The following is a 60,948-nucleotide window of genomic DNA, read 5'->3' as shown; positions in this document are numbered from 1 at the left end:
ACGCTATTTAAACTACCCCAGCATTTACAGCGCCTTAAAGCGCTTTTAATCACAAACGTAACGCACTCATTAAAGCGCTTAATTAGAAAACGTAGCGCATTTAAGACGTTGAAACGCTCGGGAGCCATTATAGTACCTGAATGCTCGAAAAGGGAAACTGTATTGAATAACTTTTAATTACCTGGCACCTGACTAAAGGGTGTTTCCATTCTGGCTTGGCCGTCGTACACGTGGAGGGCCTCACGACGCCATGACTTTTGAAATAAAGTATAAAAAATAGAAAGTAAATGTTATGTGAATTTTAAAGATTATATGGATAGTTACATAGATACATTGGATATAGAGTCTGGAGGAAGGTCAACGGACCAAGGGGAATAAAGGGTGATGATATGGTTACCCTGCATTAATGTACACAACTAGCCTAGTATATTAAATCACAAGCCTCACGACGCCATGACCCCATCCGGGGACGCTTCTGCCCATCTGGGGACGTTTCTACGTGTGAGTCCTCCTGCTGAGAGTGCTACTGCGCTAGGGGTGACTTTTTGGGTGCCAACTCATGCCCCCAAGTATCTAGTCACTTACTTTGAGAGCGTATCTGCCTTCCCTTTGTACCCTGCACCCGGTTGCCCTGGGCGTGACTTTCCTCTTGAGTCGTATCTGCCCCACGGGCGTCTCTGGGGCGGCAGGAGCACTTCACGAGTCAGGCTGCCCTTCACTGGTACTATTACTATGGCCTTGAAGCCACCTTTTCCTTCTCTTTATCGCTGCCCCGTGTTATTGGGACCTGAGGCCTTCCCACGGCGTCGCTCCCTCCATGGTCTTTCCTACCCATGGGTATCGGGGAACCACACCGTGATTGCCTTACTTTAGCACTGTTTGATCTGGCGACGCCCTGGTTGGGCGACGCCTTCGCCTAGGCGACGCCTTGCCTTGGCGACGCTTCCTCTTGGCGTCTCTCCACCCAGGCGACGCCTTGCGTTGACTTTGACTCTCCAGCCGTTGACTTTGACCTTGACTTGGTCAACGCCCGGATACGGGACGGTACAATATATAACTATCTCATAATTGTATCTAAAAAACATATCCCTCTTCATAGGGATTTTAATATATACATCAAAAGTTTTAAAAAAAAACAGAGCATTCAAATTAAAACTATCACATCCTCCAGCTTCTCACTTAGGAGTTCTATTACCTGCAATCTCATTTGCTCCCGTGTACAACATGATCATCACAAATAAAGAAACAAACACAAACAAATAATAGGGTAAGCTAGTTATAACAAATTTTTTATATAATTTAAATTTCAAATTGATACATAAAATTCATAAATTCTCATACAATTTCTCAAACATTTCACATAACCATCAAGTGTCTATCACGTTCATCAACAACATTACTCTGGTCAGATTTTTACTGACTCACATACTCAGACACTTGACTCTACTTCTGGAAGACTCGTGTATTCAACCTCAACACAGTATTTTCTTTTCCTCTTTTATGCTCTTCCTTTCTTATTTATTTAAATTCTTAGTCATATAATTTCATTCAACTAGAGTTAGAGTTATGATTTATTCATTCATAGGGGTAACTTAAATAAGGGAATATATCACTTTGATCCTTCCATTTCAATCTTATAGTACCATCACTTTGATACTTCATTAAGGTAAGTGGGTAAATCCCAATCACTATCTATTTTGACTAATTTTTCTCCAAGTATACAATTTGCCTAATTTTGAGTCCAGAAATGGATTTCTTATGTATACAAACTTAGGGATAGGTTTGAAAACCACCTTATTTGAAGGTTTGTAGAAAAAATTATAAATAAAATAAGTTTGTTGGTTTACTTATCAAATTCTTATGTGGGAATTATGTTTTTCTAGTTGTCGTTCTGATTTTAATATTTTGTATTGATACTGTTTTTTCTGGAAAACAACCTTGTTTATTGTTTTAAGTCAAACAATACGGGAAAGATTTAAATCTATACACAATATACTAGAATATGTATTTTGAATTAGAAGATTGTAGTGTAATTTGATAAAAAAAAATAATCCAATTATGTCAAATTTTCAGTACCTTGATAATTTGATATTAAATATTTATTTGAATAAATTGTATTTGTTGTCTTAAAATTTAGACTATTTTAAAATTATGGGATATTCGAAATGTAGTCATTATGCTGCGAAAAGTTTTGTTAATAAATTTTAGTTGCAAGGTTTGTATGAAAAATAAACGTGGAAGAATGATTGGAAGATGAAATATGATATTGAGATTTGAAATAAAGTATAAAAAATAGAAAGTAAATGTTATGTGAATTTAAAGATTATATGGATAGTTACATAGATTGGATATAGAGTCTGGAGGAAGGTCAGCGGACCAAGGGGAATAAAGGGTGATGATATGGTTACCCTGCATTAATGTACACAACTAGCGTAGTATATTAAATCACTAGCCTAGTTAACTTTCCGTGATTAATTGAAGTGGCTCCATTCCTGCCACGTTAAATCTTTTTCTCTAGACAATGGAAGGCGCTGAATCTATAAAGCCTGAGCTCCTATACCAATTATGAAATAGGATAAACATAAGAAGGGAGGGTTATATTGTCTTTCAAAATCTTTTTAAAACTTGTTTCCAAAGTAATGCTTGTAATGGGTAGTCAAATGATGGTTTGTATGACAAACGATCTATAAGTGCGTTTTTTGAAAACCATTTTCACAACTGATCTCCTTATTTAGTTAACACAAACAAAATAACAAGAAATATAATAGATTAGGGAAGGAAATTTTACTGAATTTTTCATATTGGTTCGTCTGATAATGCAAACTACGTTCAATGCTTTACCAATTAGTCAAGTTCCACTAGGTAGACTACTATTGTGAAGTTCAAACGAGTATTCTTTCAACTCAGTCACTCTTAGCTAACCCCGTAAAAGTATTCTTTCGGAACGTAATCACTCATAAACCCGTCAAGTACTTTTTTATACTAAGTCACTCTTGGCTAAAATAAAAAAAGAAAGCCACTTTTGACTAAATATAGTTTATATCTTTGCCTTTTTTAATGTAACATAACATTTAATTATAATAATAATTAAATTGTATCAAATGATAATTAATAAAAACATATATACTTAATATATATATAGTAGTCACCATTGTTAAGAATTTTGTATACAAATTTGTAATTGATTATCTTAAGGATATGATTAACCAATTTTTTAATAAATGAAAATAAGGGTAAGGGTCATAAAGATGAAGAGTCTAGTCTTAAAAGGAAAAATAGTTATGACTCCAAGTATCAAAGAAAAGAAGGGGTGTGTTTTGAGCGTAGAATTATATATTATTCTATAGAGCCTGAAGTATACATTTCCTATTTTGATGGAAATAAAAATGTTAAGGCATATCTACAATGGGAGACAAAGCTTGATCAAATTTTTAAAAAATACCAAGTGGATGAATTTAGAAGATTTTCCATGGCTACCATATGTTTTCAAGAACATGTTAGGTTTTGGTGGACAGAAAGGCAGATGTTAGAATTGTCACAAAATCAAAAGTACGATATTGGAATGAATTAAAGGCGTGTATGAGAAGAAAATTTGTTTCGCCTTCATTTGTAAAAAAAAAAAAGCTTAGAGAAGAAATGAAAGAGCTTGTTAAAGTAGGAAGAAAGTTTGTAGATGGAGAAAAGGAATATTTTAGAAGAGAAAAAAAGTTTAAAGAAAAATTGCAAGCTCTTATTAGAAAGAAAGAAGAGAAAGAAAAAAGAGCAAGAGAGGAGAAAGAAAAGAGAGAATAGAAAAGTCTTCGTCTAGAGCTGAACCAAATATTGATAATATTTTATCTACTTTAGAAAACCTTGTTGAGGATTGATAAGTGTCAATGTCTAGTTTTTATGATTGAGAAAATTGAACACTTTGGACCTTAATTGTTGCTTAATGTAAGAAAATTACCCTAATATGAGAATTATTGAATCTGATTATATATTTTGAACCAAGAAACAAATGAAGAAATTTAATCTCAATTTTTTTGTAAATTACAGATGAATATGACGCATTGAAAGAATTATTCAAGCTGGCATTGAAAGAAAGAAAGTAAAAACTTAATTGGATCACAAGAAAATTTAACTCAAGCTAGAGGATTTAGCTTAAGCTAAAATTGTCTAGAGTTGATTAACGGTGCAGTACAATTCTAGCCCAAGCTAGAATTGCTAGCTCAATCTAAAACTGTCCAGAGTTGATTAAAGGTGTAGTACTGATCTAGCTCAGGCTAGAATCGCTAGCTCAAGCTAAAAATGCACCGAAAGATCTAGCTTAAGCTAAAACGGGCTAGCTTGAGCTAAAATTGATTATATAAATTCTGAAACATAACTCAAAACCAGTGGTGGAAAAAGATTGGGTTTTTATAGAGAGAGACTAGTGAGAGAAAGAGAAGAAACCTCTGTTCTTAGGAGAAGAACTTGCTCAGATAAGCCCTTCTTATGCAATCCAGATCAAGAATGAAGATGGAGGAGTTGTCATGAGTGGCTAAGTTCTTTCTAACTTGGGATTGAATGTAATTTACCTTGATCAAATGTATTCTTGGTGATATTATATATATATATATATATAATTCTCTTTTCTACTTGTTCTTGGTATTTTCGTTTTATGCTTATTGCTTGATTATGTCTGATCAATAGAGTCTTGATTTTGATACTTAAATTTAACTGGAAAGTACCTTTAAGGATTTGAAATAAACGAAAATACTTGATAACTTGTAATGCTAGGAATAGATTCTAGGTTATTGATTGCATTATAATTCTGTTCCTAAAGCTGGATGATTTGTTAAATATCTGAGGAATCAGTGTTTGAGAAATTATCTTCTGAATTTCATCTGTGAGGAATCAAGATGAATGACTTTAAATTAAGCATCAAGAATAAGTAGTTTTGAGTATTATATATTATATTATTCCAAAATGCAAATGATTGAGATAGACGCAATTCAATCCCAAGTATCTTTCTCTATATTTGATAAGTTGGTTTTGTTACGTCCTGAATCAAACCCTAACTCTCCGAGTTATTTGTGAAATCTTTAATTTGGTTATGAACAAAGTCTCAAAATTATTTTCTATACTCAATGAGTTTTATAACAGAACATCTTAATTGGAATTGTTCTCTGTGGGTTCGACATTCGTACTTTAAAGAGTACTATATTACAGTTGATTCGGTACACTTGTCGAGAAATATCAACAAGTTTTTGGCATCGTTGCCGGGGAGCAATTTCTTTTAAGAATTTCGGAAGTATAACTCATTGAGTATTGTGAATATTTTGTTTTCTTTGTGAATAGACACTTGTTTAGATCTTATTCTTTTATCCTGTGCTAATCCTTGCTTGAGTTGTCTTAGATACATGTTATTGACAGGACAGGTTCCTGAAGATCAATTGGAATTTGATCCAGAAATTGAGAAGACAACTACAAAAAATCAGAGCAAGAAGAAAGAAGAAAAGAAGAAGCAAGGACAAACAAAAGGAGAATCTTCCAACACTCTCAACTCACCCAATCGAACAGAGTTCCAAATGGTTGAAAATAGACAAAATCCACCTAGAAGGACATTGGAAGACTATGCTATGCAGCAAGGACCGAGGCATTTCTCCAGCATAGCCATACCTCCTGCCACCAAATCATTAGAAATGAAGCCAGCTTTTCTTAGCTTAATCAGCACTCATCAATTCACTGGAATGGATCATGAAGACCCTTATACTCATCTATCCACATTCTATGAGTTGGTTGGGACTATGGGCTTCGAGGAAAATGATATTGAATCTGTTTATCTGCGTCTATTTCCTTTCTCACTTGCAGGCAAAGCAAAAGACTGGTTAAAGTCGCATCCAAACTAGAGTCTAAGTAGCTGGAATGATGTAGAAGAGAAATTCCTACGCAGATTCTTCCCACTCTCTCGATATATCAAGGCTAAGTCTGATATCTCCACATTTAGGCAAGGGCCAGAAGAACCTTTTTGTGAAGTTTAGGAACGCTTTAAAGTGATGTTAAGGAGATGTCCTAATCATGGCTTTGAGGATATTGATTAGTTGAACATATTCCACAATGGTTTGAGGCCTGATACTAAAATGATCTTGGATGCTGCAGCAGGAGGTACAATGATGAATGTTGATGCAGAACAAGGTACAAGAATCATTGATGCCTTAGCCTCAACAGATTAGCAAGCTCAACATGATAGATATACAGTGCAAAAGAAAGGGTGTTGGATCTTAGTACTTCAGATGCAATTTTAGCACAAAACAAGATTTTGACTTAGCAAATTGAGGCATTAACCAAGCAAATGTCAAAACTGCCTCAACAATTACATGCAGTAAATTCTCCTTCAATTCAGAATCAAGCTTTGAAGTGTGATTTTTGTGGGGGAGATCATCTTAATGGCCAATGCTCTTACCAAAATCCATCAGAGGAAGAGGTTTAGTATATGAATAATCAAGGAAGGCAAGGTGGCTTTGCATATAATTATCCAAATAACATGGCTCAAGGATGGAGGAATAATCCAAATCAAGGATTTAGGTGGAAGCAAGAGGCTGGATCATCTAACAGAAAAGTCCCTTATCAGTAGCAACCACATTATCCTTCCATTCATGAGAGAATATCAAAATTGGAAGATACTTTTGAGAAGTTCATGCAAGCCTCTCTATCCAATGAGAAAAATACTGAAGCATCAATAAGAAATTTAGAGACACAGGTGGGGCAATTGGCTAAATAATTAGCTGAAAATCAAGGAAGTCAATTTTCAGCCAATACACAAACCAATCCCAAGGAGCATTGCATGTCTATCACTACTAGAAGTGGGAAAGTTATAGGAAAAGGAGTTGGAGATAATTTAGTTGTTGAGGAGGAGGTTTTAAAAGATATAGAGAGTGAAAAAGAACAAATTGAGTGTGAGGGAGGAGAAGGAAGGAATAAGGAAGATGTTGTACATATTGGAGAGAAAATAGAAAAAAATCAAAAAAGTGAAAAACAAGAGAGGAGTGTTCCTATAAAAGATGTACCATATCCACTTGCTCCTACAAAGAAATGCAAGGAAAGACAATTTGCAAGATTTATGGATATTCTCAAAAGATTGCAAATTAACATTCCATTTACTGAAGATTTAAAGCAGATGCCTACATATGCTAAATTCATGAAGGAATTATTGACAAAGAAAATAAAAATCAATGACCAGGAGATAGTTGAATTGGAAGCTGGATGCAGTGCTACAATTCAAAAATCATTACCAAAGAAATCCAGAGATCCTGGGAGTTGCACTTTGCCAGTTACCATAGGAAATCTAACTGTTGAAAAGGCATTATTGGATCTTGGAGCTAGTATTAATTTGATGCCTTTATCAATGCTGAAGAAAATTGGAGATGTAGAAGTGAAACCAACAAGAATGACTTTGCAGTTGGCTGATAGATCAATCAAATATCCACATGGAATAGTTGAATATCTATTGGTAAAGGTAGATAAATTTCTATTCCCAGTAGATTTTGTTGTAATGGATATTGAAGAAGATGTTGAAGTACCTTTGATATTGGGAAGACCATTCATGAAAACTGCCAAAGTTATAATTGATGTAGACAAAGGAAAATTGAAGGTTTGTGTTCTAGATGAAGAAGTAAGCTTTAATGTTTTTGAAGCAAAGAAGTATTCAAATGACCATAAAGAGTGTTTCAGAGTGGATATGAATGTTGTTGAACCTTCAATGATGTTAATCAGGCGTCAAGCTATATGACGTTAAACGAGCGCTTGCTAGGAGGCAACCCAGTGTTTTGTTTTGAAATGTGTCTTTAATTTTGTTTTGATTTAACCAGTTTGATATGTGAAATGGTCATGTAGGTTTGAAATGTTTGGTGAAATGAATGGATGGATGGAAGAGAGCTTAGAAAGGTTTGAAACTTTTGGCAAAGACAAAATGAAAATTTTTAAGAAAATTTCATTGCAGGGTAATTTTAGCTTAAGCTAGAACTTTTAGCCTAAGCTAAATATGCAGAAAAAGAAGAAAAAATTTTGTTCTCAACTTTCGCCTGAGCTAAAATGGTCTAGCTTGAGCTAAACAAATCTGTTGCTCTCGGCCAAGTTTTAGCTTGAGCTAAACTGATCTAGCTTGAGCTAAAGAAAATATGTTGCTCTCTGCCAAAATTTAGCTTAAGCTAAAACGAGCTAGCTTGAGCTAGAAAACTCTGTTGCTCTCGGCCAAACTTTAGCCTGAACTAAATTGAACTAGCTTGAGCTAGAGCAAATCTGTTGCTCTCTGGCAAAATTTAGCTTAAGCTAAAACGAGCTAGCTTGAGCTAGAGCAAATCTGTTGCTCTCTGCCAAATTTTAGATCTAGCCTAAGCTAGTGGGTTTTCTTAAAAAAAAAAAAAAAAAAACTGCAGCATTTTATAAAAATCACATTTTGAAAACCCTACACCCTAATACAGTTTCAGAAGCGCCCTATGTTCTAAAAAAAAATCCCAAAGCTTCCATCTACGCAACCATTCTCAAACAAACATTTCATCTACATTGTCATTATCAAGGTAAGTAATTACTCATCTCCATAATCATTCTCATTGCCATTTCCATTCAACCAAGTCCATTCATGCGTGTTTCTATTTCCATTTCACAGTTTCGTTTTTAAATTGAAAGATTCAATCTTTTTGAAATTTCAATGTCTTAATGTTGAATAGGATTGTGGAATGTGATAATCAAAGTTAAGTATGGTTTCCATGGATTAAATACCAAAACAAAAATTACTCATTCAATGTCATTCTACATCATGCATACCAAGTATTTGTTAAAATGTCAATCAAATATAACACTTTGGTTTGAGAAATGTTTATTCTTACATGTGAAGAAAAATGAGTCGCACCAAATCCACAACTGGTATTAAATAATCTGTGGTTGACACCCATTGAATTTCATGATTATCTATCTTGGCCTGGGGACATGCACAATTTTTCAGGGAGGCAGGAGCATATGGAGTTGGGACTAGAGTTGAAGATACACCAGAAATGGTAGCTGAACCAACTGGAGCAACAACAAATGATGAACATTCAAGTTCAGAATGATGATGTTGGCACAGAGCGGAACAAAATCACAAGAGGAGATTGATACTTATCATGCACAATGAACAAAAAACTGGTTTTATCTTTTTGTTTAACTTTACTTTCAGTTTAATTTAGTAAGTTGACTTTAACAGTTTAGTTTAATATTTCTTACTTTAGATTTTGTTGATGGCAAGCTTAAGTTAGTATAGTGGTTGATGTTTGCATATTTTGTGAAATCTTGTATATAGATGATGGTATAATTTTTTGGAAAAAGAAATCAAACCATAGTTCTAAATTAGAACAACCAAATGGATTGATCAGGGACTTAATTTGAAAAAGAATTTGTGGTTGGAGCCATCACTCAAATTGAGAAAGGATAGTAATGTGTAAAAGTTGGAACAAGGTAAATAGTTGAAAGCAATGTTTGAGAACAAATGAGGAATTGAAATTAGCCAACCAAGTGAGAGTGTGAAACCTTTAAACAATTTGAGAGACTTTCACTAGTGAAGAGTTAATTGAGGTTGCCTAATTTTCTAGTCAATTGCATCACAAAACCAAACATGGAGATGATTGAGGCATGTTTAATAGACTTGGAGGTGAGAAAACTCAGGGCCAAATAGCTAACCTTTGCAATATATGATGAAATGTGCAAAAAAATAACCCTTTTTTAGCTGAAATCTGTTTTATTGCACCCTAGCTTCTGATATACATATATTGTCCTACCTTGTGGTATGTTAACAAAAGGAGAGCATAAGTGCAATTCAAATTTCTATAATTAAAAGAATTGGGTTTGGTGTGGCTGTTGGAATTTTGAGAATGAAAGAAAAACAAAAAGAAAAAAAAAGAGAAGAAAAAGAAAAAAAGGGGAATGACAAAATTATCCAAATTCTCATTCTCTTTTCTAAAAAAGAAAGAAAAAGAAAAAGAAAAAGAAAAAGAAAAGCAAAGTGGATTACAAAAATAGAAAAAGAAGCAATATGGATGAATCTTATGGAAGGGATCATGGATAACACAATTAGAAATTGAATTGCAAATATGCTAATCTTTTGTTAAGTGTGCATTTTGTTATCCTGGAAAAACCAAATTTTCTTTGTAACCCAGCCTCATTACAACCTGAAAAAGACCTCAATATCTATGTTTGTAAAAGTGTTTGTAATCAACTAGAAATGAAGGGCAACCTTAAATTAGCTTGGAAATCAGTGAAAAGAGAGGGAAAACACTCACCACTGAGAAATGAAGAGAGAAATTCCTTAGTTTGATTCTCAGTGAAGAGTAACAATTGTTTACCTTGGAAATTGAATAGATTCTTATCCTATCTTGGTTTGAATTGATAGGAAACACCATAATTTTTTATTGAATTATCTTGTGCTCTTTCCATGAAGTTGTTCTGATATTAAACTATAGATTTGATTTCTAAGGATTTTGGGGAGGAATGAACTCTTATATTTTTTGGGATTCAATTACTTTGTTTGAGGACAAGCAAGATTCTAGGTTGGGGGGAATTTGATAAGTGCCAATGTGTAGTTTTTATGATTGAGAAAATTGAACACTTTGGACCTTAATTGTTGCTTAATGTAAGAAAATTACCCTAATCTGCGAATTATTGAATCTGATTATATATTTTGAACCAAGAAACAAATGAAGAAATTTAATCTCAATTTTTGTGTAAATTGCAGATGAATATGAAGCATTGAAAGAATTATTCAAGCTGGCATTGAAAGAAAGAAAGTAAAACCTTAATTGCATCACAAGAAAATTTAGCTCAAGCTAGAGGATTTAGGTCAAGCTAAAACTATCCAGAGTTGATTAAAGGTGCAATACAATTCTAGCCCAGGCTAGAATTGCTAGCTCAAGCTAAAACTGTCCAGAGTTGATTAAAGGTGCAGTACTGATCTAGCTCAGGCTAGAATCGCTAGCTCAAGCTAAAAATGCACTGAAAGATCTAGCTTAAGCTAAAACGGGCTAGCTTGAGCTAAAGTTGATTATATAAATTCTGAAACATAACTCAAAACCAGCGGTGGAAAAAGATTGGGTTTTTATAGAGAGAGACTAGTGAGAGAAAGATAAGAAACCTCTGTTCTTAGGAGAAGAACTTGCTCAGATAAGCCCTTCTTATGCAATCCAGATCAAGAATGAAGATTGGAGGAGTTGTCATGAGTGGCTAAGTTCTTTCTAACTTGGGATTGAATATAATTTACCTTGATCAAATGTATTCTTGGTAATATATATATAAAATTCTCTTTTCTACTTGTTCTTGGTATTTTTGTTTTATCACCAGTACAAAAAGGTCAATTAACGACGGTTAAAATCGACATTTCACAACGGTTCCGGAACCGTCGTCATTACTGGTGTCGTTAAAAGTCGTTAAAAACTCCGACTTATAACGACGGTTCACACAACCGTCGTTAAAGATGGGTTGCGTTTTTTTGAAAAAAAATGAAGGCACTTTTAAAGACGGTTCCCATAGGAACCGTCGTTATATGTATGGCCTTTTTAAAGACGGTTCCAAGTGGAACCGTCGTTATATGTCTTGAATAAAAAAAAATTTAAAAATCTCAAATAACCTTTTAAAAATCTCAAATAACCTGCTTAAAGTTTTTATTTTCAGAAAATAAAAACATTTCAAATCATAATTTAAATATAAAAATTAAATACAACAAATTATAACATTATACAAAAAAAGTTTGGTAATATATAAAAGAATTTGTCATTGTAATGATTTATCTATACTAGAGTGTTATACATGGTTACAAAATACTTTGACCATGTTGTTCTCACATACTCCAATGCTTCTAAATCTAGCGGATGTTGGTCGTTGAAAAACTGTGACATTTGAAATATTTTGAATTAGTGCATGAATAATAAATCTCAAATTTTAAAGTGTTTATTGTATTGAGGTATTACCTTATCCCAACCTTTCTTAATTTCAGCTTGCAAAATAGTCAACATCCACTGCATAACATAATAACCGCACTCATAATTTTGAGGTTGCCTGTTGGACTGCATGTGAAAATAAATGTATTAAATGAATGAGTGAAACACATTAAATTAAGTAAACAAATATACTTTAAATACCTTAAGGTACATCCAAGTGAGTTTTTGTGCGTTTGAAGTTCTCCTCCCACACAACATATTATATCGAGAGTAAGCACTAAAATAATAAGATTTCATGTTAAAATACATAACATTATATAATATATAAGTAATAATAAATGTTAAATGAAACTGTCGTACCTATCTATAATGTTTTTAAAATAGGCAGGAGGTTTTTTATGCAAGGAGCAAAACCATGCAGCGGTATGATCTTGAACAGATATGATCAATAATTGCCAATGACGCCTGTATAACAAATCAGTTAATTAGTTTCTCTTATTTCAATAATTTATTAAAACTTATGTAATAAATAAGAACTTACTCATGGATGTACGGAGCAAAATAAATGTGTTTTCCACCATTCTTTAAGGCAGTGGTGATGTATGTTTGTGTTTCCGACTTCTTGTTTCCAATTGATTGAGTGATTTGAGGGTCTAAAAACCCATATATATTGTGTTTCCCCTCATCAAAGCATAATCCAGAAAGATACCTAAATTTCAATAAGTTAGTACTAATATATTTAATAAATCAAAAGTATAAAGATTTTAAAATTTGAACTTACATCATCCATAATTGCAGAACTGTTATGTTAATCTCTTGATCTCCGGATGCAAGGTCCAACAAATCAGACATGTGAACGTACAACGGTAGATTACTATGCCTTCCAAAAACATTGGCATCCCGTGGAACCTCTAACACGGTTGTATCTAAAGCTGTAGCAACTTCCACCAATGCCGCCAGAGGATCATCAATGGAGACTATTTTCTTCTTTCCTAGAGGCAGATTTGTCTTAGGTTCCTGCTACTCATCAAAACAAAAAAATACTTAAATTAGTTAGAATGTAATATATCTTATATATAATTCTATTAATATCAGTGCAAATATATACCATAGAGTCTATAGGTCTGACGAGATGTCTAGGCCAGGCAACGAAAGTATGTAATGCCTCTACCACAATTGTCACCTCTGATGTCGGCACAGGAACTGCAAGATCACCATAAAGGACCTTCTCCACCGTGACCTTCATGAAATTAGAAGGAAGAGTAACATTGTGACCCCTTCATAACACTTACCCAAGGCAACGAATCGGGTCAAAGAATTACATTCAACATATAATTCGCATTGGCTAGTTGAGCCAAAGTCATCCCCTGATAGATCAACTGCCGAACAACTCCCTTTAGTGCTGACTTTCTTAATAGGAGGCGGAGGTGGTTCATCTTCTACCATAGTAGGTGGTTGCTGTGAGTGTCCTAAACCCTCCAACCGCTTTTTGAACTCCATTTCCATTCACGCACTAAACTCCTCCATGAAGCTTTCTTTAAGCTCTTGAGTTACCTCAGCCTTTAACTGCTCACGTAGTTGTAGTAAATACTCTTGGCTAGGTTCATTGGACAATTGTTCCTTGCTGTGTGATGGAGGTCCAAAGTATGACCGAATCCCAACCCCATATCCAGCTACACGAACACGTCCAGGGTGTTCAGGTCGTCCGAGAGCAACATTAAGAATATCATTGCGACCACATGGTTTAAAAGTCCCCTGTGTTGATTGCTCATTAAGAGAATCCTAAAACAAATGAAAAGAAATTGACAAACTTCAACACATTGAATTTAAAATAACACATTGAAAAGAAATTGTCAAACTTACAATGCGTTCAACTGTTTGTTCTGTAGACTTAGAACTCCATGTCCCTAATGTGTTTATACGGGCACCCTTCCACATCTCATGTCGGAGTGGTGGGGATGGAGGTCTTAAAGAATCTACACTATTCATTTCCTCAATGGAAGTAGAACGTGCTTTAATCTTTTCTTCAAGCATCCTCTGCTCTAGCAACTTATAACCACCACGAGACAATAAGTGTGGCGTATCATTATGTGCCTGATTGGCTTTTGCTTTGTTTCGAACCTCCTATCATAACACTCAAAATTTAGTAATACGTTAATATAAACTATATTCAAATATAAAAGTGATACTAACCTGCCATTTTTCAGTTTGTCGAATATTGACAAACTGCTGCCAAGTTTCTTCATCAATGGATGCATATTTTGCACAAGGATTTTCTTCTTTCCTTTTCCCATATATATAATCTGTTGTCAATTTTGATTTAAACTGACGAAACTTGACACCCACATCTGAAAGAACCTTCGCTTTCAAGGTTTCCACATTCGGGATGTTGTAATGTGTCTACATTGTTTGAAAGAATTAGTTCATAAACAAAAACAAGTATAAAAGAACTTTAGATTTAGCAAAGTAAAAACAGTTACATACCAGAATATCTTGCCAAATCATGTTTTTCTCGTGGTCAGTCACGTGATCCCAGGACTGAGTTAAGATAGAGATCCTTTCACGAGAAAGTACTCCAAGATAACTCCTATATTTCTTTGCATGTTGCCCAGTGGGCACACCAGTGTGGATATCAATAGACAAAGGTATTTTGTCATCTTTAGTTATCTTCTTAAACATATTCTTCAATCTCGTAGGTCCTCTACCAGTTTTTGAATGGGAAACTTTATCATCTGCCATGTTCCTGTTATCAAAAAAATATAATAAGCATCAAGAATATGAAATATAATGAAAATGAAATATATTGTAAAACTAAACATGAATCACATGTACATACAAATATATATTCCTTCATCATGATCATTTCGAGTTGCATGTACAACATCAGCAACATCCTCGTACTCTTTATTGATGGTCGTTCTTGTAAGTGATTCAATCTCACAAATGTCATTGTTTGTATCTTCTGGGTCATTATGTTGTTTTTTTCCATGTAGCACAACAGACCAGTGGTCAGACGTAGGATCTTGGATATAGAAAACTTGGGAAGCTTGATGTGCCATTATAAATGGTTCGTCATGATAACCTATCTTTCGAAAGTCAACCAAAGTCATTCCTGATTCATCAACTTTGACACCAGTCTTATTGTCAACCAACTTGCATTTGAAAACAGGTACAGTAAACTTGGTATAATTAGCTTCCCAAATCTCTACTATGACACCATAATAAGGCATTGATCCCACAACAGGATTTTGATCCTTTGCAGTTGAAAACTGCATAGACTCTGCCTCCAAGGTGACTTCGCTATTTTGCACTGTACTCCTATCATCTCGAGACTTTGTGTAAAACAAACAACCATTTACTTCATAGCCAGAACAACATAAAACATCAAATTTGAGACCGTTTGCAAGCCATGTTAATGTTTCAGATGCTGATGGATCATTCATTATTTGTTGCTTAAACCATGACATGAAAGTTTTGTTATGCTCAATTAACACCCATTTTTCTGATTGTCTTGGATTTTTATATTTGACAATGTCTTTGTGTGTATCTAAGTATGGTAACACCTCATCAGTGTTATTCAAGATATACAAGTGTGCTTGCAGAACCTCTTCTCTAGATTTGCTTATGACATGTACACCTCTTGAAGATTTACTTATGAATCTACGAGAGTGCCAACCTTTTTCAGGAACTCCTATACATTTGGCTTTTGACATGTACTCAGAACAAAACTCAATAGATTCTTCTGAAATGTATCTTTCAATAATGGAAGCTTCTGGACGACATTGATTCTTCACATATCCCTTCAAAATCTTCATGTATCGTTCAACTGGATACATCCATCGCATATAAACTGACCCACACAATCTGATTTCTCTTACAAGATGAACAACCAAGTGTACCATAATATCAAAAAAAGATGGAGGAAAAAACATCTCGAGTTGACACAAGATAACAATTATTTCTTCTTCAAGTTCATCCAACTTCTGAGAGTCAATCTCTTTACTACATATGGAATTGAAAAATGAACATAGTCGAGTGATTGTATGCCTAACATTTTTGGGCAAGATTCCACGAATAGCCACCGGTAATAATTGTTGCATTAGAACGTGACAATCATGTGACTTTAAGCCAATTAGTTTCAAATCATTCATAGATACAAGACTCTTCACATTTGAAGAGTAGCCTTGTGGTACCTTAACACCTTTAAGACATTCACAAAAACTTGTTTTCTCTTTCTTTGACAAAGTGTAACACGCTGCAGGCAAGTATGTACGTTTACCAACTTCTCTCGGTGCCAATTCCTCTCGTATATTCATTTCAATCAAATCCAGACGTGCATTCACACCATCCTTTGTTTTGCCTTTAATGTTCAGAAGTGTTCCTATTAGACTGTCACACACATTCTTCTCTACGTGCATTACATCTAGACAGTGTCTAACATCCAACTTACACCAATACGGAAGATCAAAAAAGATTGATTTCTTCTTCCATATTTCACTCACCGTTTGCTTCTTCTTCATTTTTCCAAAAGACACATTAACATTTTTTATTTTTTCATAAATTTCAACACCACTTAAGGGAGTGGGACAAATGTCATGTTCTTGGTATCCATTAAAAGCTTTTTTCAATCGACAATACGGATGATATTTCTTTAGAAATCTACGATGCCCAAGATACACGGTTTTTCTTCCATGTTTCAACTGCTCATAAGATGTCTTGTCTTGACATATTGGACATGCTCTATGGCCTTTCACACTATAACCTGACAAGTTCCCATATGCAAGGAAGTCATTGATAGTACAAAACAACATCGCATGCAATCGGAAAGATTCATTCTTAAACGCGTCAAACACATCAACCCCTTCATTCCACAATAATTTCAAATCTTCAATCAATGGTTTAAGATAAACATCTATGTCATTTCCAGGTTGTTTTGGACCAGAGATCATCATAGATAACATCATGTATTTGCGCTTCATACACAACGCAGGAGGTAAGTTGTAAATCACTAACAAAACGGGCCATGAACTATGATTACTACTTAAATTTCCAAAGGGATTCATTCCATCAGTTGCCAATCCAAGTCTTAAGTTTCTTGATTCTTTTCCAAATTCAGGAAATTCTTTATCAATATTCTTCCACTGCAAAGAATCAGCAGGATGACGAAGTAATCCATCACATTTTCTATTATCTGCATGCCACCTAAGGTTTTTAGCGTCATCTGCATTTGCAAACAAACGCTTAAGCCTTGGAATTATCAGAAGGTACCAAACAACCTTAGCAGGAGGACCTTCCTTTGTCAATTCATCAATTTCATCATTCTGACCAACCTTAACCTTATAGCGTGACAAACCACACCTGGGACATCTTCTTAAATCTTCATACTCATTTCTGTATAAAATACAATCGTTAGGACATGAATGTATTTTTCTATACTCCATACCCATTGGACAAAGTATTTTTTTGGCCTCATAATTTCGATTGGGCAGGGTATTTCCTTCTGGAAGCATGTCCTTAAGCAATTGAAGCAATTCTGTAAAACTTTTGTCGGTCCATCCATTCATTGCCTTCAAATTCATCAACCTTAACACTGCTGATAATCGTGTGAAGTTAGTTGAACCAGAATACAAAGGAGTCTCTGCATCATTAGACATATTTTCAAAAACTACATTAGCAAATGATTCTGCTCCCACATCACGAATCATGTCTTCTAATCTATCATCCATTGAGAAATGAACTTCCTCCGAACCTCCGTGCACACTTGGCAAGTCTAACAATTCACCATGCCACGTCCATGTTGTATAACTTTTCAAAAATCCATCACACAAAAGATGTTCTCTAATTTCAGAAACAGTCAATATCCTTCCATTTAAACAATTGATACAAGGGCACCTTATCCTTACTCCATTCTTATAACTAACGGCATTATGTTCTGCGAATTGTATGAACTCTTCCACCCCTTTTTCGTAAGTATCACTTATTCGTGATGTATTAATCCAACTCCGATCCATAGAACTGCTAAACTAAGAACCAATACTTTCAATATGTAATCATGAAAAAATAAAACAAAAGTGCCGAAGGTCGGACACCTCCGGACTCAGAACCAATGCGTTCAATATGTCAAAACAATATATAATGACTGAAATTTGCCGAAGGTCGAACACCTCCGGACTCAGAACCAGTGCGTTCAATATGTCAAAACAATATATAATGACTGAAAATTGCCGAAGGTCGAACACCTCCGGACTCAGAACCAATGCGTTCAATATAAACAATTAATATTAAACTCAAAACGAATACTTTCAAAATATAAGTGATAATAAATAAGAATACACTAACCTCAAATGGATGGGCTGTCACGACAAGCGGTTGCAGCAAGGAGTCGGTGGTAAAAGACGTGCGTCGCGGTGGTTGCTGAAACGGGCGAGGTAGTGTCTGTCTTGGTCGTTCGTCACGTAGCCGCGGTGACGGAAGGGAGTCGCGGCAAGGGCGCGCGGCGCGGAGGGTCGTGGTGGTCGCGGCAGGGGCGCGCGAAAAAGCGCGGTGGTCGCGGCAGGGGGGCGCGGCGCGGAGTCGCACGGGGGTTCGCGCGGTTACGGCGCGGCAGGGGCACGGCTGCAGAGTCGTGCGGTTGCGCCGCTGTAGGGTTCGCGGGCGCGGCAGGGGTCACGGCCGCGGAGTCGTGCGGTTGCGGCGCGACAGGGTTCGCGGGCGCGGAGTCGCGCGGTCGCGCGGTTGAGGTTGCAACGCGGTTCACGCGGTCGAGGTTGCCGAGTCGCGCGGTCGAGGTGCGGCGCGGTGCGTTCGAGGTTGCGGCGCGGTTCGCAGGCGCGGAGTCGCGCGGTCGTGGTTGCGGAGTCGCGCGGTCGAGGGTGCGGCGCGGTGCGGTCGTCGATGCGGCACGGTGCGGTCGTCGGTGCGGCGCGGTGCGGTCGTCGGTGCGGCGCAGAATCCAAACAGGGGGTCGCGGTGGTGGCAAGGGCGTGAGGGTTGCGGAATCTGAGTGTGAGAAAGAGTAGGAAAGAAAGTGAGAGAGTGAGAAAGAGTGGGAAAAAAAAGTGAATCTGAGGGGGACTTTTAACGACGGTTCTGGGTAGATTTAACGAACCGTCGTTGTATGTTTGCGGTCTACTTTTAACATTCGCGAACCGTCGTTGTATGTTTGCGGTCTACTTTTAACGACGGTTCTGTCGTGAACCGTCGTTAAAAGTCTAAAAAAATTTGAAAAAAATTACAGAATTGCCACCGCGTCGTTTTTAACGATGGTTATCACTAAACCGTCTTTAAATGGTGTCGTTATTGAAGAATTTTGTACTAGTGTATGCTTATTGCTTGATTATGTCTGATCAATAGATTCTTGATTTTGATCCTTAAATTTAACTGGAAAGTACCTTTAAGGATTTGAAATAAACGAAAATACTTGATAACTTGTAATGCTAGGAATAGATTCCAGGTTATTGATTGCATTATAATTTTGTTCCTAAAGCTGGATGATTTGTTAATATCTGAGGAATTAGTGTTTGATAAATTATCTTATGAATTTCATCTGTGAAGAATCAAGATGAATGACTTTAAATTAAGCATCAAGAATAAGTAGTTTTGAGTATTATATATTATATTATTCCAAAATGCAAATGATTGAGATAGACGCAATTCAATCCCAAGTATCTTTCTCTATATTTGATAAGTTGGTTTTGTTACGTCCTGAATCAAACCCTAACTCTCCGAGTTATTTGTGAAATCTTTAATTTGGTTATGAACAAAGTCTCAAAATTATTTTCTATACTCAATGAGTTTTATAACAGAACATCTTAATTAGAATTGTTCTCTGTGGGTTCGACATTCGTACTTTAAAGAGTACTATATTACAGTTGATTCGGTACACTTGCCGAGAAATATCAACAAGGATGTGCTTGAAGAAAAAATCTATGTCTAGAGCTTAACCAGATATGGATATAATATTTTCCTTCACAGAAAAAGCCAAATGAAAGTGATGGAGGACCGTCTCAGCCACCTAAACATTCAAGCTAAGGAGAGAGAAAATAATGATTAAGAAGATATTTTCTAATGATTTCTCCTTCTTTAGCCTTATAAAAATTGTAAAGAGTAGTTAGAATTTTATTCCAATCTTCGTATTTCTGAGTCTTAGAAGAAATAGGATTTTGGACTTTGTATTCTTGACCAATTAATTCTAGAACTTTGGGTCTTAAAAGGCCAATAGGAAACACCCACATCACATCCTACATGACACCAACCAAGCAACCAAGTAGGTGCCCCTCCTTTTCTTTCCTTTCTTCAAAGGTGACCATTCAAGTTCTTCCAAGACACAACCTTTTCCATGCCTCTTCCTCTCCTTATGCCACTTGTCTTCATGCTAATGGAAAGTTCCTTCAAGACATGGATTGCCACATGGCAATCCACCAATGGAGAGGATTTATAGACGCCACATGGCACTCCATGAATGAAAAGTTTTTAGGAGTTCTAATGGTCATCTTTAGGAAACTTGTACTATAAAATGTTCTAATCTCTAGTCGATATGAGATCTCCAACACACCGCCTCACGTCGAGGCTACCAATTCGTGCGTGAGACTATATATTATGGGTTGTCTGATAACGGCTTGATTGCGGGTGTTTTGATAAGCCCGACAAACAATCACTAGGATAGACTCGAAATGGCTCTGATATCATATTAAGAAGTGGATTTTAAGCCTAATTCAACCTCATAAAACTGACTTATAAGGTGAGGTTTGCACCCACTTATATACTATGAAATGTTTTAATCTTTAGTCCATGTGGAATCTCCAACAATAATTAAACTTAGCATCGCCATTGGGGACACTACATGAGAAAGCAAATGTGATTAAATTGTCATCATTGGGGACACTGTTGATATTTTTCTTGGCAAGTGTACCGAATCAACAGTAATATAGTACTCTTTAAAGTATGAATGTCGAACCCACATGGAACAATTCTAATTAAGATATTCTGTTATAAAACTCATTAAGTATAGAAAATAATTTAGAGAATTTTTTCATAAACAAATTAAAGATTTCACAAGTAACTCAAAGATTTAGGGTTTGATTCAACCAAAAACAAAACTAACTTATCAAATATAGAGAAAGATACTTGGGATTCAATTGCGTCTATCTCAATCATCTATATTTTTGAATAATACAATATATAATACTCAAAGCTACTTATTCTTGATGCTTAATTTAAAGTCATTCACCTTGATTCCTCACAGATGAAATTCATAAGATAATTTCTCAAATACTGATTCCTCAGATATCTAACAAATCATCCAGCTTTATGAATAGAATTATGATACAATTAATAACTTGGAATCTATTCCTAGCATTACAAGTTATTAAGTATTTTCGTCTATTTCAGATCCTTAAAGGTACTTTCCAGTTAAATTTAAGGATCAAAATCAAGACTCCATTGATAAGATAGAATCAAGCAATAAGCATGAAACAAAAATATCAAGAACAAGTAGAAAATAAAATATTATATATATATATATATATATATCACCAATAATGCATTTGAACAGAGTGGATTACATTCAATCCCAAGTTAGAAAGCACTTAGCCACTCATGACAACTCCTCCAATCTTCATTCTTGATTTGGATTGCATAAGAAGGGCTGATCTGAGCAAGTTATTCTCCTAAGAACAGAGGTTTCTTCTTCTTCTCTCACTAATCTCTCTCTATAAAAATCCAATCTTTTTCCACCGCTTTCTTTTGAGTTGTGTTTCAAAATTTATATAATGAACTTTAGCTCAAGTTAGCCAATTTAGCTTAAGCTAGATCTTTCGGTGCATTTTTAGCTTGAGCTAGCGATTCTAGCTTGGGCTAGATCAGTACTACACCTTTAATCAACTCTGGACATATTTAGCTTGAGCTAAATCTTCTAGCTTGAGCTAAATCCTCTTGTGATCCAATTAAGTTTTTTCTTTCTTTCTTTCAATCCCAGCTTGAATACATTCTTTCAATGCTTCATATTCATCTGCCATTTACACAAAAATTGAGATTAAATTTCTTCATTTGTTTCTTGGTTCAAAATATATAATCAGATTCAATAATTCTTAGATTATGGTAATTTTCTTACATTAAGCAACAATTAAGTTCCAAAGTGTTCAATTTTATCAATCATAAAAACTACACATTGGCACGTATTAGACACTACTTGCGAAATAAATATGAGTAAAATGCACTTAAAGAGAGCGAAATGACCACAAAGACAAAAACGAAAAATGAAATCAAGGAGAGCGAAATGACCACGAAGAAGACGTAGGGTTTTTGGGATGAATTTCGAGATTATGAGTTTTAAAGTGTGAGACAGAAATGAGAAATTGAAATTGTGAGAAAATTAAAATGTGAGACAAAAATGTTTTATTTTTTTTTCTCATTAAATAATTTAGTGTGGGCTAAGGTGACAATAAATGTCCATGTCACCTTAGTGTCGCCTAGACCGCCTAGACCTACGCTAAATGTAATAAAATATTAATCTACATTCACTTTGTATCTCCATTATCGACGCATTATCATTCTGCAACTTTTTTTTTATTGCATCTACTTTGTGTCTCCATTCTAGACGTTAACTCATTATTATTATTTTAATAATTTTTAACTTGCATTCACTTTGTGTCTCCATTTTAGACTCAATATTATTCTGTCACTTTATTTTATTTTATTTTCATCTATATTGTGTCCCCATTCTAAATACTAACTTATTATCATTTTAATAATTTTTAGTGTGAGTTAAAGGTCTCCATTGTGGACACAATATAACATTTATTTTTATGTTCAACTTGAGTAGAATTCACCCATACTAGTGACTTCTTTTTTATAGTCCTCCTTTTTTTTGTTGGCAACTCAAATGAAAACATAGTGAGTTTATATACAAACGGAATTGTTTATGTTAGTTTATAATAATGCAAAATCAAATATCATGCATGAAACGAATTCACACTCCATTGAAATAATGACTTAATTAATAACTTGAGAGAAAATTAAATAATATTTGAAAATTAAAAAAACATTTAAGGAACAAGAAAGTGATCATGATAATGGTTTATTAATAAATTTAAAATTTAATTAATTAATTCATGATAATAAATAATGAATGTTTTTCAAATTAAATAATTAAAAGTGTAAGTGTATGGTGGTTTTCTATTAATTAACCGATTATATTTGGTGGGTGTGGTGTGGCCAATGAATATAAAAGTGGTTTTGTTTTGTTGAATTGAGTCACTTTTGGTTTGCTATTATTCTAAATCAATTGTAATGGCAAATGATGAGATGTTTGTTTTAGAAGGTGAGACAAACAAGGCGTTAAGTCTCACGAACAAGACTTTTTATTCTAATAAAGAAATCTTCCTTTCTGAACTTATCAACAATGCTTCTGACGTAAGTAGTTCTTTAATTCGATTTTACATTTATACATTTCTTTTCTGTAACTTTTATCGATCATTGTATGTATACACAGGCTTTGGATAGAATTCAATTTGAGAGGATTAGGGATAAGAACATTGTAGATGATGAGTTGATCATAAGATTGGTCCCTCACAAGGGTAACAAAACACTTTCTATCATCGACACGGGTATTGGCATGACCAAAACAGGTAGGAAGGTGTTCATGTTTAATATGTATTTGTATTTGTTAATTTATTGTAAGTGTTTATTTTAGATTTGGCATATAACTTGGGAGTTGGCTTCTATTCTGCTTATTTAATTGCTGATAAGATTATCATCACCACTAAGCACAATGACCATGATGAATATATCTGGGAATCTCAAAAGGATGCCTCATTCATGGTTACCAAGGACATAAATGCCCAACAATCCTCAAGAGGAACCAATATCACCCTCTTCCTCAAGGACAACCAGGTTCACAAATTTACCTATTCACAAATTTTTTCTGTTATTGCTTTTGTTCACTGATTTTATTTAACAGTTGGAGTACTTGGAAGAGAACACCATCATGAATCTGGTTATCAAAAACTGCCAACACATCTCCCACCCCATTTACCTGTGGACTGAGAACACCAAAGACCATTGGCTACTCATTAACATTTGGTCGCATAACAAAGACAGGGACGACAAATTTGTAGCTCAAAAGCTTATGAATCACTTGCCAAATGATCTTGTATTATCTGTTATGTCTAACCTTCCTTTCAAATCTCTCAAAAGATTTGGATGCCTACAAAGATCATGGACCATCTTATTTGAAAACTCTGATTTTATGAACCTTTTTCGTAATAACTTCATACGTAATCAGCATTCCTACTATGATGATACATCTCTCCTTTTATTTATCAATCTACCTTACCAAAATACTCGTAAATCCAACTTATTTTCAGTTTCTGGAGAGAGGTTTCAAAATATGGAAAAATTAGAGTGTCCAGAAGTTGAAGATGTTTACCCTTGTGGATTTCGTATTTTGGGTTCTTGTAGTGTGAATGGAACTCTTTGCCTATACATACCATATGGAAGATTTGTGTATCTGTGGAACCCAGATACGAACCAACTCAATGTGATTCCTCCTAGTCCAGTTCAGTCTTTTCCAGATAGTGTCGATCTTCTCATTATATTTCACGGATTTGGCTATGATTGTGTTAGAGATGATTATAAGGTGATTAGGAGAGTGTGTTTCTTTTATAATGACCTTGCAGAGATGGACTATTTTGATGATGGTCCTTTATGCATAGAAGACATATGGGAGATGTATAGCCTAAGATATAACTCTTGGAAGAAAGTTCAAGTTGATTTTGAGGTGCCTTTATTGAGCCAAGAAGTTGGTGAAAACTTCTTCTTCGAGGGAATGTGTCACTGGTTGGGTTATGGAGACGGTCCTGATGCACATTTGGTATCATTTGATTTGAGCAATGAGGTGTTCATTACAACCTTTGCACCTTTAGACATACCCACAGAAATATATGATAATTTTGATATGAATTTGGTGAAGAGACACTTATTGCTCTTAAATGGATCAATCGCTTTGATGTCCAATTATGCATGCACAAACACCTTTTACATATCAATTTTGGTTGAACTGGGTAAGAAGGAAACATGGAATAAACTCTTTGTTTTTGGACCCATACCAGACATTGCTTTCTCTATCGGAGCAAGGAATTTAGGCAATATACTCTTCCAAACATATGATTCTGATTTAACCTGGTTTGATTTAACTACCCACAAAATTCAAAAGCTTGGTGTCCAAATAGATGGTGGGTTATGCCAATTAGTAGTTTATAAGAAAAATCTTCTTACATAGTTAATTATTTTTCTTCTTCAGTGGTTAATGATGGGTTATCATAATTTTCTCTTGTATGATGTTGTTAATTTCTCATTATAAAGCATATAGATAAATCATTAAATAGAAATTAATTTTTAAAAAGAGTAATTAGTTATTATTTAATTAAACTATAGATTGTTTTATAAATTAAAAAAATTATTGATAATTAAAATATTTTTTATTATTCATAAAAATTTATAAAATAGTTTTTTAAATTCATGTCTAATCATTAGCTACCAAAATTTTAGCTACTTACTATTTTATATTTTAAATTAGTCTTTTAGAGACTAATTTAGAATCTAAAATATTAGTAACTAAAATTTTGATAGATAGTTTAGATGTCAATTTAGAAATTATTTTATAAATTTTTATTAATAATAAAAATCATTTTAAATACCAATAATTTTTTTAGTTTCTACAATAATATCCAATTTATTTAGTACAGTGATTAATTATTTTTTATTTCTAAATTTGGTTAGTATTTAATAATTTTCTCCTGATATATAAATTATGAAATCATTTCATAATGGGAATGTGTACATATAATTTTGTTTTAAAGGTTTAAGCATCCTTATTTATCTTTTTATTCCAAATTTTAAAATGATCTTTTACCTTTAAATGTGTTATGGTTTCAAATAAAAAGGTACTTTTAATAGTTCTATATAGGTGTTAAGACCTATACAATATAAAATAGTCTTTTAACACAATGTTATAATTTTGTACCAGCATAATATACTCTAAACAATCTAATAATAAATTACTCAAAGATAAATGAGTCATAAGCAAATACAATCAACTATTTGTAGATATAAAAAAAATTATCCATCCTAAAAATGGTTTACTAGGACTAAGTTAATTTAAAAACAGTGCCCAAAGCATAACATTCTATAACTAGAGTAATTACATTTGAATGACCATTTGCAATTACTATATTTATGCAATATATGGAAATATTATGTTATTTTGTATTGTTCTTTATTTATATTTTAATATTGATTACGAGGAAAAAAGGAAACACAACCTTTCATATCATATGTAGATTCAAGAGAAAATTTTCAAGTTAAATTCGAATAATTCTGCATATCAAAATGGATGGAAAACGATATTAACAACAACACCAAGATGAATATAATTTTGTAATCAATGTTTGATCATTAAAACCAACAATGTCATAATTATTCAACAATGTCAAGATGAATATAACTCTTATAGAAGAATTGGATTTGACCTAAATGTTTAAGGTGACCCCTATAAGTTCTTTTATCCTTCTTGTACAATGACCTAAGTGTATACTATTTTCGTGAAAAAGTCATGTTTTATTTAACTCTCCTTCTAAAATCTTCATGTATATTTAATTTAATTGGTATCAATGGTAACCTCTTGGAATTAATTTTTTATAGAACAAAATGCAAAAAAAATCTAAAGGTTTATGAAGAACAAAGGTTAAGCCATCAACCTACATACCTCTTTATTTAAATGGATAAAGTACTAATACTAGAAACAAAGAATGTTAGCATTTTACAAATCCTACCACATCCACATGTTGGATGTCCTGGAGAATGAAAACTATATTTCATGTGACACATATCAAAAGAACTTTCACATGCATGTTTAAACAAAATGAGAGAACAATACATATATAATGGATACACCAAAAATGCTCTTAACCACCGACCATTTAACACCCCATACATATCCCTTGAGTGCATATAAAGCCAAACAAAGAACAACACAACCACAGAAGAGATCTGGTACAAAGAATAGCTCCTTGCCAAGCTAAGGGACCTACACCTCCAGTCAACCAGCAAGCAGACCCAATACAAACCAGGGGATAAAACTTACTACTCCTAGTTATCTAAAGTTGGCTACTGCATTACATTCCAGAGGACCAAAGATTATGTTGAGTGATTTGCCCATTCAAGATCTACCTCAGTACCATTGTCAGCTTCTTTGAATCTTTGCTTAACATGCTTACACACTGCTCCAACACATTTTCAACCATGACTATTGTAGGGACACAACAACCATCTACATGATTCCATTACCTCCCCCTGTCTACAGATCTTCAAGTCTGCACACTAGGTCCTCATTCAAAAGCCATACTGCAGCACCTCACGTTCCGGTTCTTGCAACCCACCAAACAACTTGTTAGAAAACCATAAGTGTGAACCAGCTAAAGCTTATTCTTTGACAGATTGTGGGGAAGCTAAAGGGGGTTGCTTACCATACCCAACACACCACTGGACACCTTCGGCTAGACCTCAACTCCTACAACCAACAACACCAAAGGAGCTCCAAGAGCAGCAAGAGCAAGCCACCTTCCTTTCCTCTGTTCCACCACCAATCATAGACCTCCAACCCTTCCAAAGCATCACATATTCTACTTGTAGCTACTGATACATAGCATTGGATTCAAAACCCAATCAGAGAAAAAGTAGTTAAAATTATACCTCTTATACTTTAACCATAACCACGATTTAAGCTGGGCCTTTTGGAACACTTCTTCCTCATCTACAACACCTTGGTTGAACACTACTGCATTCCTATGCTCCCACAAACACCGGACAATGGTAGCCCATTCCCCTTTCCAAATCAGATTTTGTTTATTACTACCCTGGGTCAAGTGGAAGCTTTCAAAGTGGTTCCTAATATCATTATGTTGGACAAAAAGAACTCCAATCCATCTAAGGCACATGGTCCAGACGCAGCAAGAAAATTTACACTCCAGGAAAAGGTGTTGACATGACTCCTCCTTGGCCTCGCAAAAAGCACATACAGTAGTGTCCAGCAAAACCCCTTTCCTTCTCAAACAAAGCCTTGTTGGAATTCTGCGCAGTAGCACCCTCCAGGCTGTGAACATAACATTTGGGAACGTCTTCGCCTTCCAGAGATACTTGAACGCTTCAATTTGAGGGCCCCTAGTAGTCTTAACTAGGCACTCATACGCAAAACTAACTGTAAAGCACCTGGTAGCTTCACTACTCCACACGAGGGTATCCTTCTCATTCTTCATCACAGTGACCCTGGAGATGAGGTCGCCCAGCTCAGATTCCATCAAGGTTTCCCACTCAAATCTACCTCGCCTCCAACTTAAGGTCCACCTCCACACCGATCCTTCCCACCCTCCTACTTCTTCCACCTTATGGCCTTGGTTTAACGACAGGGAAAACAATCTCGGGAACAAGGTTTTTAGCTTTGAATTTCCTACCCACATGTCCTCCCAAAAACGAATTTTATCTCCACTCCCTATTTTCCAGCCTACTTCATCTTGAAACCACCCTTCTCCTCCTCCCTCCCTACAGATACTCGTCAAATCTCTCCACCACCAAGACTGGTATTTCACAGGCACAAGCCCATTGTCTAGTTTCAGGCCGTACTTCGAGTCCAGCACTTCCTTCCACCTTCCTTTCTCGTTAGAGATATAACGTCATTTCCACTTGGCCATGAGTGTATAATTAAACTTCCGGATGTCTCTGATCCCCAATCCACCTTCCTCTTTTGATTTACACAAATCTTTCCAGCTAATCCCTGATATCGACATCTTCTCCTTTCCCCACCCCTATAGGAACCTCCTTTGGATACTAATAATGCTTTTACAGACCACATCTGGTGCTTTGAAGAGGGACAGGTAGTAGAGCGGCACACCAAATAGAACAGATTTGATTAAACATAATCTTCCTGCCATTGATAGAAATCTCCCTTTCCACATACAGAGTCTTGACTTTAGTTTGTTTAGGACAGGTTCCCAAAACTTGTTCTTCCTCGGATTACCCCCCACTTTTAAGCCTAAGTAGTTGAAGGGCACACTCATTTGGCCACAGTTCAGAGTCTTTGCATAACAATCCAAATTACTTTTCCAGACATTTATGCCTGCTAATTTTGACTTGTGGAAGTTAATCTTCAGCCTTGAGGCTATCTCAAACCCCCTGAGAATAGACTTCAAGGTAACCACGTTGCTCAAGGAATCCTGACATAAGAACAGGGTGTCGTAAAAAACTAGAGAATGCTAAGTTCTACCTCTTTTCTTCCTATTTTTATCCCAGCTAGGAGGTTTGCCTTCACCGCTTGCCTTACTAGCCCAGCAAGCCCTTCCGCAACCACAAGAAACAGGAATGGAGCTAGGGGCTTGCCCTGCCTTAACTCTCTCGATGGTTTGAATTCCTCTGTAGGACTACCGTTAACGAGTACAGACACCGTTGCACTCTCCAGACATCCTTGGATCCACATAATCCATCTGCTGTCGAACCCCATCCTATTAAGCATATCATAAAGAAACTCCCAACTGACTGAGTCGTAAGCTTTTTCAAAATCCACATTTAAGCACAAACCACTCTTCCCACCCCTCCTTAGATCCTTTACCACCTCATTAGCCATGAGCACATTGTCAAGAATCCCTCTATTCTTGAGAAAAGTCGATTGCCAATCATCAATCACAAAAGTGAGGACTTTCTTTATCCTACCCGCCGACACTTTCGAGAGGATCTTGTACATAGCACCTACTAGAGAGATAGGTCTATATTGTGCAAGCTTAACAGGATCCCTTACCTTGGGTACAAGTGCTACAAAAGAGGTGTTGCAACCCTTTGGAATAAACCCATTTTCATGAAAGATGGTCGCCGCTGCTATAATGTCGTCTTTTATAAACTCCCATCTTCCCTTGATAAAGTTCATGTTGAAACCATCTGGTCATGGACTCTTAGAACCATCACATAGCCACACCACATCCCTTATTTCTTCCTCAGAAAAGGCAGTTGTTAAGCTCATATTGTTCTCTAAGGAAAAGAACTTAAACTCTACCTTGTCTAGTCTAACTCCAAAGTCCTTCATAGCTTTAAATCTGTTTTCAAAGAGTTTCTTCGCTTCTTGACGCACAGTAGTAGGTTCCTCACACCAGATGCCTCCAACCTCAACTCCCTTAACCTCGTTCCTTAGTCTTCTCCACCTCAAAGACGAGTGAAAGAATTTAGTACAAGAGTCCCCATTCTTGAACCAGTTTGCTCTAACTTTTTGACAAATGAGGGAATCTAACTTCTTTTCAGTTTCCTTCAAACGACCTACCAACTCAAACCTCTTCAGTCTATCATATTCCCTGAGGTCAACAATGCAATCTTGGCAGTCTAGGTCCACCAATTCCTGCAAAATCCTCTTCTTACTGGTTTGGATGTTGTCGAACACATCCCTATTCCAGACTTTCAGATCACCCTTCAGACACTTCAGCTTCTCCTTGACCTTTGTAAAAGCATTCCCCTACACAGGGTATGATAACCATTTGTCCTTCACCATCTCACGAAACCCCTTCTCCATGAGCCATGCATCAATAGATCGAAAAGGCTTGGGCCCCCAATCCTTATCCACAGAGTTCACCACTATTGCATAGTGGTCTGAGACTTTCCTTAGTTGCACATACTGTTTACATATAGGCCACTTTTCCATCCACTCTTCAGAGACAAGCACTCTGTCTAATCTGCTCCTTGCCGACCCATTAGACTTAAACCAGGTAAAAGTCTTTCCTACTATAGGCAGATCAAAGAGAGAATTGGCATCGATGAAGTTGTTGAACCCATTGATCTCACCTGAATGATTAACCCTATCCCTTATACCTTTCCTTTCATTCCGACTTCTAATGGCATTAAAATCACCACACATACACCAAACCAAGACTTGAGAAGCCGATTTAACTTCAGACAACTCCTACTAAAGGATCTTCTTCTCACTCAAAGTGTAAGCAGCGTAAACGTTAACCATTACACAACTGGTATTGGATTTAATGTGGTTACCAAAGACAACAATGAAACCCTTACCCATCACATGACTTACATAGCTAAAAGCCTCTTCGTACCACATAGACAACAAACTTTCACTACCATTGTCTCCTTCATGATGAAGCCAACCCACTTTGTTGTCCCTTCATAGGGAATAACATTTTGCTTCCGTGAACACCTTAGCTTTTGTTTCTTGCAGACAGACAAATTCCGCCCCCTCACAAGCTATTACATGTCTCAAATACCTAGCTTTAGTACTTCCCCCCACACCTCTAATATTTAAGTTCACTACTATAATTAAGAACCGTTCTTACTTCCCACCTTAGAGCACAATGCAAACCCTGAATCACGGTCTTCCATACTCCCATATTCTTTTACAACCTCCTCTTCATCCCTTCGACACATAATCCCAACTTGCTTCCCCACTTCCAATAACTTGGATGGTCCCGCTTGGTTTACGAGTTCAGCGAGGTGGTGATTACAATTATAGATGTTCCTATCTGAAATTGAATTTGAAGACAACTCGTCTCTATTGTGAGCCATTATCCCTGCTTGGGAGATTCTTGCACTTAGCCTTCTAGACCGCCTCGGATAGGAGCAGAAGTCCCCCAATTCCGATAGGCCTTTCTTCTTGCAACAATGCGGTGGGGAGCTGGACCTCTGTCTTCCTTTTCTCTTTGCCTAAACACTCAAACCTCTCTCTACCTAAACACTTAAACCCTAACGAAGCCCTCTCACAAAGCCCTACTCGCGATTCTTATCCTCACTCCTTTGTGCTTAAGTCAGTTGAATAAGTGGCGATTCTTATCCTCACTCATTTTTGCTAGCTGTCTCGCGATTATTATCAAAAATCGCCGCTATCGACGCCTTCGCACAAGGATTTCTTCAGGTCTATGCTCGCTATTGTTCTGATCTGCTTGAGTAATGTGGTGGCGCTATTTCATTTCAATCTAACCAAACCTATTTCATGCGGTGACGTTGGAGGTAGTGGAAGGAGGGAGGAGTTTTGCGGCATTTGCATTTAAGCAAGGTAGTCTGTTTTGGATTTAATTGATTTAATTGATTTCAGGCATTTTCATTCAGTTTATTTTGTTTATACCCCAAAGCAGTCTTCAAAATGTTTCTTCCAATATGCTTCATGAATTCTTTATACACTCTTGGATGTTAGGAAATCCTTTAAACTTATTGTAGTGTGGTTACATTCGGAAAATCATTTTCCTAAAGTTGTGTTTTATGGATGTTTAATTTTCGACTTAAATCTTCTTTATGAAGAGATGAAATTAACTTTGTAATATTGATTGATTGTTGTCCTGCTTACTGTCAATTGTATAGGTGGCTTTCATGGACTGGAAAATGAGTTCAAAGGTTAAACTCAATATCTTCTTTTTAGTAAAAGTAGTAGGTAGTTGAGAAAGAAAGCCACTAGTTAGTTAGTAAAAGTGAAAAAAAAAAAACACTTTTACAAATGTGACTTATGAATCTCTATAGACAACGTATTTCAAATCTTGTATGTTTATGTCAGAGTTTTATGGTATGACCTTTAACAAAAAGAATAAATCACATTAATAAAGTATGGTCTAAAATAATAAAATGTGGTCATTAATTGTGGGCATTTAAAATCATATTTAATTAAAGTTGTCTTTAATATAGAAAATGGTTATTAAAACGTTGTTACACTAGTCCAACTTTTTTAAAATGTAACAATTTTTGTCTTAACACTACGAGAAAAAAGGTTTTGGTAGAGGTTTATTTTTGGATTACCAAGAGTTAAAATCTCTGTTAAGTAAAAGTTGTAGTTTCCCAGTTAAACAATATGTTGGGAACATGTTGCCTAGGATTTTGTTAAACCCTAAGTAAAATTAACGGAGGTTTCAAAATCCCTATTAACAACAATGGATTTCTGAAGCTTCATAAAATTTGATGGATTTTAAAGCCTCCATAAAATACCATAGGTTTGAAAGTTCCGTAAAATACCATGGGTTTCAAAACCTTCGTAAAATACTATAGATTTCAATACGCCTATAAAATATCATATTTGAGAACTGTGAACATTTGTTTATTTACTGATTTATCATTTAAGCATTCATATGTTTTTTCAACCACAATATATATCTATATTTAATAAAATATTTTAAAAAAAATAATAACAAATAAATAGATATAACAGTAGATATACATGTATAACTAAATTTAAATTTATAACCAAATTGAAATGAAAAGTGAAGAAGAAAATATGTAGAAATGAAAACCTAAGATATTAATCCATGCATGTGTGGCTACCACACTAGTGATTTTAGTAGCTTCTTTTTAAAAATAATAGTGCATATAACTCATAATTGACAATCTTCAATTTTTAAATAATGAATGAAAAATCAGAGTCTCACCAAACATCTCTCATACCTTAAAATTTGGTTGAACATAACACGACATATGTGAATCATTTAAGACAATTCATGTGAAATAAACTAAAGAGATTGGACAACACATGTTCTAATTGAATAAACCAGATTGAAAGTACAGATTCAAAATCTGATTGGTGCATTCTTGATCCACGTGTGCAGTAAAATTAAAGTTGTCTTACTAAAGTTTTAGTAAATTATGTTCCAAACTAATACTTATTATGTACCCTTATTTATAAGATAATAAGTAAGTTTTAGAATTTTCATGAATTTCAATTACCAAAAGTTAATAAAATCAGCAGCTAACTTCTGAAGCCTTGCCACTATAAAATGAGATGATTAAGTTCATCATTTCTCATAAACTTTCATAATGAATTATCTCAAATTTGTCTTCATCCTTTCTCTCTTTTTCTATGGTTCAACCATGGGATTTCAATATTGGAAGATTGCAGAAACTTGGCCACCAGGCTTTTGTTCCAATCATAATATTCACTGTAATGCAACAAAAGTAAAATTGAAGTTCACTATACATGGTCTATGGTCATCTACTTATACCATGACACAACCACAACCGTCTGCGTGTTCATCCCCTGTCACCCTCCTAAATGATTCCGTGGTAAGATTTTTATTTCTTCATAATATATTTTGATAGATATTCGAATGATGATATTTTTTTGTTTATTTTATTAGACTAATAGCATAATATATTATTTATTTCTTCATAATATATTTTGATAGATTTTTTTTTTATCAGCAAAGAATAATAATAATTAAAATGGGACATTTCAGGGATGTCCCAACCCGTATACATCAAATAGGTGATAAAATAGATGTACCAACCATCACATTCAGAGCACCCAACAAACTACTGAAAAATGCATAAACATAATCTATAGAGCTACTAAAAGAACACTTTCCAACACAATGCTATTTAACTACCACAATGGATGTAGGTACTGTAGGTCACCACAGGCAGTTCCAAAATTCCAACAGCAGAATGTGTTAATATTATGGCAGCAACATACCAACCCATACTTTGAACATCCAATCTTCACATTTAGGCATCTGAATTATATTCTCATTTAGGCATGATATACACTACATTTATGATTCAGTTTTGCATCAGATCTCTAGAGAGCCATAGGGGTTTTAGATCAGTCCACAGAATTTTCAATTTGAGTTGAATCATAGCACCTAAACCTGCACCTGCTTAATCATAGTTCCTACACCTGCATTAAAAACATAAAACCAGCACCTACAGTCATCCTACCACCACGAACACACTGCTGAGAGAATTGTGACCTTTAGTTCAGATTTAATTTGTTCGTTGTCAACAGAGCTCTCCAACGGCATAGGTTATGACAGCTTGTATTCAGGTTCATTATCACGACGAGATACCTTACCAAGCCTCCTTCTTCTCAGTTACATTCCTTTGGCTTCAGTACCCTTCCAGGTCTGGCTCACACCCTTCCTTAAACCGTGAGTGCAGCAATTTGCTTACACATCTTTATAATCCCAAACAACTTGACATAAGGCATCCTAGCAAGCTTACTTAGGCCAAAACCCCCTGCAGGGCTTGACAGAGCCTCCCATCTCAGCATAGGCTGCACTCATTAGTAGCTGTCTACTACAAATAATGGCTCCTTCCTCCTTTCAAAATCATTTCTGGATGCACCAAAGAAAAATCTTCCCTCATCAACACCATACCACCACACCATAGCCACTATAGACTTCATAACAAATACATGACGCATCATCTACACATAAGGCCTAATATTCATCTTACGGCAGAGAATAGTACACCAGAATTCCGGTGCAAACAGATGTTCCAGCGGCCACTCTTTATCATCTTCAACTATCCCCCTTAGGAGAAACAAAAGCGTACTCAGCACATTCCAAGCTATTTCTCCCAGCAACAGCTGGTACAAATATAAGAATCGCATTACAGCTCACAAGCCAGAGAAGCCTCCCTGCTTTTATCATGTCAATCATCAAATTTCCTAATTGTGGTCATCATCTATCACCCTCATCCCAGCCTTAGAACCACCCCACATCAGCCTTCAGCACAACAACATAACCGAACCAAAGTAACTTTCAGATCAGATTCCAACAACAGAACACCCACATCATAAACGTGACAATTGTCTAAATCAGGATCAGAACCCCAGTGCGAACAAGCTTCCTGCTGCCTCAAAAAACATACTGCTAGGAGGATTGCGTCCTGCATAGCAGAACTGCTCTTTTTAAGCAGCAAACTATCAGCATAATTATCCATGTAGTTACTCTTAATTGGCTTGAGTTGTCCAACAGTGACAAGGTCAGAAAGGATGTACATTAAATTCATCAGCTAACACAACCCTTAAGTTGGCTCAGCTTGTTTCCTTCGTTTAGCTCTTCCTCCATTTCCTTGTTATTTCTTCCCAATAACAGCTATATTCACACCCATAGCAGGAAACACAGAGATCTGTTGCAAACTTGACCTCTCCCTTAACAGCACTTGTGGCCTCTCAGAACCTCTGCCCGTCCTTATACCTTGGCCTTCACACCCACACACCTGCTATATGCCTCACCTATTATTTGATACTACTAATGCATGACAATGGGTTCAGGATCCAATCTGCATAGGAATAATCAAAATTACTCTCCTTGTGTTTCAACCATAACCACGATTTAAGCTGGGCATTGTGGAAAACTTCTTCTGCATCTACAACTCTTTGATTAAATATGATTAAGTTTCTATGCTCCCACAAACAACGTACTATAGCTGCCCACACCCCTTTCCAGATTAGGTTTTGTTTATGAGTGTGCTGGATGAGATAAAAACTCTCAAAATTGATCATGATATTATTGTGTTGGACAGACCAGATACCAACCCATCTAAAACATAAGTCCCATACCCGTACTGCATGCTTGCATTCTAAAAAGAGGTGCTGACACGATTCCTCTTTAGAATGGCAAAAGGCACATTCTATAGTGTTGACCATCGCCCCTCTCTTACTCAAGCACTCCCTTGTTGGTACTCTATTCAGAAGAACTCTCCACACAGTGGTCATAACATTAGGGAATGCCTTGATCTTCCAAAGACAACCAAAAGACGAAATTGGTGTTCCTCTTTCCGGCTCTTCTAGACATTCATATGCAGACTTCACCGTAAAACTCCCTGATTCATCACCTCTCCATACTTGCTTATCCTGTTCATCCTTTATTACCTTGACCCTTGAAATGAGCATACCAATCTCGGTTTCAAAAGGGATCTCCCACTCAAATCTATCACGTCTCCAACTTAACTTACACTGCCACTTTGAATCCTTCCAAGGTCCAACCTCTCCCACCTTCTGGCCCTTATTTAGAGACAAGGAGAACAATCTAGGATACAAGGTTTTGAGACTAACGTTTCCAGTCCAGACATCCTCCCAAAATCTTGTTTTATCTCCCTTCCCTAGTTTCCATCCAACTTCTTTTTTAAACCACCCATCACCTCCTCCCTTCCGGCAGACCTTGACTAAATCTCTCCACCACCACGATTGGTTTTCCAGTGGGGTGTGATCTCCGTCTTGCTCCGTGCCATACTTTGATTCCAAGCATTCTTTCCATCTCCCTTTCTCGTTCGAGATGCTCCGCCACTTCCACTTAGCCAGAAGTGCTACATTGAACTTACGGATGTCTCTAATGCCTAAACCTCCTTCCTCTAGCGGTTTACATAGGTTTTTCCAGCTTATCCAGGATATCGGTTTGTTGTCCTTACCCCATCCCCACAAAAACCTCCTTTGAATGCTAATGATTCTTTTGCATACCGACTCCGGAGCTTTGAATAGGGAGAGGTAGTAGAGCGGCACAACAGTGATGACAGATTTCACCAAACAAATTCTGCCTGCCATAGAGAGAAATCTCCCTTCCCACACGCTAAGTCTAGACTTCAGCTTGTTTAGAACAGGCTCCCAGAATTTTTCCTTCCTTGGATTACCCCCCACTTCAATACCCAGGTACATAAACGGTGTTCCCATCGTAGAGCAGTTTAAGGTCTTAGTGTAGCAGTCAATGTCTTTATCAAGGACATTAAGACCTGCGAGCTTTGATTTGTGAAAGTTGATTTTTAGACCTGAAGCTAGCTCAAAACCCCTGAGAATCGCCTTCAGGGTCACCACATTGGTGAAGGAATCCTCACAGAAGAACAAGGTGTCATCTGCAAATTGGAGGAGGCTCATGACAATCTCCTTTCTTCCTACCTTAAGACCAGTTAATAAGTTGGCCTTAACAGCTTCCCTTACTAGCCCGGCAAGGCCTTCCGCTACCACCAAAAAGAGAAAAGGTGCTAACGGGTCACCCTGTCGCAGCCCTCTTGATGGTGTAAACTCTTCTGTTGGACTTCCGTTTACCAAAACTGATACAAAAGCACTCTCCATGCACCCTCGAATCCACAAAATCCACTTGGAGTGAAAACCCATCCTTTGCAACATATCATAAAGGAACTCCCATCTTACTGAGTCATAAGCTTTTTCGAAATCCACTTTTAAGCATAACCCACTCCTACCTCCTCTTCTCAGGTCTTCTATCACCTCGTTGGCCATAAGAGCGCTGTCTAAGATTTCTCTTCCCTTTAGGAATGTCGATTAGCTTTCATCAATGACATAGGGGAGGACATTCTTGATCCTTTCCGCCAGCACCTTTGCTATGATCTTGTACATTGCACCTGCTAGGGAGATTGGTCTATATTGCTCAAGCTTAACAGGATCCCTAACTTTGGGTACCAGAGCAACGAAGGATGCATTACACCCCTTCGGAATACTTCCAGTTTCGTGGAACAGTACCATCACTGCCACAACTTCCTCTTTTATAACTTCCCAGTTTTTCTTGAGGAAGTTAAAGTTGAATCCATCAGGCCCTAGACTCTTCGTGCCTTCACACTGCCACACAGCGTCTCTAATTTCCTTCTCAGTGAACACAGTTATCAAGCTCAGACTAACCTCTGCCGAGAGGGACTTAAGCTCAACCGCATCGAGCCTTACTCCAAAGTCTTTCGTAGACTTGAATCTTGTCTCAAACAACTTCTTTGCTTCTAGGCGCACCGTACTAGGTTCCTCACACCATAGCCCTCCTACCTCGACTCGATATTCGAAAGATGACATTTTTTTGTTTATTTTATTAGACTAAGAGCATAATATCTACTCAACTTGCTGAAGATTGGCCAAATTATACTGGGAAAGACTCGAGATTCTGGACTAACGAATGGAATAAACATGGAACGTGTTCAAACATGCAACCATTTGATTTTTTCAAACTCACATTAGATTTCTATGCAAGGAACGATCTTCAAGAAATACTTAAAAATCAAAATATATTACGTGGTGGCAAGTACCATAGAAATCAATTCTTCACAGCCATAAAAACATCACCAGTGGGTGTTGAGCCACAACTGATTTGTTCAGCTAGTAAACTATTTGAAATAAGGATATGTTTGGATAAAAGCCCTATCCCTCACTACATCAAGTGTCCTTCACAAGGGACAAGTTGTCCTATCTATGTACTTTTTCCTTAATAATATATAATATAATTACTTAATGAATAATTCAGAAATTAAACAATTGTGCTGGTCCCATTTTTCTACACAATTAGGTCACTTATTCTATGTTGGGTCCTTTAAAATTACTAACTACCTCAAATAAATATTTTTAAATAATTTAGGCACTTAAATGTAGTTTATAACATAATTCAATTTTAAACAGTTAAAAATAATTCAATAAATTTTTTTATACTTCAGTTTACTTCAATTTATTATGCTATCCCTAGTTGTTTCTCATTCATAAAACAATACACACTTAATTTAACCTTCTCTATGTTTATAAACACTACATATCATTCTGTGCTTATAATAGGTTCATATAGATAATAATTCAAACACGCTCACTCTTATTTCTATTCATAAATATTTTTTATAAATTATTATTTTTAGATCTTATATATATTAACTTTTCATAAACACACATCCAACATCTAACACCGTGTTATTTTGTAAAAATACCTTTATTTTACATTGCATTATTTTATTAATCAATCATATATTCTTTCATCTTAATATCACGACTTATTATAATAATTATAATTCAATCGTTATAATAATTGATGCAGTGGTAATTTTGTAATAAATTACAAATTTATTATGATGGTTGTTATTAAAAACGTCATAGTGAGTAATTTTAAAATCATAATTGTTTAGTTAGTATGTTATTTCAAAATATAACTAATATAGTGACTAGGCACATTACAAAATTTCGCTTTTACTGCTCCTCACTCTTCGTACTTGCTATATATTCCTCACTCTTTATGATCATTTTCACACTCATCACTATTTGTGCTCATTTTTACAGTTCGTCACTCGTATGTATATTTTGTTTGTTGCTTTTCATTTTATTATTGCTTCTTCGTTAGGGTAATTTTGGTGGCAAAACCAACGACTTCATTACTAGCTCTTTCACGCTCTTTCTAGCTACTTCGGGATTATCCTTTTAGAATTAGTAAGTGGATTTTGCGGTTAAGGTGGGAATTTGTGAAAGAAGGTTCTAGAATCTAAATATGGGACATGAAGGAATTTGAAAGAGGACAACGGTAGTTATTACGACTCCCTCTGGTGAAAAGATTTGGGAGCTTGAGAAGTGGAGTAACAATTTTGAATATTGTTTATAATGGGAAATTAGTAACAGAAAGTCTATTAGGTTTTGGAAAGACCGATGTACTGGTAATGATTCTTTGAAGTCTAATTTCTCAAGGCTTTTTTCGTTAATCACCGAGAAAGAAGCGTCGTTGGATAGTTGTGGATCTCGGAAAAACATTGGGTGAGAGTGGTCTTTGTGGTGGAGAAAAAATATTTTTGATTGGGAGCAAGTCCAACTAAAGAGACTTCTTGAGGAAATGCACAACTAGTGCCCTATCTTGGAGAAAGCTGACAGGTGGATTTGGATAGAAGATTTAAGTCACGGGTACTCAGTTAGTTTGGCATGTAGGATTCTAAGAGATGGTCAAGGAGGGGACTGCTTTGGGTTATTTAAATTCTTTTGGAGGATTAATGCTTTGCCCTCAGTCCAGATGACTGCGTGGAGATTGCTGGGAAATAAGATTGCAGCCAAGGTTAATTTACTCAGGCGCGGGGTTGCGGTCAGAAACGGTTTGCGCAGTTTTTGCGGGAAAAAAGATAAGGAATATTTACATTTGTTTTTTTATTGTAGGATATCTTGGTTGACGTGGAATCTTTGTTATGCGTTGTTAGACATTACGACAGTTGTTCCTTTTCATGCTTACTCACACTTTTTGCAGTAAATCTCGGGTTGGGTAATATATAGATAGTGATGGTTAATGAAATCTGGCGTAATAGAAATAAAATAGTTTTTAATGAGGGAATTCTGGATTTTTTTGAAATCTTTTCTTTGGCTCAGTTGAAGGTTTGGGCTTGGCTCACGTTTAAGTTTTCCACAACTAGTTTTTCTTTTTCTAATTGGTGTCTCGCCCCTTTGGTTTGTCTGTATTCTCTTTAGTAGGATGTTGGAGGTAGTTTTTGTCAGGTTATTGTCAGGAGCTGCTTTGTTTCTTAGTTGTTTGAAAGGTGTTATGCGGTTAGGTTGCTTATACATTTTTGTATAAGGGTTGAATCATCATGAAGTGGTTCTTGTGTAGATATATTCCTGATTGCTGATAAAAAAAATCATGTTAGAATTCGTTAAAAAATTTGTATGAACATGAACATGTTAACTTTTAGAAAAATTTATAATTATTTATGTATTAAATCATTAAGATTTTATTATTATTTTTTAAGTATTGTAAATGATGATGTTAACCTTAATAATTTTGTATGAATTTAAATATATTAATTTTTATTAATATCTATAATTATTTATGTGCCAAATTGTTAAGATTTTATTTTAAAAATATTTTATTGAGAATTGTGCTTATGCAATATACACTTTCTATAACTTTCTATAACTGTCATTGTTAATTCTATCATAAAAAAAAATATTATTTCTTATGACTATTTTTTCTTTAACCATAATAAAAAGTAATACATTCTATACGGTTTAAACATTATTTATTATAGAAGTAATGAATCCAAATAAGATGTGTCCAAGTAATTATCTTCTCACCAAACATCTCTCATACCTTAAAATTTGGTTCAACATATAACACACCATATGTGAATCATTTAAGACAATACATGTTAAATGATCAACTATTATTAAATCATTATTTATCTAATTATCATAAAAAATTATTAGGACCCTAAATTCATACACAGATGCATATTTCCCTCATGTTGGTACATGTAAAATAAGGCAAGTAAATGTAATTTATAAGATAATTCAATTTTAAACAATTAAAATAATTCAAAAATCTAAAAGCACTTCACGTTTATTTATCCTATCATTTTACCTTTCACTTTCATTCTAGCAAACCACATTTCTAATTAAATAAAAAATTTCATAGTTGAATTTAATTCAATTTATTATGCCTATCTATCGTTGCGTTCTGATTCATAAAACAATACACGCTTAATTTAACCATCTTTATTTACACCATGTTATTTTGTAAAAATACATTTATTTGGAACAAGTTACATTGCATTATTTTATTAATCAACACTATGTAAAAAATACATTTTACATTGAAGACTTATTTCACTGGTTCCGTTACTAATATAAATACAAACGATATAGAAATTAGATCATATATTTATACCGCTGTTTTAATCAATGTAAAATATACCAACATTACATCAAAGTTAAATATTAATATATATATATATATATAATAACAAATTTATAATGCAAAACAAGAGCACATATTATAGGGGTTGTGTTTTATAATTAGTATATGGATATTACACCGGTTCTAAACAACAACCATTGTAATATGTCACTTTTTAGATGAGTTAATGCATGAAATAATATAATATGTTATCTTTAACGTAGATCAATTATTTTTTTTTTAATCTGTAAATAAACTACCGGAATGTCAAGAAATAAATTTTTGTATTTATCAAAACATAAGAATAATAAAACCTGTTCAAATTAAACCTTAGAAAAATAAAGCAAAACATAACATATAATCAAACTAATGAAAAGACAATGTCTAACACAATTCTTAATTATAACAAGTTTGGATTCTTAATGTATATAAAATGTTTAGCCCATTCATGATGAATTTCTTCAATTGTGTTTGTGTTAAGTGATTCGGTATCTGCAAAAAGCTAGAATATAAAATAAATATTCCTCTTCATAATGACTACAAAAAAACTGATTTACCTATGGGCCAAATCTGTATGTAACAACAGAAATCCATAAGTAAATCAGCATTACCTACGGATTTCGCACGAAAAAAATAATCGTATATAATGTTGGCGTATATAATGTTTATATGAAACTGTGGGTAACAGCAGTCCGTAAGTAATTTTGGGCTTGATACTCTGTGGATGCCAATGCCTCAATAATCTTTGTTGCTTTCTCTGCATCAATTGCCATCATTGTACCACCAGATGCACCATATAAAAGCATCTTGGTATCATATTTGAGACCAATATGAATGGTTCTCAATGGAGCAATATCTTAAAACCTATGATTTGGGCATTTTCTCAACATCATTTGAAATCTTTCTCATGTCTCACAGAACGCTTCATTAACTCCTTGTCTAAACATAGAGATCTCAGACTCTGCTTTGATGTAGCGAGATAATGGAAAAAGTCTTTGTAGAATTTTTTCCTCTAAATCCTTCCAGCTAGTGAGGCTCTGATTTGGATGTGATTTGAACCATTCTTTTGCCTTTTCTACCAATGAAAAAGAAAATAAACGCATATAAACATTTTCAAGATCACCTGATTGAAAGCTCATTGTTCCCACTAATTCATAAAATGTAAGCAAATGTATATATGGATCCTCATGATCCATTGTTGTAAATTGATGGATACTGATAAGACTAAGGAAAGTAGGTTTCATCTCTAAGGCCTTGGTTGTAGCAGGTATTGTAATACTAGAATAATGTTTTGACCCTTGCTCCATGACATAATCTCCAAGTGTTCTCCTAGGAGGAAGAAAGAAGGAAAGGTCATCTTTAAAGAAAACCAATAGAACCAGGTGATTGGTGGTGGCCAGGTAAGTCTGAAACCTTCTATGTATATTAACAATGTTTTACTAGCAGATGGTCTTAAACCCAACCTACTGAGCTTAAGCCAATTGTGTGAAAAAGAGTGTCATTCCTTTGTGGAACCAGTTGCTTAAGGATCAACAATAAAATATCAACGAAATTCAAAAAATTCACAATTCCGATCCCACTATCTAACGGTCATAATACGACCATATCCCACATCGTCCGGTTTTGTTCAACGGAATAATGAATGAAAAATAAAATAAAATTGTGTCTACTATTTTTATATATCTTATAAATTTTTTTTTTCTATATAATTAAATTTTTTAATAACTATTTTTAATGTATAAATTGTAGACTTATAAAAAAATAGTTTTTATATTTTAAACTAATAACAGAAACTTTAAATTGTTAAATAAGATTATTTTAAGTATTGATAATTTTGTTAAGGATTAAATTTTAATTTAGGGATAAAATATAAAGAATAAATTAAAAGAGATAAATAATTAAATAGTTCAATAAGAAATAGTACAAATGGAAAATTAAAGCATGTTAGATTAAAATTATTCCACGAAAATATAAAAGAATAAATTATATATACATATTATATATATATATATATATATTAAAGTGAGACAAAGAGTTATAAGATGGTATAAAATTAATAAATAAAAATTAAAAGGATATATTCATTTAAACTAAAAACAAAACAATAATTTTAAAAAAATATATTAAGATATTCATTATTAAAATAAGTCTTCTAACTCTGTACAAGAAAATTATTAAATAAAAATTAATTTTAATATATAAAAAAAATTAATGATTAAATTAAATACTAATTTAAAATTTAAAATAATTATTGATATATAAAGTAGTTTCTAAATTTATAAACTAGTTTCTAAAATTAGTATTTAATTAGTTAAGAAGGTTGTAACTATCAATTTTAGAATCTATAGAATCTAAATTAATTGGTAACTAATTAGATACTAATTTTTTATAGTTACAACCTTCTTAACTAATTAAATATTAATATTAAAAATTAATTTATAAATATAGAAATTAGTTTAAATATTAATATATTTTGTTTAATTTCTAAAATAATATATTTAATTTAATCAATATAATAATTAATTATTTTTTATTTATAAAATTAGTTTTTATTTAATGATTTTATATAATGAGTTATTCTCTCAAATATATATATATATATATATATATATATATATTAAGAAAATAATTTATATGGAAGAGAACTCATGCAAAGAAAAAATAAACATGACTGAATAGAATTCAAATTCAGATCGACTAAACTATAGATATTAGGACTCACAAAAGTTGATTTAAATTAAATATCAATCTAAAAAACGTTGAAGCTTATACTAAAATTTAATTCCAACTTGTAAAACCAAAGGACCGTATAACCCATCAAAGATATAATTGTGTAGTAAATTACTTAGCCTGCTTTAGTAAGGTGTGATTTGTAATATCTTCTTAAACCACATAATCATATTTCTACTACATGTATGTAAAATCGAGAACACTTAGGTTGGAGGGTTGATTACTGTACTGAGGGTCAGACGACTAATTACTTATTTCGGTCCCCATTACTGGACCGACCGATATCATGATCCGTTTCAATAGGCTGACTGACATCTAAAATTCAGGTACGCTCAAGCAGAGTTGGTGAAGCTAATCAACGATTAAGGACTAGGTAATATAGCCCTAAACACGGTCAAAGTCCCTAATCTGGCCCAATAAGAAAAGCCTACTAAGGTAATATAAATAACACACATTCTAAGAACCAGAAGGATCATCAGGTATAGTGCTCTGACAACCAAGTGTCAAATACCTTTACTGACTTGAGCGTCAGAGTGCCTTCTGCAGGTACCCCCTATTCAGTGCTCACGAGACGGTCGAGATCCGAAGCTAGGAAGGAAAGGTGAGGAATGAGTAAGCATGAACTTGGAGAGTAGCACAACGGATCGACAGGAAGGAGGAAGACGAAGCTTCTAAATAGTTCTCTAGATCTCATCTCCCTAGAAGGAACAATTGTCGCCCACCGTGGGGCCGAGAGAAGTATTGTGAAGGAGAAAGTAGATGGTATCAATCCGAAGCATGGCAAACCGTATGACTAATTACATATCACGGTACCTATCAACGGGTCGACCGACATTATGGCCCCATCAATGGATGATGAATCTTTTCGATCGATAGTTGTACATGTCACGGTCCCCATCAATGGGCCGACCGACACCATGGTCCATCAATGGTCGAATGACATTCACACCAGAGATGGATGATGAATCTTGCCAACCGACAGCTTGAAGACTCGGTTCGTTTTGGATGAAGTCTTAATCGACATAACCTACCAACACTGCCCAACTTGGTTTGGCCTGGATGAAGCCCTAACAGGCATACCCTGCCAATACCTCATACTCAGTTCGGTCTAGATGAAGCCTTAATCGGCATACCCTGCCGACACTGCACAAGTTGGTTTGGTTTGGACGAAGCCTTACCAGGCATACCCTGCCGATACCACCAAGACTCGATTCGGTCTGGATAAATCCTTAATCGGCATACTCTGCCGACACCGCCCAACTTGGTTTGGTCTGGATGAAGCCCTAACAGGCATACCCTGTCGATACCACAACAACTTGGTTCGGCTGGATGAAGCCTTAATAGACATACCCTGTCCATACCAAAACAACTTGGTTCGGTCTGGATGAAGCCTTAATAGGCATACCCTGCTGATACCACCAAGACTCGGTTCGGTCTGGATAAAGCCTTAATCGGCATACCCTGCCGACACCGCCCAACTTGGTTTGGTTTGGATGAAGTTCTAATAGGCATACCCTGCCAATACCTCACACTCGGTTCGTTCTGGATGAAGCCTTAATCGACATACCCTTCTGACATTGCCCAACTTGGTTTGGTATGGATGAAGCCCTAACAGGCATACCTTGCCAATACCTCACACTCAGTTCGGTCTGGATGAAGCCTTAACCGGTATACCCTACTGACACCTTAAAGACTTGGTCCAAGTAAATGCATCAAAACTTATCGATTACCCGACCGGTAGAGGCCACACCCCGCGTCAAATCTCGGGAGCCCGACCGTCACATTACTCTCAAAGACTCTTCGGATTAATCATACTCGAGCTTGGGGGACAAGTGTACCGGTGAGGGCCGGAAGACTGATTACTTGTCTCGGTCCCCATCATTGGGCCGACCGATATCATGGTCCGCTTTAATGGGCCGACCGACATCTCAAATCTAGGTACGCTCAAACAGATTCAGTGAAGCTAATCCACAATTAAGGACAAGGTAATGTAGCCCTAAACACAGTCAAACTCCCTAATTTGGCCCAATAAGGAAAACCCACTAAGGTAATATAAATAGCACACATTCTAAGAATCAGAGGGATCATCAGGTACAATGCTCTGACAACCGAGTGTCAAATACCTTTACTGACTTGAGCGTTGGAGTGCCTTCTGCAGGTACCCCTTATTTGGTGCTCACGAGATGGCCGAGAGCCGAAGCTAGGAAGGAAAGGTGAGGAACGAGCAAGCAGGAACTTGAAGAGTAGCACGACCGATCGACAAGAAGAAGGAAGACGAAGCTTCTCAATAGTTCTCTAGGTCCCATCTCCCTAAAATGAACAATGACAAATCAAGAACATCTAAAGTAAACAATAGTCGACTAAACCACTTATTTTTATTTTCTTTGAAAGAGAATATTTAGTCTTAACGCAATTCAGAAACTAAGATCATCACTATTTCATTACCGGAGACAATATATGTTAGCAAATCTCGAGATCAGTTTAATAATATTATCCAATTAATGATTAAACACTTTGCTTAAGGCGTGATCAGGTTAAATAAACATGAATCATTCTCATTACCAAAAAGATAAAAGTCCATATGAGACAACCTTCTTTTTTATATGCATGATATAAAAAAAGTAGTTAATTATTATTTAAGTTTGACTTTTGCTTGACTTAAAAATTTAGTTTACATTTTTGGTGGGCAAAATTGTTTTTTTTAACTCTATTTTTTTTTCATAATTTTCTATAAACCTCTAAAACTTCTTAACGTTACAAATTAACCCCTCTATTTTTAAATAATTACAAATTGACCCCTAAATATTTATTCATAATTATAAATTGGTCTTTAATTATTTTTTACTATTTGTAACTTAATTCTTGACTATTTTAATAATTGTATTTTAGTCCCTAGCAAATTTTTAATAATTGCATTTAGATTCTTAGTCAGCTAATTAAGTTTATCTCTATAAACACTTTAAAACTTCAATGAAAATTATTCATCCGAGTTTAGAACTATTAAAATTACAATGAATTTATTTCATAATTGATTTTCAATATGAATTTAATGAATAGAAATATCTCAACTAAAGTTATTACTAATCAAAGTAAAATATTTGCTAAACATAAAATAGAATAATAAAATTGTGTTCAAAGTTATTGTGATGATAATGATTAGTTAGAAAATAATTCAAAGAATTTGTTGCTTTAATTGGAAAAATAGGGATTGAGTTTCATCTTTCTCACTCTTTTGTATTTTTATTAGCAAAGTAATATTGTGCCTTTTGATTGATATTGATGGTTGTATAAAATTATTTATATTGATTCCTCACATATAAAATTATTAATATGCTTCCTAAATATCGATTCATCGCATATTTATAAAAACAACTTAGAATTAAGATCAGACGTTGATAGCAATTTACATTTCAAGTCTATTAATAGCCCTCAAATATGTTAAGCATTATTGCTTAGTTCATAACCATAAAAATACTTTCCAGTCAAATTTAAGATTCTAGATCAAGAATTAGAAGAAAAACAATAATACCAATAATCAATCAAGAACAAAATATTATATGCAGATATCACCTCAATAGATCAAAATTTGAATAGATTACTCTCAATCCCAAAAGGTAGAATTAGCCACTCATGATGACTACTACACTCAAGGATAACATAAAAAGAAGATTCAAGATGTTTCTCCTTGGCGACTGCCTCCTCTAATGTTTCTCACACCTCATATTCGCCCAATTGGGTTACAGGTCACTCAATGGTGTTTTCCTCTCAATCTTGCACATTAGGGTTGTGCCTCAAGCCCCCTATTTAACCTAATTTGTCTGGGCTTAAGTGGATTCTTGCTCAAGCGATAATGGGCTCGCTTGAGAAAGCAAAACGTCGTCCAACCCAACTTCAGTGGTGTTATCTTGCTCAAGAGAGATATAGCTTGCTTGAGTGAGCTCCCCTGGTGGTGAGATGGTTCTTTCGCGCATTTTGGCAACTTGTTGAGTGTTGATGCATTCCAACTTTCCCTTTTTAACTTTGTATATTCTCCTTTTGTCGAATCATCTTCATTCTCCCCTAGAATACTGAAATTAACACCAAATTTGGGAATAAATCGTTCCTATTAAAATTAAAATCATAAAATATGTAGAAAGGTATAAATTCATAAATTTTGGGTTGTCTTATACTTATTTTAGCAATTAATACTCATAAGTGTCTATATTTTAATATGAAATATTAATGAAATTTTGAACTTATCACGCGTCCATGCCATGACAACAAAATAGCAAAACAATAAAACAGGGAAATAGAAAAACATCGAAATAGCAAAACAACGAAACAATAAAATAACAAAATACAAAAACAACAAAATAGTAAAACAACAAAAGCAAAATAGTGAAACAACTAAACAAAGAAACAACAAAATAGAAAAACAACAAAGTTAAACAACAAAATATCAAAACCCCAAAGCAGAAAAACCTCAAAATAAAAACTCTAAAACAATAAAACCTTGAACTCCAAAATAGTGAACCCATAGTAGAACAAAACATGTATTTAGGAATTACAAAAAAAGAATGAACCGTTGAGTGTTATGAGAATCACACCAGTTGACATCGAGAAGGACAACAAGATCTTTAGACAACAGAGAAGAAGATGGTATTGCAGTAGATAGAGAAAACGATGATGTAGAGAAGACAAAAAAGATGGTGTCACGAAGAAGACAAAGAAGACGGTGCCATCGCGGAGAAGATGACACGAGAACTGATAAGTTTTTTTGGGAAATAAAATTTTCATTCACAAAAAGAGAACTGATGTGGAGAGAATGAAAACGTAAGGGAGGGGAATATAGTCTATTTATAAAATGACAAATGTAAATGTCACTTTTTGAATAAAAATTGTAGCAGTTATAAAGATGTAATATTATAAAGATAATTATGAGAATATTTAATAATCGTCACTGCTTACATAATTTTTGTAGTGTTAAAATAATAAAATTGTGTATTACAAACTCATAAGCTTAGGCTCATTGTTTGGTCCTAATTGGAAACAACAAAAATAAGTGGACGAATCCCATTTCTCTCACAAATTTTTACCTTTATGACATGACAGGTTTAATGTAAAGGATAAACTTGAGAAGATTTTTCCTTTTCTCTTTCAAATTCAACCTACCTATTGTAATTGCAATGATTAAAGGCATATTCTTTTTTACAAATTATCTTTGTCCTTTTGTGCAATGTTTTTCCTATAAATACAACCACATCTCCCATATCTTCCTCACAATTCCTACAGTAAGAAAAAGAAATACCCAAGTGAAACTTTATTTTCCTCTTATCTTCTCTTCCTTTCTTATTTATTTAAATTCTTAGTCATATAATTTTATTCAAGTAAAGTTAGAGTTATGATTTATTCCTTCATATTCTTCTTAAGTCCTACTCTATAAACTATTATTTTCTCTCTTTTAACAATTTTTTAGGGGTAACTTAAATAAGGGCATATATCACTTTGATCCTTCCATTTCAATCTTACAGTACTATCACTTTGATACTTCATTAAGGTAAGTGGGTAAATCCGAATCACTAGCTATTTTGACAAATTTTTCTCCAAGTATACAATTTGCCTAATTTTCAGTTCAGAAATGGATTTCTTATGTATACAAACATAGGGATAGGTTTGAAAACCACCTTATTTGAAGGTTTGTTGAAAAAATTATAAATAAAATAAGTTTGTTGGTTTACTTCAAATTTTTATGTGGGAATTATGTTTTTCTAGTTGTCGTTCTGATTTTAATATTTTGTATTGATACTGTTTTTTTCTGGACAACAACCTTGTTTATTGTTTTAAGTCAAACAATGCGTGAAAGGTTTAAATCTATACACAATATACTAGAATATGTATTTTGAATTAGAAGATTGTAGTGTAATTTGATAAAAAAAATAATAATTCAATTATGTCAAATTTTCAGTACCTTGATAATTTGATATTAAATATTTATTAGGATAAATTGTATTTGTTATCTTAAAATTTAGACTATTCTAAAATTATGGGATATTCAAAATGTAGTCATTATGCTGCCAAAAGTTTTGTTAATAAATTTTAGTTGCAAGGTTTGTATGAAAAATAAATGTGGAAGAATATTGGAAGATGAAATATGATATTGAGATTTGAAATAAAGTATAAAAAATAAGAAAGTAAATGTTATGTGAATTTTAAAGATTATATGGATAGTTACATAGATACATTGGGTATAGAGTCTGGAGAAAGGTCAGGTGGACAAGGGGAATAGAGGGTTGTGATATGGTTACACTGCACTAATGTACACAACTAGCCTAGTATATTAAATAACAAGTCTCAGACGCTGTTCTCAAATGTCCTTTTGACTTTACTTTTAGACCATGAAGGTGAGTAGCGCACATGTTGTATCCATGAGAGCATATGACCTACTAACACTATCCATATTGACATAAGTCCATTATGACTTGGAAGGTATAATGACAACGTTTAAGGGCCTCTACTACTTAAAGAATGATTATGTAATGATTTTCATGAGGGGTCTAAACTTAAATTATACGAATATGATTATTGAAAGGTGGGTAACTGAAAGTGTCAAACTTTAAACCTAAAATGTACGGATTTGATAACAAAATTTTATGTTGATTGTTGTAAATGATTTTGTGATTAACTTGAATTTTTTGGGCATTATTGGTTATGATTCATGATTTCAATGTTTGTCTTTGAGAAGTTGTTTCATCCAGTTGCAAATTTATTTGACTAATTATGTTGTAAAATTTTGAGGTATATTGTAAATTTTTAGATGTAATGGATAGTCTCATCCTTACTCTTTCTTCTTGATCCTGCCTGTTGACCGGAGCGCTGGAGAATGCCTCGTCAAAGGATCGACGTGCGCACCGCTTATCACCTTCGTTCCTCCTCTGGATCTACTTCAAGAACCTGCAAAGAAACGACACGGCGCCGCTGCGGCCGATCGCACTCCGACGCTCAAGTCAGTGACGGTATCACCAAATACTAAGAACTAGAACCGTGCAAAAACTCTCTCTCACAACAGCTCTGTCTCTCGCAAGCGTAAAGTGTATGAACTGAACGTGCGTACCTCAGAAAGTTCGTTAAGAGCTCTTATATACCTGGTGATTTTCTCTCTCCTGGCAGTTACAGATTTGGACACGTGGCTCGTATCCAACTGTACACGTGCCACCATCTGGAGGCTCCCTGACTTGGCGCTGCTTCTACTCTCATTTTGACTAAGTTACGTATGCATGGTACTGCCCAGTGCATAGCAAACTTAAGAGTGCGATCTTTACTGAAACTGGCGAGTTAGGGCCTTCATACACCTTCCCTGTGGTCTCGCCAGCCGCCTTCGTAATCTGCTTCTCCTTTATCTTCGGCGATGTGCTTATTCTGGCGATCTCCGACTGCTTGGTCGCCTGAGTCTGCATCTGGCGACTTCATCCTCAACCTGGCGATCGCCTATTCTGGTAAGCTGGAGATCGGAACACGCCAACTTAACAATCGGCGACTACACGTGCCTCCCGACTTCCTTCCTAACTGCCAACCTGGCGCCTTGTCAACACGCCTACACTGTAGCAGGGTGCCACGTCATCATACCCGACCTCCAGGGCGGTACACTTCTTTTGTTCAGAGGAAGAGAACGACAGCACAAACTATGACAATAAGATAAGTTAACTTTGATTTTTTTATGAACTACAAATTTTGGCCTTGTTAATTAACTTTGATTTTGATTAGTTAACTTTTTATGATTAATTGAAGTGGCTCCATTCCTGCCACGTTAAATCTTTTTCTCTAGACAATGGAAGGCGCTCAATCCTATAAAGGCTGAGCTCTTATACCAATTATGAAATAGGATAAACATAAAAAGGGAGGGTTATATTGTCTTTCAAAATCTTTTTAAAACTTATTTCCAAAGTATTGTTTGTAATGGGTAGTCAGATGATGGTTTGTATGATAGATGATCTATTAATGCGTTTTTTGAAAACCATTTTCACAATTGATCTCCTTATTTAGTTAACACAAACAAAATAACAAGAAATATAATAGATTAGGGAAGGAAATTTTACTCAATTTTTCATATTAGTTCGTCTGATAATGCAAACTACGTTCAATGCTTTACCAATTAGTCAAGTTCCACTAGCAGACTACTACTGTGAAGTTCAAACGACTATTCTTTCAACTCATAGCCACTCTTAGCTAACCCCGTAAAAGTATTATTAAAAGGAAATATAGTTATGACTCCGTGTATCAGAGAAAAAAAGGGGTGTGTTTTGAGCCTAGAATTTTATATTATTATATAGAGCCTGAAGTATACATTTCCTATTTTGATGGAAATAAAAATGTTAAGGCATATCTACAATGGGAGACAAAGCTTGATCAAATTTTTAAAAAATACCAAGTGGATGAATTTAGAAGATTTTCACAACTACCATATGTTTTCAAGAACATGTTAGGTTTGGGTGGACACAAAGGCAGATGTTAGAATTGGTACAAAATCAAAAGTACGATATTGGAATGAATTAAAGGTGGGTATGAGAAGAAAATTTGTTCCGCCTTCATCTGTAAAAAAAAAAAGCTTAGAGAAGAAATGAAAGAGCTTGTTAAAGTAGGACGAAAGTTTGTAGATGGAGAAAAGGAATATTTTAAAAGAGAAAAAAAGTTTAAAGAAAAATTGCAAGCTCTTATTAGAAAGAAAAAAGAGAAAGAAAAAAGAGCAAGAGAGAAGATAGAAAAGAGAGAATAGAAAAGTCTTTGTCTGGAGCTGAACTAAATATTGATAATATTTTATCTACACTAGAAAACCTTGTTGAGGATGTGCTTAAAGAAAAATCTATGTCTAGAGCTTAACCAGATATGGATATAATATTTTCCACCAAAGAAGAAGCCAAATGAAAGTGATGGAGGATCGTCCCAGCCACCAAAACATTCAGGCTAAGGAGAGAGAAAATAATGATTAAGAAGATATTTTCTAATGATTTCTCCTTCTTTAGCCTTATAAAAATTGTAAAGAGTAGTTAGAATTTTATTCTAATCTTCGTATTTCTGAGTCTTAGAAGAAATAGGATTTTAGACCTTGTATTCTGGACCAATTTTGATGGAGTATGTCTTCATTCCGATTGAATTTTCTTGGTGGAGAGGTGCGGAAGCTTCATGGATTGTAGCGGACAAGAAGCTCACTTAGAGCTTGTGGATTCCTTGAAGGTGAAGGATAGGTATGGAGAGTGATAGGCGAGGCCTAATCACTTGTTCTAGTGGAAAATTGAAGATCAAACGTCTATCCTAGGGAGGGTAGGAGACAAAAGTGCAATTGGCACAAATTTGGCAGCAATTCCCTCATTGATTAATCTTACAAAATGATAGCCAAGCACCTAAATTTATAGGAGAGAGGGCTGAACATTTTGGAGCCAAAATTTCAAATTCAAAATAAAACTCTCCAATGAGAAGGTGCCATGTGGAGTCATGTTTTCCATGTTTAGCTCACATTTTCCATGCTAAATCCTCTCCACTCCTATGTTGCCATGTGGACGTCCATGTGCTCCATGCCAAGGTGATTTTCGTTCTCCAATTTACCCTAGACATTTTAGGGTTACATTGGGCTCAAAGAAGCCCAATTGTTACCCTAACTAGTCACTTTTAACCCTAACTAGTCATATTTGACTATTGGCCCAAATACAAGCCCAAAAACCTATGCTACTTAACCCAAATATTTGGCCTAATTATTTTATACTACTATGCCCAATACATGGCCCATGAAATCCTAAACAACTTTATACAATTTATTTAAGCTAAAGCTTGGCTCACAAACAATGTTGACTAGTCAGCAGAAACTCAATCTTCTTGTGTTCTTCTGGCCAAAGCTCTAGTTTATGTTTTGATGAGTTAGAGGTCTTCTTGGATATGTTTGTACATTCCTTCACCCTAGAGTTGTCCTCTTGATTGGGCCTACAAAAGTAAACAAAAGCCAATTAGACCCATATTTACAATTAAATCAATAAACAACCTCTAGGTCTCCATCCTCCTTATTATATGGTTGTGTGAGGCTGGACGGTTTCCATCAAATTTAGTCTAGAACTTTGGGCCTTAAAAGGCCAAGAGGAAACGCCCACATCACATCCTACATGGCGCCAACCAAGAAACCAAGTAGGTGCCCCTCCTTTTCTTTCCTTTCTTCAAAGGTGACCATTCAAGTTCTTCCAAGACACAAACTTTTCTATGCTTCTTTCTCTTTTTATGCCACTTGTCTTCATGCTAATGGAAAGTTCCTTCAAGACATGGATTGCCACATGGCAATCCACCAATGGAGAGGATTTATAGACGCCACATGGCACTCCATGAATAGAGAGTTTTTAGGAGTTCTAATGGTCATCTTTAGGAAACTTGTACTATAAAATGTTATAATCTTTAGTCGATATGAGATCTCCAACACACTGCCTCGCGTCGAGGCTACTAACTCGTGCGTGAGACTATATATTATGGGTGGTCCGATAACGGCTCGATTGCGAGTGTTTTGATAAGCCCGACAAACAATCGTTAGGATAGACTCAAAATGGCTCTGATATCATATTAAGAAGTGGATTTTAAGCCTAACTCAACCTCATAAAACTGACTTATAAGGTGAGGTTTGCACCCACTATGAAATGATTTAATCTCTAGTCGATGTGGGATCTCCAACAATAATTAAACTTTGCGTCACCATTAGGGACACTACATGAGAAAGCAAATGTGAGTAAATTCTCGCCATTGGGGACACTACCTACGAAATAAATATGAGTAAAATGCACTTAAAGAGAGTGAATGACCACAAAGACAAAAACAAAAAATGAAATTGTACCGACCGGTCCTCGAGCGTTGACTGACCACTGGTAATGTTGGTGCCACGTAAGCGGGTCCCACAAGCAGCACGGGCCAGTACCCCGCAAAGCACGTGCGCCAAGGAGCCAAGAGTGGTCAGACATCGGTCATCAGGATGTATCGACTTGCCACTAAACAGTGTGGAGAGGTCAGACATCGGAAACCCAAACAGTAGAGATGGGCCACGAGAGGTGGATCTCATATCACACACCAGTTATCAGTAAGGGAGAAGCCTAGATCACGAGTGCCCATGCGTGTAGAGTGGACGACGCGTTCAGGCGTGACACAAAGTATAGAGCCACTGGAAAGATATGGCCTGCAAGGGTCACATTCAGGGGTGAGCTACATGCATGACACGTGAACAGCTAGGGCACTCCTAGAGACGGGTGACCCCAGAGATCAGGTGCACGAGGTGGCACCCAGGTGGTCATCCCGTCAGAGGTTGCACTCCAGTTAGGGACCCCACGTGCTAGCTTTCCCTGAGAGTAAGGTAACAACAATGTTGGGCCCGCCCATCAGAAAGGCCCATTTTAGGTAAACAAGAAACCCTAGTTTCAGTCTATAAATAGTAAGTTAACAAACTTGACAAGAGAGGATTCTCTTGCCCGTAAAAAACACACACAGTAGTAAGATTATACAGTTTCGGTGTTTCCTAGCCCTAGTACTGACTTGAGCGTCAGAGTGAAAACAGCCACTAGAGCGCCCTTTGTTTTTGTGTTTCAGGTGTTCATCACAAGAAAGGCACACGTGAACGCAAGGACTCTGGACGTAAGAGTGACGTAGGCGTACGAAGGCGTTTCGAGTCAACCGACAGGAACATTTGGCGCCCACCGTGGGACACGACACAAAACACTGTCCCACCAGCAAGAACTAGGAAGATCCAAGAGATGAGAGGTACGAGGCAAGGATCTGTTGCACCAAATGGGGGTGAGGCCCTCACCCTACAACAAGTTATGGAGACGATGCGAGCCCTTCAGGAAGAGATGGTTGCATCGAGAGCAAACCAAGAACGCATCCAAGTTGACTTGGTAGCGTCGCAAGCTACGAGCGAAGAACTGCGCTGTTTAAACGAGGAACTGCGCAGAGACCTGTAAACCCACGTGGCTGAGCGTGAGGGCGCAGATCAAGAGCCTGTGACGCCACCCAGAGAGTTCCCAACACCGTTCTCACCAGAGATCATGGATGCAGTGATACCAGCCACGCTCGTAGGGCCCAAGGTGACTTTGGCAGGAACAACGATGGACTGGTTCATTAGCCTCCCTGATGGCCATGTAACGTCGTTCCCGCAACTCACAAAGCTGTTCAAAGCACAATACCTCGCGAATCGAGCCCCCCGTCAGTCTCCTGTGACCTCTTTGATGTAAGACAATATCAAGGAGAGTCTTTAAAGGAGTTTCTCCACCGTTTTGGAGCGCAAGTGATGAGGTTGAACCTCACAAAAGAAAAGATGATGTTGCACGCATTTAGGAAGGGCATCGTGTCAGGATCCTTTTGTTGAACCAAGTGGTGTTCAAGTTTTGAAGAATCCAAATCCTTTGAAGGATGTTGAAGCCTCTGCAGTGCTTGATGTTGCTGTACTCGTTTAGTCACCCTTTGGGGTAGTTTGGATGTTGTAATCCACCCTTTGATTAAATCTAAAGCATAAGCATCTCAATCTTTGTGAAAGTAAAATGTTTTCAAACTAAGTTAAAACAACCGATTGTTTATACTTAGGTGTTCTGAGAAAAAGATTGAAAACTGTTTTTAAAATGGTTGAACTGTTAAGAACCAAAACAACCGATTGATTCGAGGAAACAACCGATTGTTTGTTTTGGGACCATAACAGAAAAACTGTTTTATCTTTGACTGAGCTTTAAATGATTTAACTGTTTACCCTCCAGTCATTAAATGCTTTGACCAATCTTTTAATGCAATTTAAGAGTTTGTTAAGATTTGATAACAATCTACATCTTTGAATATATTCAGAAAAACAGATTGACAATTAATCTTTGACAAGTTTTTGCTAAGAGTTTTTGAGTTTTTCAAAGAGCTGAGATTGCTAAGAGTGTGTGATTGATCAAAGTGTATGGAATAGGATTCTGCTTGTATTGATTTCAGATTATCTTCTTTAACAAGTGTAATCCTTGTACTCTATTAAACAAGTTTCGTTTCTGTGTTTGCTAAGATTGGCTGTGTGTTCTTGAGGGGATCAAGATCAACAATCTTAGTGTTGGTGTGTTGGCCAAGAAGAGTGTGTGTCTTGAGGTGTTCAAGGTCATTCTCTTGGTTGTTGTGTAAGTGATCAAGGTGTGAATGCTTAGTGGATTTCCTCAGGGTTTCTGAGAAGACTAGATGTAGCTCTGGGTTTCGAGTGAACCAGTATAAAAAACTGTGTACAATCTCTCTATCCCTATCTCTTTAAATTCAGTTTTGTTATTTGATAACTGGTATAAAGAACCGATTGTTTCGGTAAAGCAACCGATTGTTTTTCCAGTATTGTGCTTTTGCTTTATGTTTTGAAAAACTGATTTCTTAATCAAGGTTTTCTTGAAGTATTTTCATTCTAAGCTTAAAAGTTTCTGAAAATCTTTCTTAAACAATTCACCCCCCTCTCGTTTAAGGCCATATATTCTAACACCTTCAACGAGTCACTCATCCGGAACCACCTCAAGACCTTCGCCGATATAAGGCGCCGCGCGGTGGCCCATATTGCGGCGGAGGAAGATGTTAGTGAAAAGCGCACATGCAAGTCGTCCTCAAACCCTAAGGGTGCACGAGGCGACGACAAAGGTAAAGTCCCCCGCGAAGCAACAACCCTATCAGAAGTCTAATGTGAGGGGGCGCGGGAGAGATAACGTGCCGCCAGGGCATGACTTCATAGTAGAACTGAAAGACCTCATCGCTATCCCAAACATAACGGAGAGACTGAAGGTGCCTCCCAAGACCGACAAGTGGCTTGGGCCCAACAAGAATGCCTGGTGTGAGTTCCACCAAGCATACGGTCACCCCATACGCAAATGCTTAGCGCTGGGACACCAGCTAGACGAGTTTGTGAAGAACGGTCTCCTAAGAGATTATCTGCAAGAAAAATAGGGGACCAGGGACGTGGCGACAACAGGGGTGGCCTGGGGCACGAAGTCCCCGTACACGGTGAGGTTCACACCATTGCAGAAGGGTTCTCAGGTGGAGGCTGTATCACCTTTGAGCGAAGCCGAGGTCAGTTAAGAATTAATTTCCCTTGCGCTAGAAGCCTTGTGAGCATAGAGGTAGGTTAGTAAGAGAACACCTCCCCTCGTGAGTGATCGCGCCAAGGTGAAACGAAATAATTCGCCAGATAAATCCTCCGCGTCTTTGAGCGAAGCCGAGGTCAGTTGAGAGTTTATTCCCCTTGCGAATAATGCCAAGGAGGAACGACCCAATTCACAGTTAAAACCCCTCCTCACGATAAGGGGAACATGCAACAGAATGCTAGAAGAAATGTCTTAGCGCCAGACACCATGACAGAGCAGTTATGAGAATCAAAAAAGCAGTTCGCAATGTAGAAATAAAAATAGATATGAGTTCGGGAAAGTAAAAGTTGCGGACAGATAAAAGAGTTTATGCATCAGCCAAATACACATCAAGGAAGGACCCTGGGAACGATCTGCCTGTTTTCAACAAGGTTCGATACAGTGAAGGGCGTAATATCCATTCTAGAGTGCACACAAACAACTTGGGCAAGAGCGTCTCTGAATCCCTCGTCATAGGCGTCGAGGACATAACCGATCAACTCACCCTCCGCTTCTTCGAACCTCTTAGCTGGTTGATGAAGCTCAGCCTCCGCTCGACCTAGTTGTGCCTCACGACTGACGAACCTTTGTTCAAGCCCCATGATCTTGGACTTAGACTCCTCATCGACCTCTTCCAGCTTTAAGACCTTAACCCGCAGGGACAAAACTCTTGCTTCCAATACAGTAACCTCTTGGCGCTTGGCATGGAGCATTTTCGAGAGATGGACCACCTCCTCCCTTAGAGTAGCCTCATGGGCAGCAAACAAGCAAGCTAGCGAGGAGTCCCCCGATTCAGCCCTGGATAGCGCCCCAAAGTTGAAGCCAGTCTCTCCCTCGCAGTGGCTTCATCCAGATCTGTAGGCACCCCTTGCCGAAAGCCTTTGATGGCGTGCTGTAGGACAAGGGGCAGTTCAGGGACAGGAGGAGTAGAAGCACCAGTCCCACCAAGATCAGAGAGTAGAGAAACGTCGGTCGTGCGACCCCGAGGCGAAACAGAGCGATCGGAAGAAGAAGAATGTGAAACCATCGCCGGCGTAGGCTTGGGTTTCTTGTAGATTGGCCCCTCGGAGGAATCCTCGTCTGACTCGATTACCACCGCTTTACCCTTACAAAGGTGGGGTGGGAGACGGTGAGAGGGACCGAAACCCCAGAATGGGAAAGAACGGGTGAAGACGCGACGGTGGCAAAGGCGCGGGCGTGCTGGAGAGAAGTGCCCACTGTTCAATCAAGTGTGTTCAAGCTTTGAAGAATCCAAATCCTTTGTGTTTGATGAAAGGCTGGAGGTGCTTGCTGTTACTGGTGTGCTTTAGAATAGGATATGGGGTAGATTATATTTGTAATCCACTCTTTGTTGAATCTAAAGCTTAAGTATTTTCAAATCTTTTAAGATTAAAGTGTTTTTCAAACTAAGTGAAAAACAACCTGTTGTTTTGTCGAAACAACCGATTGTTTTATACTTAGCTGTTTTTGAAAAAGTTTGAAAATTGTTTTGGATGGTTGACTTGCTGTCAAAACCAAACAACCGATTGATTTGCCATTTCAACCGATTGTTTGTTTGGAATCCTAACAGAAAAACAGTTTTGGTTGTTAAAAGAGCTTTAATTGATTTCATAACTGAATACGCTTATGCTTTAAATGCTTTGACCAAGATTTGAACACAATAAATAGTTTGTTAATGTTTTATAACAAACAACAAGACAGAAAAACATATTTGAGTTTTTCAAAGAGTTTTTTCAAGCATTTGAGTTTTGAACTTTAAGCTTTGGTTATTCAAGAGAGAAGTGGACTAGGATTACTCTGTATTGATTTCAGTTGATTCTGTAACAGTGTAATTCGTTCTGTAATTTGTGAACATTCTGGTGTTATAAAGCAAAGAAGGGTTGTGTGCTCTTGAGGTTGTTAAGATCAACATTTTTGGTGGTGTATGTGTTGAATCAAGTGTGTTCAAGCTTTGAAGAATCCAAACCCTTTGAAGTTTGATGGAAGGCTGGATGTGCTTGT

General features: G+C 36.0%; 5 protein-coding genes and 1 pseudogene across 5 annotated transcripts; 2 read left to right on the top strand and 4 right to left on the bottom strand.

Moving 5' to 3' along the window:
* Nucleotides 1–5,940: 5,940 nt before the first annotated feature.
* LOC137833775 (small nucleolar RNA R71) lies at nt 5,941–6,046 on the bottom strand (annotated as a pseudogene).
* A 759-nt stretch (nt 6,047–6,805) lies between these two features.
* LOC137833394 (uncharacterized) lies at nt 6,806–9,068 on the top strand. Its single transcript, XM_068641745.1, has 3 exons — nt 6,806–7,725; nt 7,855–7,905; nt 8,963–9,068. Exons 1-3 carry the CDS (start codon nt 6,806–6,808, stop codon nt 9,066–9,068), a joined length of 1,077 nt encoding a protein of 358 aa, XP_068497846.1.
* Nucleotides 9,069–14,738: 5,670 nt separating this feature from the next.
* Nucleotides 14,739–18,038, bottom strand: LOC137833039 (uncharacterized). The gene is made up of 2 exons (XM_068641428.1): nt 17,530–18,038; nt 14,739–17,202 (listed from the first exon to the last, which is right to left on the bottom strand). Exons 1-2 carry the CDS (start codon nt 17,930–17,932, stop codon nt 14,744–14,746), a joined length of 2,862 nt encoding a protein of 953 aa, XP_068497529.1. The 5' UTR covers nt 17,933–18,038; the 3' UTR covers nt 14,739–14,743.
* Nucleotides 18,039–24,309: 6,271 nt separating this feature from the next.
* On the top strand, nt 24,310–25,200 carry LOC137833392 (F-box protein CPR1-like). Its single transcript, XM_068641744.1, has one exon. It carries the CDS (start codon nt 24,310–24,312, stop codon nt 25,198–25,200), a length of 891 nt encoding a protein of 296 aa, XP_068497845.1.
* A 2,401-nt stretch (nt 25,201–27,601) lies between these two features.
* On the bottom strand, nt 27,602–28,276 carry LOC137833391 (uncharacterized). The gene has a single exon (XM_068641743.1). It carries the CDS (start codon nt 28,274–28,276, stop codon nt 27,602–27,604), a length of 675 nt encoding a protein of 224 aa, XP_068497844.1.
* A 1,631-nt stretch (nt 28,277–29,907) lies between these two features.
* On the bottom strand, nt 29,908–31,526 carry LOC137833390 (uncharacterized). The gene is made up of 3 exons (XM_068641742.1): nt 31,324–31,526; nt 30,502–30,841; nt 29,908–30,450 (listed from the first exon to the last, which is right to left on the bottom strand). The coding sequence occupies exons 1-3, from the start codon at nt 31,524–31,526 to the stop codon at nt 29,908–29,910; spliced, it is 1,086 nt and encodes a 361-aa protein (XP_068497843.1).
* Between the last annotated feature and the right edge of the window lie 29,422 nt (nt 31,527–60,948).

Source organism: Phaseolus vulgaris, chromosome 6 (genome assembly GCF_000499845.2).
Source record: "Phaseolus vulgaris cultivar G19833 chromosome 6, P. vulgaris v2.0, whole genome shotgun sequence".
NCBI lineage: Eukaryota > Viridiplantae > Streptophyta > Magnoliopsida > Fabales > Fabaceae > Phaseolus > Phaseolus vulgaris.
Note: the sequence above shows the minus strand (reverse complement) of the source record. Positions and strands in the feature narration are given on the sequence as shown.

Bases quoted from the DNA above. Each gene is read 5' to 3' on its own strand.
- LOC137833394 (XM_068641745.1), top strand. From the start codon at position 6,806: ATGTCTATCACTACTAGAAGTGGGAAAGTTATAGGAAAAGGAGTTGGA. The intron at 7,726-7,854 runs GTTAATCAGGCG...ATGGTCATGTAG, and splicing joins GTTGTTGAACCTTCAATGAT to GTTTGAAATGTTTGGTGAAA. The intron at 7,906-8,962 runs GTTTGAAACTTT...ACAATTTTTCAG, and splicing joins ATGGAAGAGAGCTTAGAAAG to GGAGGCAGGAGCATATGGAG.
- LOC137833039 (XM_068641428.1), bottom strand. From the start codon at position 17,932: ATGGATCGGAGTTGGATTAATACATCACGAATAAGTGATACTTACGAA. The intron at 17,203-17,529 runs TCACACGATTAT...AAGGTCCTCCTG, and splicing joins GTATTCTGGTTCAACTAACT to CTAAGGTTGTTTGGTACCTT.
- LOC137833392 (XM_068641744.1), top strand. From the start codon at position 24,310: ATGGAAAAATTAGAGTGTCCAGAAGTTGAAGATGTTTACCCTTGTGGA.
- LOC137833391 (XM_068641743.1), bottom strand. From the start codon at position 28,276: ATGGAATCTGAGCTGGGCGACCTCATCTCCAGGGTCACTGTGATGAAG.
- LOC137833390 (XM_068641742.1), bottom strand. From the start codon at position 31,526: ATGGCTCACAATAGAGACGAGTTGTCTTCAAATTCAATTTCAGATAGG. The intron at 30,842-31,323 runs GTTTGCATTGTG...TAATGCCATTAG, and splicing joins ATGGAAGACCGTGATTCAGG to AAGTCGGAATGAAAGGAAAG. The intron at 30,451-30,501 runs GTGAAGGACAAA...GCTTTTACAAAG, and splicing joins AGAAGGGGTTTCGTGAGATG to GTCAAGGAGAAGCTGAAGTG.